Raw genomic sequence first — 72,089 nt, 5'->3', positions numbered from 1 at the left:
AGCGCATCGCGGTGGCTTATTCATTAAGGATCTAGGATACTGCGCTGGGATACCCTAGTTTGATCCTAATTGGGAGGCAGTATTTCGGTCCATGCGGAAAGTATGACAGGCTTTTGCTTGTGTAATTGCTCGTGGAAGAACCCAAAGGGCCGAAGTGATCTGGCGGCCTCTGCTACGGCGTCCTCACATCTTGAGCCGATTTTAGACCTAAAGCCCCAGAAACATAGCCATTTTGTTTTTTTCATGTCTGGTACAGCTATGTTTCCTCAGGCGAGAAAATTAAAAGGAAAAGTTCGTATGGTTTTCTTTTTGATCTGTTGATTGGAACTTATCGTAACTGAAATAGCTGCAAAAGATCGATATACTTCAGAAATCTCCATGACGATCAAAGGAGATAAATTTTGAATGAGTAGTTCTTAGATCATGTCGATCAGCATTGTAAAGGTTAGATGCGCGCTGACCAAGTTGAACTATAGAAACGAATATGTTAAATCATTCCTCTGCGTGGCCGAAGAGCTGCAGTCAGACACCGCTCTCACGTGTTTTAAAGCGCGAGACGCCATATGTGGGCTGGGCTAGTTTGGTGAAGCGTAGAGTAAAGCCCCACAAGCGACCCCTTTTCCGCACGTGGATTCGCCTATTAAATTACACAGCGGCACCGGATAAAAACAGTCTGGTTTGCGACAAAGCGCTTCCGCATATGGCCAGTTCTGTGTTACTGCTGGAGACAGAGAACTGAAAACCTTAGAAAAAACACTAGGATGGCATCCGCGAGGCGCTGCAGAGGAAGGTATGTGATGTTAGGAAGAGAGACCGGAAAGCGAGGCGTGATATGGTCCATAGGGTCACGAAGAGTCGGACATGACTGAACTGGAGTGAATAAGGTAATAAAGGAAGCAACCGCAAAAGTCACAAGACGGTGACAGATGACCGAGCAGGTGTGTATGCCAGCTTAAAAAGACAAACTAATGCATTTAGCGCAGGCAATACGCAGCACCTTGTTATGACTCTTCAATGAAAGAGCTTATTTACATGCCATAAAAGGTATGCTTGATACCGTTTTCCTTTTCGAGTTCCCAAAATGAAGGCAGCGCTCTGGTCATGGACAGGATATTTGTAGCTAACAAATGGTCGGCATGACAGGCCAGATAACCACTTTTCCCTAGTCTTGTACAAAAGTTCCAAGAGCCAAAGCACAAAAATTGTTTTCTCTCAATTCATCCAGCCGACTCGTTGAACAAGCAGCAGGTTACACTACTGTTTAAAATCAAACGTAAAGATTTACATTTCGACCACGTTTGTACAACGTACTTCAACTTTTGCCTTTCTCTTTCGCACCTCATATTTCTATAAAGCGCAGAAATATAGAAGTATATTAGGTCGACACAGTAATAACAATAATAATGTTTGGCGGAAGTTCCTGTTTATCTCGGACGAACGTTTAAATCTTCGGGTGAACAGAATCACGAATCCGTCCTCCTAAGCAACCACGTTGTGCGGATGCCTTTTTGTGGTGTTGTGCAGGAATAATGTATGTTTAGTCTTAGTACCACAAGAATAAATGACACCTCTGAATGAGTTCTCCAGGTAAAAATTATTACGGGTTACGCTCTATACAAGACAACTGTTACTATCAATAGATGATTTGGAAAGCAGAAATTCAAACCATGTGCGCTCAATTACTGAACAAATGCACTGCGCTAGCTATAAATGTTGACAGCAACATAACAGCGTGGTCACTTTTCTTCACAACAGGTTTGCACGATACCTCATACCACGTCCTGCGGCCCGGATTGTAGGTGTGTGATCCATCAGGTGTTATTCCCCCCGGTGGGCTTCTGCAAGAGAAAAACGAACTCCCAGATAAAATTCAAACTGTAGGCTTCCGAAAATAACAAGTTTGCCGTTGAAGGAATTTTCATTCTAGTGCTAATAAACACGCCACCTCTGTTTCTGTCAGAGTTCAATGCATCGCTCTATCAAGTGCCGAATAAGCTGCCGAGTGGGTAGGTTTATCTCCACTGTCTGCTTTGGGCCACTTCTGATAAGAGATTATTTGATCTTGGGTACTATATTCATAAGAGCAAGATGTCTTTTTTCTTCAGAGTAGGCCAATACATACACGCGGGAACCTTAGCAGTTAGTTACTGATGGAGATGACTGAAAATCATATCAAAACGCACTAGATTTGATAAGACCGGTATGAAATGTACACATGGAATAGAATAATTTTGTTTCTTACGCTCAAAAGCAGGGTACAGCAGAGAGCAATTTATCAATCAGAATCATCCAGTGTGCTAAAAACACATGCCATGGGTTAAGATTTCATAGCGCTCGAAAAAAATATTCCCGGAAGAGACAGATCTTGAAAACTTGAAATTTCTCCGTAGCCCATCACTACGACTTCACTTCTCTATCCACTTTCACCTAAGCCTTCATCCCTTTCCTTAAGGTGTGGTTCAGGTGTCCACAGAAACAAATGTAACAGATACTGCGCCTTGCCCTTCCTGTGAACCAAATATTATTATTATATTACTTTGGACAAGAATTGTTCTTTTACCATTTATTTTCATATATAATAAAATCTATAACCATACCTAACAATGAAACGTTAGTAATAGTGTGTAAACTCTTCCCGAAACACCAGAATCTTAAGCATTCAAATCAAAAGAATGTTTCGTAACAAAGTTCTTATATCTTAAATACGCACTCATATTTGGTCGAAGTAGTAAAAGGATATATATGACAACCCATTTAACACATGCAGTTTCTGGGATTTAACGCATTCTAAAAAAAACAACAAAAAATTACGCGACGCAAAGCTTCGCATGAAAGACAAGCGGCGGAAGCACTCAAGCCCGCCTTGTTTGGCACGCGTCTGTGTCCCTCGATCGCATTCATGTGTGTTGAAAACCGCTGTAATAATAAATGCAATTCGTTCGCCTATTATCTGCCACATAATGTTTAGCGTTGAATTATAAGTTGCCATATCATAAAAAAACGCGCTTCAAATATATATTGAGCATTGCAACATTATATGCGAACTGTAAAATGCTTTTAGCGATCAAACCACCCACTCACTCCTGCTGACATTTGACAGATATCATGCAACCGTTTTTAGCTTTTAACAACGGTTTGGATGATGTGCTTTTCTAATTCGATCAAATGTAATTCAAAATTCGCGTTGTCTTCAGTATCACACCCACCTTCCAAAAAAGCCGCTTTCGCGAAGGTGACGCTGTCGGCGCCATTAGGTGAATATCCCCGGAACGTGCGAGACAGAGAGCGGGGAGAATGAGTGGCTGATTTCAAGATGCTTTCTGACTACCTTAACCATAAAGAGGGGAGAAAACGTTGTTCGACAATCTCCGGTGCGTTTAGTGCAGTGTTTTCGGCGCTCAAATAAACCACCCACTTTATCCGCCTCTCTCTTCCACGCTCCGCGGATAACTATCATATGGCGCCACAAGTATCGTTATGTGAAAGGGGTTATTGTAGGTCACCGATTCTGCAGCAGGCGCTGATTTAGAATTCTAATCAAATAAGGAGAAGTACAACATTCAAAGAGGGATTAAAAGCGACATAGACGGGTATATACTCTCTGTCTGCCACATTGCAGCGCGAATAAACGAGCAGCTTAATCGATACAAGCATTTCACGGTTCGTCAATTGCATTACAACGCCCATTTTACAAGAACTCGCATTACGGAGGCTTACAAACTAGACAACGCAGCCTACGGGTTGCGTGTCTGACTGCGGAACCATGAGCATCAAAGGTTAAGTTCCTGTTACTGTCCGATCTAAAATCCGAAAGCCGAACGATGCTTCAACTGTTGTGGTAGACTATGATGCTATTGCAACGAGTATATGTAAGGCTGAAGAGACTCAAAGTTATCGTCATTCTAGTGGAAATTAAGAAGAAGAAATGGACATGGGCAGGACATGTAGTGCGAAGAGAGGATAACCGATGGTCGCTTAGGGTAACAATCTGGATTCCAAGGGAAGGAAAGCGTAGCACGGGGCGGCAGAAAGTTAGGTGGGCGGATGAGGTCAAGAAGTTCGCAGGGGTCAAGTGGATGCAGCTAGCACACAACCGGGTTAAGTGGAGAAATATGGGAGAGGCCTTAGCCCTGCAGTGGGTATAGTTAGGCTGCTGCTGATGATGATCATTGTGTAGCAAAGTACAAACTATATAAGCCGCCGGAACAGTGGCCTTCTCATGTGGACTCGTAACGTCACACAACCGCGCTACCAATCAGCGGCCGTCATGTTAGCTGCTAATAGAAGAGACATCTGGGCGAGTTGGTACGATGACATGAATAAACAGCGCTACAAACTAAGGACGAATATCAAGGAGCAAGCAGAACGGGCGCTGACTTGCAACTGAAGTTTATTTCGTCCTTGGTCTGTAGCGCTGTTTATTCATCATGTTAGCTGCCAACTACCACGTGCCATAATCGTGGTCGTAATTTTCAAATAAACGTTTCGAGACCGAGTTGTCTACGGAACAGGACATTTAACGTTATCGCATTTCCATTCTTAACAATACTCTGCATAACAAGCAATATATTAGAGCTACGGCCATTTGTTTCCTTAAAGCAAATTCATCACTATCATTATTACCAGCTTGATTACACTCACTGCAGGGTGACACCTCTTCCTTAGCCCACCCATTAAATATTTACACTTCCTGTTGCATCCGTGAGGTCGTGAAAAATTTCTTATCTCCTCACCTAACTTTCTTCCACCGCTGCTAGCTTTCCTACCCTTAGAATCAAATCTGCCCCACTTAGGGATCCAGTTACCTTGTCTTGAATGGCATGAACAGCCCATATCCATTTTTTTCTGATTTCTATTAGAATGTAATTGCTCCTCCTTTTTTTCCGGACACAATTCGGCCCGCTTCCTGCCTCTAAACGTTAGACCGTACATTTTCACTCTATAGCCCTATACGTTGTCCTCAATTTAGGTTGAACTCTATTCGCCAGCCTCCACCTTTCTGGCAGATAGGTGATTACCAGAAAGATAGTTGGTATATAGTTTCTTTTTGACGTGTTTCGGTCCGCTGAAATTCATAATCTGATGTATATTTTAAACAAATATGCTGACTGAAGCGGTTTCCACAGAGTCTCTGCCTTTAAGATTATTAGGGAGCAACAGTACAATGACTCTGTCAGCGCCTCCACCTGTGCTCGCTACTTCGCGCACACTTATTCTGACACGTGTACGTTTTTATATTCACTGCATCCCTACACCCGCATTTTCAACCTCTTTAGTCTCACAAGTATTCTTTTTAATACAGTAGCAATTATGCTATCCCAATATTTTTTAAACACTACTTGACAGCCATACATGGTATCGCTTTACCAAGCCGCCCTAAGCACCTTCGTGGCGAAGCATTATACTTTCCGTATCGTGGTTGACATTTGAAAAAAATATACCTTGGTGACTGAGAGGGGCGGGCGACGTCGCCGTCATGGTCTCAGCTGATCAGCATGCCGCGGTTAAATCTGTTCTTTAGGTACCTTTTGCTGAAGGCTGAATAGAGAGCCATGATTTATCATTGTGCTGTGCAGTTAACATCTGCTTAACGTACCAAACAAGCACACGACTTGGAAGGGGGAATCAAATTGGTGCGATGGGACTTTTCTTTTTTCGCTGCAAATTTCACATCCGCGCGTTCGGTGCTACCACAGTGCAAAGAACCTTAGTGAATGTGACAAAACGTAGTGCGACAAATCAATTTACAGCTAAGTGGTCTTAAATTACTAAACATACAGAATTCGTATCAAAAGGTAAACAATGGCACTCATATTTCGGTAAGCTCAGAACTAGCGCAAATTACAAAGTGTCGGTTATTGATGTCTTGTGCGCATGAAATAGCTTCACTCCTTTTTTTTCTAAAGCTATAGAAGAAATCAGCGGACCCTGAGTGTGCTGCAGAAGCCGAACACAGAGTCGTAAGCAGCCACTATAAAGAGAATACTGCTGTGTGGTTGCTCCTATGCAAATTTATGATACACCTCATCCCCTAAAGGGTCAACGCCTTGCTCTGTAAAACTTCTGCCAACGAAAGTTTTGTGTATTTTTATTCCTCTGTAAAATCTTGAAAACAGCATTATCTGACCAAAAAGTTACCCTTGTTGAGACGTTTTCGCCATTGTAATCTCGATGAGCTGTTTGGGTTTTACCATTTTTTACCTTTTCCGAATAGCTTCAGTTTTCTACTGATATGTGTGATAGGCAAGGTTAGAATGTTCACAACTTTTACGAAGAAATATCCTAAAATCGAAAGGTTTGAGATGATTGAAGTACGCGATAAAATATTTTAAGGACTTGACTCCTTTCAATTCTTTATTTATGTTGTCAGCAGAAACATGCTAGCCTGCGCTATTTTTCACTGCCATCGTAGCCTACTGTTTTGGTTATTGTTAAAGTCGTGAGTGGGTTGAGAGGAATGAGTAGAGCTTAGTGTGTACAAAGGTCGAAACAGCCCATCGGACGTATGCACTTGTTCCTAGCCAGGATGCCTAAAAAGTGTTGGAGCAAAATTATTACCGTGTTTTCCGTAGTTTGGGTGGCTCAAGGAACTTGGAAAAAGGCGGCGTGCGCTGTACATTAATGCCAGTAGGATGCGGTTTTACTCATGTACTCTCGGGAGATCCACGAGAATGGCCACCCCCGCTACCAAATGTGATGAGCGGCTAGTACACATATTGCGCTTATTGTCTTATATTCCTTTAACACTGACTGCTTCATTCTCGAATCAACGAATATAATGAAGCGAACACTTCCGGCCCCGCTTTTCTTATCTTATACACTTTCCATTGTTTTGAAAAGCGCTTCTGGCACACAGTCAGGGTGAAAGAATGCTTCGAATAATGTACTTATCATACTGCCGCGAACCATTGAACTCATTACTTCGTTAGTTTTAAAAGCCGCGGGCATGCAGCCTTTCACTAGATTGGTGTGAGAGCAATATTGTGCGCTTACGTGTGTTCATTATTGGTGTCGCGAAACGCATCTGTATTATTTTCTTTGTAGCATTAGATGCGTCGAGGTCAGCCTCGAAGGACTGCCGGCAAACACAACTGATTCCTTAGTATTCCAGACTTTTGCAGTATCGTTTAGCTGACTAATCTCGACGTTTCTGCGACGACATTATATTGCGCACGCCTGAATGCAACTGATATTCATAATTCGACCAGTGACGACCGCGACTGCTATTTTTGACGCCACCGTGTTGCTTATATCTTTGCGGGCGTAAGCCATTCGAATAAAACATTTCTGCCAGTGTAACTCTGGTCTATTCTCTTTCGCCTATGGTAGTTTCCATCATGTGGCAATTTGCATTTTCGACGGTGCATGAATGCCAACCACCAACGCATATTAGCCGAGAGAAGAGCACCGTTCTTCCCCTTTTGTCCATATTTTTATAGTAGCTTTGGGATCAGCCTGTTTGTCATCTCCCAAAACCGCAAGCGCATTTTCCTTACACGCTGAGCCATCATTCCCCTTTCTATGCCTGGAATGCTTGCATTCTACCGAACGGATTAATGCACACAATGGTAAGACAATATAAAAGGAAATGTGCATATTTCTGAGTTGTTATTTGAGCCGTGACATGCATACGTCTGGTTAAATGGCGATCATCAAAAGGATTTGGCTTCACTGATGATAGTAACCGTTAGATGGGAGGATAACAAATTGCTGTAGCCATAGATTGTACAGAATATCTACCCATTCATGGACCTAGCATTATGTAACACACCTGCCATATTGTGAAGACGTTCCAGTAAACTTTACTTTCTGAAAGGTCGCCTACTATTACTGGTAATTGACATCCGCAACAAGTAACTATCATCGAGAAGCGGAAACCACTAAAGCGAGGCTTCTTCCGCAGACTTAGTTTACCCGGCAGGAAGACGCTAGCCTATACACATAAACAATTATATCAATAGTATAATTATAATGTGTGCACTATCTGGAAAACAATGCACCAAGTTGTGCACAAAAGTGTGTTGCGTGTCTCTAGTTAATATTTCGATGATATACTGAAATCAAATGTTAGTGAAGTTCAGATGGAAATTTGCCTGGCGTGCCCTGTCAATCTTCCAAACCTTACTTCCTAGCCTCCCGTAGACACGGTGAAGGCACTCACCACCACCACTTATTCTCTGCAATCCCCTTCAACTCCTGTCCAATTCAACACAGATGTAAAAGCTGTATATAAACTTTAAACGGTGCTTTCTTTTAAAACTTTATTGCTACCCGAAATGCTGTCGGCAGATTCAAGTTAAATACGCTGAACACGGAAATCGGAGGCCGCTTTTGTAAAAAATATGAATTTAAATAGAATACCTACGTCGCCCTGGATGCACGCAACAGTAGGTACGATTGGGTTGTTTCGAAATCTTAAATAAAAAAAAAAAAACCACAGACAAACGAGAGTTACGGCTTTTTCACTGAGAGAAAGCTTCGGCAAAATTAAAAATGTTCGCTGCATTACCATCTTCTTTTTGTTGCATTCGCTCAATCGCTTGCACGTGAACAAACCTTTATTTTTCCGCTGAACTACAAAAGCAAGCGTATAAGATCTTTGTCTTGCACAAATAAATGACATATATTTCCACGATCGCATAAGATGAGATACCTCATTATACCTGACCCCATTGATTAACAAAGCTGACAGCGTCCTTTGAATGCCTCTTAACAAAAACAAAAAAATAATAATGCTCTTATATTGATGAAACATTACTTACTGCGCTAAATAAGTTAAATATTTCTCAATGACAACTGCCCCAGAAATCGGCATGTGCATCGCTTTTTCGCCATGAAAATATTTGAAATGAAACACCGGATGCCGCAATCAACAAATAAGCCAAGAACATTATTCATATCCGAAATTATCTGAAAGTAAACAGAAGGTGGTACTCACCAATAGGACTTTGTTGACCAGATCTGGCTTGCTTTTCCCTTGCACGCAACCACGGCCAAACGTAACACAGCACTTCAAACACTCACGTGCGCGCCTCCGCAGCCGCCGCCGCCAAAGGGAACAAGAACAGGTCATCTCGAGCAAGCAAGCCTTCTTGTCAGGTAGGTTGACAGGTAAGCTACCAGACCTGACTTATTACCTATCGTAAAGCTTTTCCCTTGCAAGAAAAGGCATGCAGCTGAAAGATATGTAGAAGGACGAGAAGGAAGAGAATAAGCCACGTGCAATACATTCAGGCGGGAGGAAAAACAGATTCGAGCAGGCGAGTGGAAAAATAAAATCACAAAGAATACAAATCCCTTGAGGTGCTCCTATGGGAAAAAAGGGCCAAGCCGGCAGAAGAGATGCGAAGGTAACACACTCGGAGGAGGCGAACCTAGTGAAAGGGGACAAAAGCACGGAAAATGCCTCGTGGGTCATTCACAGCCACACGTAAAGTAGCGAATGGTCCTATGGTGATTTTTGCATCGAAAAGCGCGGCGTTGATATAGTTGTCGCTTAGGCATCTCCAAACACTCCCATAATGTCTGCAACACGATGCTGTGGTCTTTGTTGGTTAAAACTGGGATATAAATGTTGCCATAAATTTAACAAAATATTTTTAAAATATGCAAGTCAGAATTGCGCAATATGCCTGCTATTACATATTGCTTTATTTCGGATACATTTGGTACGCAAGCTAAGATGCTAAAGCTAAAAAACGGCGGGTAATTTGTTATTTTTGTAGTAAAACAATCCAATCCATTCTTTTAGTGTAAAAAAAAAAAAAGCTTTGGGCATCGGCTAGGAAGATAATTGTGTGGGCCGTACGGGCTTGCATAAGCTTGCTTGAGAGGAAGCGAATTCGGGCGTGTTCGCATATCAGCGTTATGCTAAAAAATTGACGAGAACGATTAGATATAGAGTGCGTAACTACTTTAGGATGCATCGTTTCCATAACTAGAAAGCAAAAACACCTGGAAGTAAATATAAACACATGCGCGAAATAGCAATATAAATACCGTAGGAGTGCAAACAAACTCTTACAACAAGAATTTACTACATTCTAAACGAAAAAAAAAGAAATAAGAATCAAGAAATGAAGGAACGCAGGAACATGTGCTATTACAAAAGGCACGACGCAACGGAAGCCTAGAATTCTATCTGCATTCTTGGTGCCTGCCGCTTCTTTAACGCGTGCTCAATTTCTAAATTTAAAACATTAGGTGATCAATTTCATTCTAGTAAATGCTAAAGTTGCGCGCAGAAGCCGCTCAGCCAATACACTTTTAAAAAATGTGGAGCGGCTGTTCTAATACAAGGTCGCTTGTTCTAGACTCTGGAAGTGAATGTTTTATGCTAGACCACTTTCGGGCTGGTTCCCAGGTGCTTGTAGAAGCAAACCACAGAAACCGCCTTAACAAGAGTGCCATACAATCCATACGAAACAAACGTGCTTTATTTCATGAAAATTAGACGAGCGCCATCGCGCAAATGCTGCGCCTAGTCCATCTCAGATAAAGAATAGAATCTTGTCTAAGCCATACTGGATTGGTTTTTTATGAGCCTTTACAGCGTGCATTTGCTAACTACTTGATTTACTAGAGCTTTCCCAGTAAGTATTTTAAAGCTCAGTTATCACTCCAGCTGATTGTTTTCGTTTATGTTATTATACGCCAATTCGAACATTGTGATTGCCAATGTAACTACACATGTAACTACGCAGTGGCAGCGCCATATGGAAGGAACAGAGGACAAATAGGGTCATCATTGGAAGTCTCAAAGAGTGGCCCTGCAAATATAGGTAATACGAAGCTCATGCGGGGCAATCATTGGAAGTGTCACAGTGGCATTGCCTATATTGGGAAGTTAGTGGCAACAATGGTCTATTGTAGGGTCTGATTTGTCAGGACTGACACTCTTTCCCAATATAAAATATGACACGACTTTGTACTGATGCCAACTCTCCCTGGCTGAACATAGAAGGTGCGCCACTTCAAGACGGATAGGAGCAGTGGCTGTTTCTATCCGTCTTGAAGTGGCGCACCTTCGAGGTCCAGCCGCGAAGAGCTGGCTTAACTACAAAGGCGTGTCATGTCGCCTGCAGCTATGCCAAATCAATTACTTACTGCCGAGACTTGGAAAAAAATTGGCTTCAGCTTTTCCCTCACACTCGTCTAACCTGAATGCGAGGAGGAACGCATGGAACAATGCTGCTTACAGCTGGATGTGCCAGGGTACTTGAACAATGCCCATGCCAGGGTTGCAGTGCGAAATACTCATTTCCCACCGTCTGCTCTTCGTGCATTTATTGGGTGTGCAGCGCGATCAAAACAAACCATTCGATTTTCATCACTCCTGAAACTATCTCGATGGATCGCGGTGACCACCGGGCGAGGAAGGCAACCGGCGGGGTAGTGCAGGTTTGCATGCCGGTTTCAGTACCAGTGGCAGACATTGTATTCTGTACCAGCGCTTTCAGTGACTCAAAATGACGCGTAAGTCCGGAATCATAAGCGAGGCTCGTCTTTCCGCTACGCGCCGTGATCAGCGCCAAGAATATTTTCAGGGACAGCACACCCGGGATGTCTCCCTGTGTCACCCGTTAATAATTAGAAGGATTATTAACGATGCGCCCTTAACGGTGCGCACACTCCCAGACACCCTTAGAGTGAGTGAAAATAGTTGTTCCGGTAGCAAAGAAGATGCCCTCGACTTGCGTCGCAAGCTCAGCCGGAATTCAACTACCTTTTAGTGACAGACGGGGAGAGGGGGCGCAGTTTGGTGCCCAGCTTTCACCGGTTCGAGTCAGAGTAAGGTTCGGATTCAGAAGTAACAAACAAAACAAACGAGAAAAATTTTAAGTCCGTTCTTGTCTGTTACACTTTCAGCTTTGAAACGTGAAGAGAAGTAAGCAAAACGTGTATACTGAATCAGTTAATCATGTAAGCTTAGAACCAGTCTTACAACCTGTGGAAACCACAACCTATAAAATATCAATACTATAGCTTCACAAATTAGCGCTACCTATTAGCCCAATTACCACAATATATATTAACTATAGCACAATGCTGTCGGAATAGCTTTTCGAATTCCTTATCAGTTCCCTGTTTTTCATTCGCAGAGCAAGAGGCTCACCGAAAGGTGCAGAAGCCTGTATTGGACAGGTATTGGACTGGGAAGATAAGTATATTTCCAGTCTGTGTTGCAAAGCAGCCAACGGGATTATTTTTCTTGAGCACCTGAGCAATACAGGAAATGTTGGCATGCAGCCTACAGTGAGTCTATGGTATATCGAAAGTTTTAACGAAGCATTATATGTCTGCTACACAGGATCATGTCCGTTTTATACTTCTTCAAACAAATACGGGGTTTCAATCTTACCTGAAAGCTTGAACATATTTCTCGCCAACGAAAGGCAGCCCAGAGATAAACTAATATCTAGTAAGCATCCATATCCAGTCTCCAGCCTGAAGTGATCAGCACTATAGTGGGAGCCTTAAGCAATTTGAGACCCTCCTGGATATTTTGTTTTAGGAGACTGCATGATATCATTGACCGTAACATCACTCAATGTCAGTGTGGAAGTGTTAAGTTACTGGGGTTACTATTTGAACCCATTTATTGTAGAACCTCTTGGTTTTGCACGTGTTTCAATATTTTGTACACCACGCTGTAATATGTACACCATATATTAAGGAGGTAGATTTAAAGGCCCTGTCCACCAGAAAATCAAACGGCCTTTTCAGCGTCCACACTGTGGGCGAAAACTCACGAAAGTTATCTGAAAAGCGGTAGGTGGCAGCTTAAATAGCCACGCACTGGCTGGACGTTTCGCAGCCTGACGTTCCGCTTGGCAGGAGCTGCTAACGCGCTCCTCTCTTTTCACGTGTAAGGGTGATATCATAATCAGCCTGCCAGGGCATTTGAATTCACGTTACCCCTAGGCCACGGAGTTACATTCATACGGTTTAGTTAAAGCGGGTCTATTTTTTGAGTCGAAGCCTGCGCTATCGTGTGGTGCCATCAAAAGTGGAGCTGAGGTGCATCCTATGTTTTTTCACTTTCTAGAGAGTTTCTGAGGGCGTCTAGCACTAGCATAAAAAGGATGAAATTCACTGCTTTTTATCTTATAAACTTCTTGCCCGAACGAAATGTCTTGTAGCCCAATTCCAGAGATACACAGAACACACTGCGCTGATATACTTTCTTAATAAGACGAGGCAGTGAATTGAGCGGTTCGTGTTAGTAAAACATATGCTAGAAAATGCTTACATTACTATATGCGCGAAATAACCAAGCGTTGCAGCTTTTGGCATTCCTTCAAATGAATTGTCAATTACATTTAACATTATCATTTCACACCTAGAGCCTTTCGCCTTATTGGGCTCGCATAATGTAGACCGCATGGAAAATAAAATCACCCCATTTAGTTATGCAATCGCTGATAAACTTACTGCAGTTGATTTCGTTCACAGAAACCAGGGATGAAAATTTTATTTGCCTGCTAACATTGCAGCACTGCTCTGAATATGTCTAAAAAGCGTGGACAGAAAGTTAGTTCTTTTGTCAGGGGTGGTCGATACTGGCTGTCTACAGGAAATGCGGAGATTGCGCAGTACAGAGAATATCGGACACTTTCATAGAACTCACATCATGTTTTGAACAATAGCAACGAGAAGGGCACATCGGGCTTGCTTACGTCATCAGGAGAAGAGTAGCTCTATTTTAGGAGGGTGTCCAGAAAAGAATCAGGTCCACGTCGCCTTACTACACAGAAATTCACCCAAAATCTAGAAGTATGATTGCAAATTTAGTGACCTGCCAAACATCCTAAAACACGTGTTGCGAGGACGCAAGGGACCACATTTTACGATAACCACCCGGGAACATACGGAAGAGCTGTAGGAGCGAGACACAGTTGTCAAGCCACAGCCTGGATGACCAGCATAGTCTCTTCAACCGGACTAGGGATGTGGCTCGGGTGCAGTATTTCTTGATCAGAAGAGGCTGCCCATCTACGGCGAATATCACATCCGGTAGTAGTAAGCGTTTATCTCTCTTTAAAGTAATAGACCCTGAAGGGCTAGTTGGTTCATAATAATTGAACGAGTAAAACAGTGCGAAAAAGCCGGGACGTAAGAAACACACAGGCACAAACAAGGCCGTTGTTGCAGTTTTGAGCTGTCTCACACAGGCTTGTCTTGTCGAGAGGAATCTCTCGCTCTGGAAGTGTTCTGGAGGAGAGTTGAGGACGTTACACTTGTGCTTATTTTTGATACCAAGCTCAGGTTTCTCGTCAGTGTAACCGCTGGTCGATGCTCGCTGCCAATCACGTCGCAATCGCTTTTAACGCATCCGCTCGCAAGACGTATCTTGGGTGCTGACAGTCGATGCGGTGAACGGGGCTCCCACTCCTTTTATAATGAGGCTTAGTCAAGACAAACTATAGCTGTATTTATACGAGGGAAGAACATAACACCAAAAGCAACAAAAGGTTATTTTTTGAAGCCACCGTGACACACTCGGCCCGAAATTCAAGATGAAATATTAGGGTTCAAGGTTACGGGCCCCATGTTCAGAAATGCTCACATTTGTATCCCATGAGTGGACATAGTAGATCGTAATACACTTTGATTTTTCTCTAACACAAATTTTGCTTTTTTGGCAACCGAAGGTTAAATGAAAGTCAACATGAACGCCTCCCTCGGCTTCGGCAGCTTTCGTCGTTATGTACAGGTTTTGCTGTAAAAACATTGATAATACTCCAGTGGAATCAAAACCTCCGCTCTTGTATTAGGTTTAGGATGGCTTGGCAACTATGGCGGAACGATCCTAGCATTAAAATTCAAAGTTGTTTTTCTCGTGTGCCGCAGACCTGATAGTCCTGCCATGGCTTATCCTCGTGCGAAGTGGCCACATGTCATGCCCGCAATACCATAAGACATAAATCGTCATCTGCATTAAAAGAGAACTGAAGGCTTCAAGGGGACCGTCAATCAGAAGACGAGCCAAAGTTTCGACAAGAAGACATCTAGAAATTTTGGCTCAGCTAGTGACCTGAGGAGCCCCCCTCTATCCTTTTTCATTTCTACCTAATAATGTAGAGCCATCTTCCTCCTTTTGTACTACCATAATTTTCTTCTATTACAAGTTTCATGCGTACATGATGAAAATGTTGGTTGGTTGGTATGTGGGGTTTAACGCCCCAAAGCAACTCAGGCTATGAGAGACGCCGTAGTGGAGGACTCCGGAAATTTCGACCACCTGGGGTTCTTTAACGTGCACTGACATGCGTTAGAATCCTGTGACACAAGGTTCGACTGTTAACAGGGTCGCAATAGCAACGAATATATTATCAGTTATTTGAACGGTATTATGGAAATGCACAATAAACCAGATTTACATATTTATAGTACAGTATTTGTGAATAAATAAGTAATTATAGAAATGTATATTGGATAATTAAATCACAATAGAGTAAATTTTGGCTTTCTACGCAAACTATGCCAGTGAAAGGCATTACCAAGGCTAGCGGTTTTTCTGCCCAAATTGTTATTTACAAGAGGCTACGGTGCGCTTGAAAACGAACCTAGCAGTTTGATTTTCAAGAGGGATGAAGATGTGGTACTGAGTTTCATTTCATTTTTATTTCTTTGACCCCTTTTGAAGGGCATTGCATTAGAGGTGAGTACTCTTTTTTGGATGTAAGAGCAAATAGTAGTTTTTCTGAAGACTACATATCTGACACACATATAAATTTGAGCTCTCGCTATTGCCACCTACCGTTTTCTTCTTGAACGAAGTTCCAATATGGCGGTATTCTGTTGATGGCACCTTAGCGCAATGACAGCTGCGGCCGCGCTGATGACATCAGCTTTGGAGCAAACGTCAGCTAATTCGAGTCCTGTGCTAGCAAAAGCAGATGCTTTGCGAAGCTGAATTGCTACACCACGGCTGAATTAAACACGTCAAAGGGGACATCGAGGAAATGTGATGCCTCTTCTTAGTACTACTGTTCATGGTTCTTGAGCTCACCTAAAGCAAAACAAACTATGCCAACTGTAGTAATTTTTCTATTCAATATTCAGTTATTTACATTTCCGGTTTGGCATAAGGTATAAATGAGTAAATTATAATTCATTTCAGCGCAGTTAGCTGTCATTTCGACGAATCTGCAAAATACACTGCGATCATATTGACGACGGCAGCACCTGAAGCCCAAATGCTACCAAAAGTGAGAGAAATGCCCTGCACGCTTCAATGTGCTGTTGTTCTTTAATAAACAGGAAATGATAACATCTTCCGTGCATTTTAATGAACTATATTGCACTCCCCAACATGGCGAGAGCGGATGCCAGTATTAGAATTTTTGATCGCCATATGACGGTTTCTTTTCTATTACCCTTGAGGTTATACGTCAAGCTGCGGAAACACTTGGCTCAATATGATACTGTACTGGCATTGTATTGTTCATAGATGGGGCCGTACAATGCCAACACGGTACCCGGATTGGACTAATAGTTGGCGCAGCTTAGGACGTTTCTGATTCCAGGAAAAAGTATGCAGAGTATGACTACAGGCCCGTTACATGAATATTCTTGAACTGCTGTTTGGTCTTATGAACTGGAAGCAAGTGATGTAAAAGTTAAAATATCTATGCTTTTCGAGTTTCAAAATGACTTGTCTGAAACACATTTCATGACATAACTGGTATCAATGAAAGTTTACATCGTATATCGCGTGTTTTTGTGTTACATCGTACCAGAGCATATTACACGTGCATTTCATTGCAATTGGCCTCCGCCATCAAATACAATAGCACCTCCTTCGCTTTGCTTTAATATTAGTGCGGCAAAGAAAATTATCCTGTTACTCTTTCGCAAGGTATTCATGCCTCATTACAACAAAATCATTCATGACTCCTTCATAGATCTCAATGTACAATAAACCGAGTGTATTATAGCACATGCATGCATATCGAGCTACCTTAAATTCAGAACCATTCCCATTAGGTAACTGGTCCTCTACTATAGTAATGATTCTTCGAAGTTGTGCGCAGCGTTTCCAATTGAAAAAGCTGCTTGTCTGGCGCCAGATATGGGGCTTCAAGATAATAGTAATCGACAAGACAGAGCAAAAACGTGTTTATTAGCGCGCAAGGGAAATTAGTTCAGCCGCCTCGAGCGGGAATTGGCCCAGGTATCGGGGCAGGCAACTTTGGCGGAATGGCAGCCTTATGGGGTAACCTTGGAGCACTTGGTTTTGGTAACTTAGGCAGAGCGCCCTTCGCTTCAGAGCCGAGGTCTTGGATGCTCGTCAGTGCACCCGCGCTGTCAGCGTCGACGTTGGGATCTTGAACCCTGGTGCAGTAGCCCCATAGTGGAAGGGCCAAATCAGGGTAGCAATAACAATTCTCCCCGCACCAGGGATTCTCCGCATAGAAGTCGCACTGTTTTGAGAAAACATTTGGTAGATTCTGAAAGCCTTTATATTCGGCCCTCCAGAATATTTTTGCAACGAGCGCAAAGCGCAACATAAGCAAACTATTTTAAATGACCCATCAACAGAATGGTAACCATGACGACCCTTTCAGACATTAATACTATTATGATGAGCACACTGCGGATGAAAATTTGAAAACTATATTGAAGAAGCTTTTAACGCAATAGAATTAGGGCTCATTGAACATCTAATGATTCTGATATTATTCACCCATTTTTAATCCCACTCAGCATGTAAAACCCGGCATTCTTCACGTTAAAACAGCATTCTTCGCGAGTTCAGAATTGTACCCCCAATATAGTGAGTGCCATGGGTTTACACAAGTTTAATAGCTAAATCCATGTGAAGTTGTGCCAGCTGGTTGTAAAAGGTTAATCTAAAGACCAAATGCCAAAATTGATTTCAATCACGATCGACAGTGTGCATAAGGGAGACCCAGATAGCGCAGAGCATGTAATATGGAATAAATTACAATACATTATAATGCATGCAAAACATTTTAAATGCGTTACTGTGCTAACTTTTCCAAAAAAACACTTTATTGTCGACTGTCACGAAGTATTAATGATCGAGTTTGATCGTTTCAAATAGTCCTGCACTTAAATCGCTGTCAATCTCGTGATTTCAAATGGATGTAAACATCAGAGGAAATAAAGAAAGTGCGTGCCGCACTCAATGGTGTCTTGCGTCTGCTTCACACGTGGCTCCTACTAAGCCTTTCTGGTTCCCATCGAGAAGTGACGTAACTTTGCGTCTGTTCAGTTTGGTGTAAGGTAATGTAGCATCTTTTCAGGTGGACAATGTGTTTGCGTCATCTCCCTACACACTGCGGACAAGGCAACCATGGCTAAGCCACAATGTTCAAGATCTGTGGTTACGTCTGGTGTTTATATAAGTGTTTGCTACTCAATGCCCTCTTAAGAAAAAAATATTACGCTTTTCAGGTACTTGGACCTTTGGGAGGATTTGCAAGCAGGGATATTTGCCGAGGCATGCAAAATAGAACGGTATTCGTAAACGTATTTTCCATGAAATCGAAACGTCATGAAAAAGCCTCTGAATCTAGAAGACGCCAGTTGCAAAAGGTAGGGATACGCTGAAAAAAAAATTAAAATGGCTACTTTGGACAGCTAGCAAGCTGTTCCACCCTACGAGCATTAGTAACAAGAAGATACAGTTGCGGAAGGGGAGGTTTGACGTTAACTTCAAATCTTAAATTGCAGTTTACCGGTATTCATCCAGGAAGCTGTCATAACGGTACTGATTTATGGTGCAGAAACTTGCCGACTGATGAAACGGGTCACACTTGTGTTTAGGACGACGCAGCTATGAAATGGTAAGGTTTTCGTTTACGATATTAGACATCAAATATGTGTAGAGATTCAGTTGAGGCAAATCACTGTTATTCTATCATAAATACTTTTTGGTAAGAAATGTAATTATATGGCAATTTATTAGTTGCTGCTAATGCTAACAGGGTAGACTATAAGAAGTCAAGCGAAGCCCCAGCTGGGCAGAAACTTAGGTGGAGCGATGAGGCCGATAAATTTGCGGTCATTGATTAATGGGTAATTTAACAGGCATAGATACGGCTCTTTTCTCCAGTGAATGGCGAAGCAATTCACCGCTCTAATGATATATATACACAAATATAAGGAACAAGGATTTTTACGCTTAAGTTTACGTCTTGTTAGTGCTGCGACATTTTTAACCTTCGATTGCAACAAACTAGCTGAAATCACACTGTTCTTGCAAAATATTTTCCTGGTGGTCCAATCAGTGAGCGCGCTGATCGCCCGCTTCAAAGCGCAGGTCACTCGCCGTCAGGGGACTGGTGGTGCAGGTGCAGGTCATGTTCTGCTGCTGGGGATGACGTGGGCGCAAAGTTTCTTTGCATATCAAGTGAAGTGTCCTCTGTGACCCATGGTTTGGGTCATAACTTTAAGCTCCAACAGATACAGGACAGGCGTCAACATATCTGCCTACACGACGGCCTGGACGCCTTGGACCCGGGTGGCGTGTTCGACCAGTTGGATTACTCCATGCTTAGTATCGGTGTGAGCTCAAGAGTATAGTTTCCATAAAATTTTCCGTTGTTGTCTGTTGATTTATAGTTTTAATTTCTAGATACGTCCATATCCTATGTACCAGATACACTTTATTCTGAGATAGCTTGCAACTATCTGAGAATTGTTCCGGGTATCACAGGCTTAGGGTAGCTGGATTTGGAAAAATACTTGTTTGTAAGCGCCTCCATATTGTTTCTTAGATCTTATTTATCTACCGGAGGGTGTTCTACTCTATTTAGCCGATAGTGCGTAGTAATCTCTTTATTGCTGATTAGCCTGCCCCTGCCAAGAGTGTCCTGAGGGTTAAAGCGTACCCGGAAGGTGAGACCTAGTGCAAGCTCATGAGGTCCGTCATGGGCTGGTGTCCATATTAGCCGGATTATTCATTCATCCTGATATGTTTTTAGTATTGTATTTGCCTGTGAAGGGACCGTTCAGATGCAAAAATTTACTATTGCTCTTTTCGAATTACTTATAGTTTTATCAGCCATTGTCCCTCCTATCGCTAGCGCAATGGCCACTTCCTCAGCCGTGTAAACTGAAGCTCGTCCGCTTATCTTAGATTTTGTTCGTCATCTGTCACTACCGCAACTATAACATACATTTCCTCATACTCAGTGGCGTCGACACAGACCCCGTTTTGTCTTTGATATATCTGCTGCAGAGTTTCCGCCTTTTTTCTTTATTCTTTCCTGATGATGTTCTTGATGCATGTTTCGTGGCAACGGGAGACTTTCAGTTTCTTCCTGACTTCCATCGGGACATCCGTCCTCTGGTCCCCTTGGCTTTTGTATCGAATTCTTAGTCTTAGCAGTATGCTTCTTCCCGTCAAGGTCTTTGCCAGTGTTTCGTATTAGGAGATTGGGTTGGTCTCTATCACCTCTGCCAGCGTACTTTGCACCCACCGCTTCTATAGCCAGTTCGTAGACGTACTAATTGGGAGACAAAAGGGCTGCTTTTAAGCTCTTTGTATTGATTGCTGCAACCTTAGGCTTCTCGCAGTTGTCAAGGTGTAAGTACGGGACTGCGTAGGCGATATTGCTGATGACAAACAGATGTACAAGTCTTAGGAGGTCTGGTTATCTCATACCAGAATTGCGATTAGCGATGTGTCTAATTATACACATCGTTTGTTGAGCGCCGCCTTCAAGTTTCTTTATAGCTTCTCCGTGACGACCATTACATACATAGCGTCCTCATCTTGCCCACTCTGGCGATGGGTACTTCGTTTTCCTTTAGTTCGATTCTCGGTTCTGCTTTGTTCATTTTGCAGCGCGGGGTTGGTACGTAAACATCGCGGACTTTTCGGGAGCGCATTTCAGGTTTATATGGGTTACATATGTTTCAACAGTTGTCACAGCTGCCTGAATGGTGCTTTCAATTTGTCTATCACTACCTCCCAAGTTAAAGAATATACTGTCTGCGTACAGGCTATCACTTAGCCCCTCAATTTCTTCTAGTTTTGGCCTCGATATTAGCAAGACTTTTGACAGCGTATCACACGCCTCAATTTTTACAAATCTTGCTCAGATGAATGTAGGCACCCGTACCTACAATTACATCGCAAACGTCCTACACAACCGCACCGCAGAACTCCACATTGGCGAACTCATCAGTGACAAGATTACCGTGGGCACCAGAGGAACCCCACAAGGTGCAGTCCTCTCCCCTTTCCTCTTTAATGTCACCATGAGGGTCCTTCCCCCCAATATTAAACGCCATACCTCACATAAAACACTCCCTATACGCCGACGATATCACCCTCTGGACCAACTCTGGTTCAGACGGGGATATCCAGAGTTCCCTCCAGACAGCCATTCACACTGTCCACACCTATGTACAGGCGAACGGCCTCACATGCTCCCCAACAAAATCAGAGCTGCTTGTCATCCGCGACAGGAGAGTGCGCAGACCGGCTCCCGCAGCGCTTGAGCTCATCACGCTCCACATCGACACACACCCTATAACTTCCGTCCAGACCATTCGTGTCCTGGGCATGCTAATACAGAATAATACACACAACTCTGAAGCAATACAACGTCTCCGCACCACAGCTCACCAAATAATCGGCCTTATTCGCCGCATCTCCACACGCCGTAAAGGCATGATGGAGGATGACCTCTGCCGGCTAACACAGTCATTTCTCGTTAGCAGGATAGTATACTCCTATCCCTACTATCACCTTCGCCGAAAAGGTGAGGAGGCAGTTAACAGCATCGTCCGCTCGGTGTACAAGGCTGCCGTAGGGTTGCCATAATACGCTACAAAGCGACGCCTTCTACAAATGGGGATTTACAACACTCTTTCCGAACTTATAGAGGCACACAAGACAGCCCAAATTCATCGCCTCTCCAGGACAAATCACGGCCGTCTCATCCATGACCGGTTAAACGTCAACCCAATAGGCGATCCCCATCCCACAGCCCCCCTCCCGACATGTGTACACAGCCGCCTCGTTGCCAAACCACTACCAAAAAACATACTCCCTGGCCGACACGACGTGCGCCGTCAACACAAAGCCAGGGCACTCGATGAAACCTACCATACCGACGAACACGCAACATGCGTGGACGCGGCAAGGCAATATGCAACAACATATGTGGCCTGTGCTACCACGCCGCAATCTACACTTATCTCCACCGCCACGGTGCGTGCCTCCTCCCCCACCGCAGCGGAAGAAACAGCTATAGCGCTGGCCATCGCTGACCCGCGTACGCGTACAGTCCTTAGTGACTCAAAAAGAGCAATTCTAAATTTCTCGGCAGGCTACATCTGCCTTCCTGCTGCACGCATCCTGCGCGGCTGCACTCCCGACCACACAATTAACATAGTCTGGGTACCCGTCCACGCGGGCAACTCTGGAAACGATGGGGCCGACCAACTTGCCCGAAGATTAACAATCCGGGCATCTCACGCATCTAGACGCACTCGCTGGAGCTCCCCAGACTATCGCCGAAATTACCAATTTACACAAAGAGACGCGACGCCTTTTCTCGCCTCCCAACTCCGACCTCGACCGAGCACAAGCCACCTTGCTGCGCAGATTACAGACACACTCATTTCTTGATCACTCCAGGCTATCACTAATTCCTAACGGGGAATACGACCCCGCACGTCCAAATTGTAACAACGGAGAACCCGCCACTGAGGCGCACATCCTCTGGGGATGCGTAAATAACCCGCCCCTAAGGGCCCTCCTGCGAGCTCCCTCTGCGGAAAGCTGGCACCAACTCCTTACCAAGCCAGACAGGAACACACAACTTTCACTCATTTCTTGGGTCCAGGATGTCGCCTCCATCTGGGGGCCAGACAGGACCCATCTGCCCTAATTCACGACATCTGGGGCAAATAAAGTTGTTTCTCTCTCTCTCTCTCACTCGCTAGTGGCGCCAGCGGCATCAGTCAGTCGCTGCTATATGTTCGTCGTGCAAACTTCCTATGGGTCCACGCGCTGCTTCCCGCAACCTCCCGATAACTCAATTTCTCTCATCATTTCTCTGACCACATAGCTTCTTTCATGACAGCTGTCAGTGGAATGTTTCGTGAAGGAGTGCGTGTGAAAAATTAAAAAAACGTTTTTTGTAATTGTACACATGTGTCTTGCTCGAAATCTTTGCCTCAGTCTATCGAAAAAGTATTGTGACTGGATCTCAAGAGACTTCTGATGCGCGTACAAGAAGAGAGTGAGAAGTTTGGGCTTAAACTGAACATTAAAAAGACGAAGATCATGGCGTCTTGCCCTATCAAGTCCTGGAGCATCAATGGACAAGAAGTGGAAGCTGTGACAGATTTTCTGTTCTTGGGCGCCAAGATTACCTCGGAAGGAGACTGCAGCCATGAAATTAGGAGACGCCTGCTTCTGGGAAAGAGAGCAATGGTTAGCCTTGACCGCCTAGTAAAGAGCAGAGACATTAGTCTGCCAACCAAGATCCGTATAACCCGTGCTATGGTCTTTCCAGTTGTGATGTATGGATGCGAGAGTTGGACTGTGAAAAAGGCTGACCGCCGAAGAATTGACGCGTTTGAATTGTGGTGCTGGCGAAGACTCTTAAGAGTTCCTTGGACTGCCAGGAGATCAAATCAGTCGATATTGTCGACCATAAACCCTGACTGCTCATTGGAGGGTCAAATTCTAAAGTTAAAGCTCAGCTACTTTGGTCATCTGATGAGAAGAGAGGAGTCGCTGGAGAAAGATTTGATGTTGGGAAAGGTTGAGGGTCGCCGGAGAAGGGGTAGGCAGCGAACGCGATGGTTAGATGGCATTCTCGAGGCATTGCAGATGAAGCTATGTGATGTTAAGAAGATAGTGAGAGACCGGAAAGCGTGGCGTGACATGGTCCATAGGGTCACGAAGAGTCGGACACGACTGAACGCCTGAACTGAGAACTGATGGAAAAGGTGATGAGCTGCGCTGAAATTTCGCATAAGGAAGTAACATAATTATGGGTAATTTTTTCTTCTCTATTTTTTTTCTTCTGTCCGCACGAGACAGCAGCCCGTGCATTTTCCTTTCCTTCTTCCTACAGCCACAACAACAACAGCAGCTGTGAACAAAGCGAAGTAACGCTTTCGCGTTAATAATAAATAAAGGTCGGCCCAGCAGAAATTATTTATTGATAAGCTTTATTAGTGTTGTTTTTTTTTATCTACCCTTGCACACTTTACCTAAGGCCAGCAAATACCTTTCAGAACTGTTGTACTTAAGATTGATCATATGTGAAACCATCGGCATATGTGTTGGGTGCTTGTGCTCGAGTTGGATACAAATTAAATTGAGTGTGTCACATGTTCTGCTTCAGCTATATTCGGAATGCATTGTATTAAGCGAAGAATATTTTAACCCAAGGCATTAGGGGTCGACTGGAAGGTACCGGTCTCGAGTTTCGCGCAAGTCATGTGGCGTAGACATGTCATGGATAAATACCTTTGCTCACGTTTATCAAGCTGTATTTAAGCCAGAGTATTCCATAGAAAGATTCCCAAAAAAGGCAAATATTTATGGATGCTGCAGAAGGTTTCAACCACTCAAAGTAGACTTTATGCTAACTTATACCGGTAACCTATGGTGCCAGCCGTTTAACTATAAAAAAGCAAGCACACATGCTCACCGTTCCAGCGCATTGATCTTTTCTTTGCTCACGTGGGCTTGCTCTGAAAGAAAATACAAAACAGAAATAAACATTTTATAGGTATAATACGAATAAAAAGAGGACATAAATGTTTTAAATTTAGGTGGGCGAACATTCTTGGGTACACTCTTTTACATTTCATACCCTTAAACAGCCGACATTTTTCATGGTCTTGTTTGGTAAGGAATGATTGATTCAACTCGTAAATTGATAGCACTAGCCTTGGTTATATTTATTGGAGTTAATTAATTGTCACATTACCCTATTTAGCCACTGTTGTAAACGATTAGCGCTAAATCCAATAAGACATGATGCTGGGCTAGTCGGTTCATGGTTCAGCCCAACATCACGTCTTACTGGATTACATTTCTTCTACTCTGGGCTCTACGACTACCACTCCTCCTATCAACAAGGGCAAACGGCAACCACTTATGTCAACCTCATTGCTCTGTCAACATGCCAGTCGAGTCTGCGCTTTGTGTGTGTGTATTCGTGCCTTCTTGTCCCGTTTCCTTCGCGCAGTTCTGTTTTGTTATAACCATGAACCGACTAGCCCAACATCACGTCTTACTGGATTACATTTCCTCTACTCTGGGCTCTACCACTACCACTGCTCCTATCAACAAGGGACAAACGGTGTGGGAATTCTCCATCCCCTTCCTCCATTATAACGCCCGCGTGTAATTAACAGGCGTGATTACGCGCGCTGTCAGAGAGGTTGGCGGAGGAGAGGGCATGCTGTCTACCCCCCGCCGCCTCCCGGACCTGCGGCGACGCTGCCGCGGGCTTCCCTCTTTCCTGCCGGCGTAACCAGGAGACCTCCTCTCCCGTTCCGTGTCGAGGAGCGCGACTGTAGCAACTCGCTCCGGGTTCTTCGGCGAATGGGCGCGCACGCGCGCGGTTCATGATTTCCGCCGAGGAGACCACCGCCGTCACCGACAACCGCCCACACACCGTAGGCACTTACCGCAACGGGATGTGAGCGTGAAGCCGTGTCAGGTGAGAAGACTCTTCCTCTCACCTCCTTGACGTGCTTCCCTATTAGGTGGGTTTTTAGTTCAACCCCGTACGCGGCGTTCGCTCGCTACACGGCGGTTGTTCTCGACTGCTATTCCTTTGCCGTGTACTCGAGCACAATAAACTATGTTCGAGTACGTAACTCGGTGTTCGTCCACTCTGGCCCGAACCCGCCGCAGTGGCGATTTCTCGCACCGCGGGTTGGGGGTCACAGCTCTGTCTGCTAGGGCTGGCACGTCGGTTCTAGAAGGCGACTGTAGCGTCTAGCTCCCCCCCCCCCCCCCCCCCCCCCGTGGCGCATTCTTACGAGAATGAACCCCCATAACGGCAACCGCCTATGTCAACCTCATCGCTCTGTCAACATGCCAATCAAGAGTGCACTTTGTGTGTGTGTATTCGTGCCTTCTTGTCCCGTTTCCTTCGCGCAGTTCTGTTTTGTTATGACCATGAACTGACTAGCCCAACATCATGTCTCACTGGATTACATTTCCTCTGCTCTGGGCTCTACCACTACCACTCCTCCTATCAACAAGGGACAAATAGCAACTGCCTATGTCAACCTCATTGCTCTGTCAACATGCCAGTCAAGAGTCTGCGCTTTGTATCTGTGTATTCGTGCCTTCTTCTCTCGTTTCCTTCGCGCAGATCTGTTTTGTTATAGCGCTAAATGTTTGTTATGCTAGCCAATGGAAGGATGAACAGGACACTTCCGCTGCAGTTTACGAGCGATCTTGGATGTCATTAATGACTTCCTTCAGCGGTTCTGCTTAGTATACAGTCAGATGTTTTGTTCACATCGCACACACTGCAAAGCATAAATTTGGAAGCTTCAAACCCGTCCCCCTGTTTCTCTTGTGCTTCAGTCACTGGCCGGCGTGGCTATTTGGAAGAGCGCCTTGGTGCCAACGAAGAGGTCGCCGTTTCAAATCTCGAATATAAAATATCAATAAGGTTCAGTCAGTAAAACAATAGGCTGTGTCTAGTAAAGTTTTCACGAAACACCACAGAGCCGATTTCACATTACGAGTGCTGGTGTTGATGTTTTCCGTCCAGGTTTCGTAAAGTAGCGCCTACACAGGGACGACAGCGGGTTTTCGCACGGCAGGAGCTCTAATGAGGTCGCATTTATACCGCAGCTGCTCGTGTACTGAAACAGTACCAACCAAAGGCGACGGAAGGAAAAGGCGGTACAGAGAAGAGCACACGACAGGGGCGTAAAATTCACGTTTTAGTGAGCGTGACATGAGTGTGAAATCACACAGTGGCAAAAAATAGGCAAATATTAGAGATCTGGGTGCCTCAGTAAACTAATAAACATCATCCCAAATTATAAAATAGTGAAGTTAGACGACTCTTTGTTGTACGTGTAGTCAAATGTGAAAAACCGTTTAGGTGTGCAGTGCATCATATGCGTGTGTTCATAGTTAGAAACCATAGTATTCTTAGTAAAGAAGCGCGAAAAGACGAATACGGCCGAAAACACAACACTACACAAGCGCTAACTCGCAACTGAAAGGTTTATTCGAGAAAAACAGCCTAAGAAAAAAAGCGAGGGGGAAAAACAAACAAAAATTGCTGCCGCATTAGGGATCCTAATCAGGGTATGAAAATAAGAGCGTGGTAAAACGATAAGAAAGGCTGAGGATACCGGCACAGAGCACGAACGCGGCCAACTCATTTGTCATCAACAAATGCAATTTCAGAGGTTGATAGGGTGACAGAAGGGGTGCTGACACATGTGTCAATATATTTTGCAATGTAATAGGCTTGCTTATACTCGCATGTGAATTCACTGGGTTGTGTAAAAAACAGTAGGCTTCTCATATTTTAGCACACATCCCGTACGGTTTCGTAATCTATTGTAATCCTAGCAATGGTCACCCAAGTTAGAGGTATTCAGTAAAAACCGGAACTGCCTAACGTTAAAGCAAAATGTGCATGGATACATGCAGAACATAGCCCTCTGCTTTCGCAATAATTAAATGTAGTCATGGTATACGCTTGTTATTAAGCGTAACTGATTGTACGGGTAGGCAAGAGCGGAAAAATGACATTTATTTATTGGTTTTATAGAGCAGATTGGGATAATTGCTACAGCAGTGAAATTAATGAAAATGAAAAAAATGTGGGGGTTTGAACATTGCTTAAATTCTACAATAGGAGCTACCTTGATCGTGAAACGTATATTGCCTGTAATCAAAGAAAACTCGTGTTGGCGGAGATAGTGACATCCCGACGGAATTGGCTCGTAGACCTCTTTCGTACTGCTGCACGTGCAAGCCGCCTCGCTAGCATAGATAATTAGGGCCTCTGAGCTCACGACCGACGGGAAGCCGAGAAGGAAGGCCTCCCAAGACTTCAATGGCGATGTCATGGGGAACAAAGTGGGGACAGGATTGGCATGCCGACACCATGTGGGAGAAAGAGCAACAACTCTCTTCCCAGGGCTTATATTCGGGTTTTACATTTAGCCGTAGCGAGCAGCCTGGGCCGCGGCCAAGATATTGGTCTCAACCTATCGCAGAACGTCGATCTTCGGCAGCCCCTTTGGTGGATGTTGGTACCGCCGCTGGTGCCGAGCTTTGCAGTCGTCAATAATTTCTTTGAACAGTGGGAGCGGTCTGTGCAGCTCGTCATCGGGAGAAAGGAGAGTGGGTGGCACGGAGGATAAGCTCGCGATCAGCGGCATTTGCCTCTTCGCTCCCTGGTAGTGCCTTATGGGCTTGTGCCCATACAATGCCCCTAGGCCGAGGTTCCACTTCAGCGACCACACTGCAAAGCAAGCGGTGAGCCAGTGCGCCCACCTCACCGCACACTATCTTCTCAGGCGAACATCGAGTCGGTGATGACAGTTGGCACTGGAAGTCACAAACCGCATGAGCTATTGCAACTTGCTATCGAGCACTATGGCCTCGCAAAGAGAACCAATTGACCTCTGCGTTAAGTTACACCACCGTCGGTGTGGAGTGTCCGAACGGGTCAGAACAACCACATCGACGTAGTACACCAAAGATGTTTAGAGTGCAAAGCCCACGCTCGAGCTACGCGACGGACTTTCGTGGAAGTACGGATTGATATTGCGTAGAACAAAGTCCACCCGCAGCTTGTGTCGGTCGCCAATCATTGGGGATAAAGAAAGTTTTGTCATCCAGGTTACAAAGTGGTGCGAACTTGAGGCGGTTGAGCAGACGTCAGAGCCTTGGTCCGGGCCTTCCGCAACTCCCGGAAGGCGCGAAGTACCTCTAGAAGAAGAGGTTGGTGCGTGGAAGTTGTGATTGCGAGATCCAGCTACCGCTACATAAGTTACTGAATGATGTCGTCGAGCTGCCGCACATTGCGCCGAAATGTACTTACGGGGTAGAATATGGGATGCGGCTTGTAACGTGGGACTGCACCAAAAGGAACGAGTGCGCACCCGTTGATCCTCGATACTTCTGCAGCATGTGGCCTGTCTTATCCCTGGTGCGCTTGAGTTTGGTGATTCTAGTATCTGGTTTGAGCGAACAGTGAATATGGAGCTTCAAGAGATAGACCTCATCCAGCTCGCGCACATGTCTCTACAGCAGGCAGATGTGGACCGAGGTGGCATAGGTGTTGACGGCGCGAATGTGCAGCAGTTCCAATTTGGCGTGAGGGGAGGTGAGCCCATAGGAGTTAGCGTAAGTGTCGAGTATGGTGACTGCCTCCTGGAAGATTCATTCATGGCACCAATGGATCCTGCGTTAGACCACAGGGTGATTTTATCTGCGGAAAGTTCATAGTGCACCTATTCCACCCACCCACTACTATTTTGAGGGATGTACACCCTGCATAGCTATGTTAAACAACAAGGGCAAGGGAAGGGCACCCTAGGGTGTACCTTTGGTTCTCATGCGGTAAGGAACATACTCCTGATCATCCTTCCGGAGGAGTGTCCGCCGCTGGAAGAAGTCTCTGAAGCAGCCTTACGCCCATGGCCCGTAGTGATACGAGCGAAAGTTGCGAGAGCGGCCGCGTTAATCCTGTACCACCACCTGGTCAATCCGCGTACTTTTTCATCTTTATAATCGCAGTGATGGCGCAGTTAAAGTCACCCGGTTACTGTACGAAGTACAAGAGTATAATCCCAACTCCTGGTGGCTGCGTTTTGATTTTGGCAAACCAAAGAAGCGTCATATGTAAGTGATGTAGAAAAAGTTTGGGCTATGATGGAAATCGAATCCGGGCTCTTAGCCTTTGCAACAATCGCGCCACGACGATTTTTTTTTTACTTTTATTGCCTTTATTTCAGAAAAAGTACAGCCTGGCGAATATTTCAAAGATAATCCGAATTACATGATGTGCATCATAATAAAATAAAATCGAATTGATGTCCTTTTCCAAAACAATGCTATATTCAGTTGCACATTACAGATCTTTGAAGATATCAATTATCCAAAATATGCTCTCGAATAGTTCTGAAATGAGGATCTGCGTGCCGAACAGCCTTTCGGCATTTCTACACGCTGTGCGAACTTAACACCATTGAATGCCATACAAAACCCCGTCATGATTTTGCACTACCAGGAATCTAATTCCAGGGGGCTCAAAGGGAAATATCTGTGCAGAGTTCGCTGCAGGACATCCAAAAAAAAAATCCTATCCCAACGTCCTAAAAACACATGTTCGATCATCTTCAGCTTTCTAAAGAAAATACACGTCAACACAGGCACACAATTCACACAGATTTCTTTTTCCAACGCATACAAATTCGTTTTTCCGATATTCATGTCACCATTAGCAGAATCCATTAAAAAAAAAAGATTTCTTTGCGCTGTAAACAACAAATATGCAAACATGCCGTTGACCAGATTAGATGTTTAATTTGAAAAGGTGGTGTGAGCTGGACCTGCATTGGCCTAGATGTTTCAAATTCTCTGGTGTGTAAAAAAGTATACCGCTCCTTTCTGGCCCTGAAACTAACTTGACAACTAATTTAACGAGGCCACTGTAAAATATGCAGTGGAGAAATGTGAAAAACTTAGCGCCACACATGGCGATGGGGGGGGGGGGGGGAGGGGCTGGTTTACTATGACTGCACGCGAATCATAGGGGATTGCTACTCGCCTAATTTCGACGTGCGCAATTTCATCATCATGAGTCTGACTATACCCACTGCAGGGCGAAGGCCTCTCCCGTATTCTTCCAATTGCCCTGGTTCTGTGCTAGCTGCATCTGTAGCTGTAGCGGTGCTAGGGTGTGTAATTGAATGAATAAACAGCGCTACGGCCAAGGACGAAGATCAAGAAGCAAACAGGATGGGCTCTGACACTCGCAACTGCAGTTTATTGAAAAAACACACAGTATATATAAAAAACACAAAGTTCAGTTGCGAGTCTCAGCGCCCGTCCTGTTTGCTTTTTGAACTTAATCCTAGTCTCTAGCGCTGTTTATTCATTATGTCATCGTACCAACTCGCCCTGATATCTCTTCTATTGCTGTGTAATTTACATGCTCATAATTACTTATGTACGCACCACTAAAGGTCTCAAAGCTGTTTCTATGAACCCGAGTTTTGATTAGAAGTTTTTATTCTTTTTCGAACGTCGATTCGTCGTCGTGGTATCGCTATCGACGTCGGAAGTCGTTCCCGCGCAATAAGACGTGTATGCTTTGTACAGTGCATACACTAGAAAATTCAAGTAGGATGCTAAATAAGGAGTATGGAGTAAGGATCGTCTATGCAAAAATGCTGTTATTACAGGGTTAGAAGTGTTGGTCTCAAAGGGTGGAATTAATAATTTCGCGGCACTTGCAAGAGTATAATGCAGAAAAGCTAAGTTGACATAAAAACTGTACACAACAAAACATGCACATGTTTTGAATCACAGTGGGTGAGGAGGGCTGCAAAAGGCTATAAACATTCTGATACAAGGTTAACCAAAATGCAGTTGAATATTGCACCTGCAAATAATAACAGTTTTCTGTGGCCCTGTATATATTCTTCAGTCGTCGCAACTGTAATTTTAATGTAAGCACTGTCAATAATACAGGTGTGATCATTGCAAGTTTATGGCAAAATTACTCTTTACACTTTAAGTAGGTAGCTCGCAGTTTGTTTTAGGCCACATGGCTCGTCCGACCATTGCTGCCATGTATTCCATACAACAAAACATTATAAAAACCCTGGGGCTGTGAACACCTACAACAATATGGTAGCCCGGGCTTCTGCTTTTGCATGCATGCACCAAGTCTCCCAGAGTTTACCATTGCACTCTGATACCGTGCAAGTGGTCGATAAAATGGCAATGCTTGAGTGTTAGAAAAACAAATTGCATGTTTAACAATTTACTGCACAGACTCTAACAAAATATATGTTGCAGGTAATAAAATAACAAATTCACAGCCTAAAATCATATCTGTAATCTATTAGTAACATACCTTACCACACTGAACACACTCCTGGTGTAAGCGATGTTAAGGTTAGGCTTAGTTTGATTTATTGGGCTTAACATCCTACAGTGATTCAAGCTACGAGAAATGCAGTATTGGGGAGGTAGGAATATCTCGACCACCTCGGATCTTTTAGCATTCACTGACATCACACAGCACACGGGCGTCTATGTTTTTGTCTCCATTGAAGTGTGGCCACCGTGGCTAGGATTCAATGCTGCATCTTCTGGTGCAGTAGTCGAGCACCCTAACCACTGCAACTCCACTAAAAGGTAGACATTAAGCTTAGTGCTCAAATATAATTTCCCATTTATATCTCTATCTCTCGAATCGGATGTTCACAGCCATAATGAAGTAAAAAAGATGTTCATGCTCTATCTGTTATTATGCTCTATGTGTACTGCAACGTTAAACAGCTCGACATAAAATATTTCAATGCACATTCTTGCATAGGCTTCAGGAGGTCAGTACAGCACTGACGTAGCACATAATGAAATAAACACATTTGCATAGTTATCTGGTCATGAGAACATTAAACTCAGTCACTAGTACAGGCATAATTTATTTCACGTAACTGTACTTATAGCATGGGAAATCGTGTTGCACCATGTCTTTGCGCACCATAAATCTATAACCCCGGTGAGGATAAGCATATACAGACATTTCATTTTGCACTTCATTGTGCTTGCCTATGTTGAACGCATAATCCTGGGACACGTTGCGCAGTTAGCAGCTTGTTATGATGCTGGTCCACACATGGTCCAGTGACATGTGCTGTTGATCACGGAGGGAACGAAAGCAGCGTTTCAGCTGCCCTATTGTATTACAAAAAACAAAGCATTGTGAGAGGGCTGTCGACTGCCACTATAGAGTTGGTGACGCGCGTAACGAAAGTTACTGCACTGAAAATTATTGCATATAATGCAGAATAATTAAAATTTCCTCTCTATCATGATGCATTTCAAATAAAGCCACATCTGCTCTGAGTAAGCTGTGGTTTATGGAACGGACAGGTTCGTAATATGCTGTAGATGGAATGTATGCTTTGAGTATTTGTTCTTCCAGGCTATCACACACCTGTAAACGTGTCCGGTGCATTGTACTGCAGTAAATACCCTTGTCTCATTAATGGATGGAAATATTTTGATACCTTCATTTAGGAAAATACATATCATGCTCAAAAGACAAAATAATGCTACGATTTTGGACTAATCTGATTGCTAAATAAATATTGATATGTGTCATTCTATAAATAAAACTTGACTGACACCCAACCATAATTTGTTTGTTTGCTGAAAAGCTCTCCCTCCCCCCCTTCACGCTTGGCCAATATTATTTCTGACATCAAAGTCAATTTCTTTCAGCATACATTGTTCCCTCAACAACGCTCGCAACTGTACCAAGCTGTTCGAACAACACGGACACGCACAACCGGTCAGTGTCCGGGATATTATGCAATCAACTATTCAGAATGAGCTGTGCACCAATCTTTCAATCACTGCTCTGGTGATGCAACGAGCTGCGTTTTATCGCCTTTTGCGGCACATTTCCGCATTCTTGAGCCAAAGTCTGCATGGATAGCCACTGTGGCAGGATGCCGATGTAAGTGCCCAATTTGAAGAGCTGAACGAGGCCGCTATGTGTGAGCATTTACGCGTCGCATGTGCCACTAGGCCACTTTGCTACCACATCGAGGGTGTGGCACTTGCTGTCCACCACAAGCTGCACGAAGATGGAGTGGTAGAAATCGTTATTTATATTGTAAGGTAACGCGAAGGTCGGACATGGGGGATCAGGCTTTATTGCAGAGCTGAAGCCTTGGTCGCACTCTGCATCCAAACACACTCCGCGATGACGATGGGTATCTAGAAGAGGGAGCAGGATGATGAAGCAGCGCGTTTAGTCGTGCGAAAGATGAAGCTCCACACAGTGCTCACACTATTTCGCCCGCGCAGTTGAAGCGGCCAGCCTGGCCGCAATTAGTCCGCAGGATTGAGCCGAATAAAAGGTTTCCTACGTGAAACGTGTTCAACTTCAGTGCCACGGTAACGTATGTGCTGAGGAGGGTAAACAGGGGAGACACGATGGTTCACCGGGGAGGTTTTTGCAAGAACTGTGTAAGGACCAATGTAACGGTGCTGTAACTTGTCACAAAGGCCAGGAGTGCGTAATTGGGTCCAAAGTAACACCTCGTCGCCGGGACGGAACGAAACTTGGCGATTGGTTGCATCACAGCGGCACTTGCGGTCTTCCTGGCTAGCTTCCGTGTTGACGCGAGCAAGCCGGCGAAATTTGGCCGCTCGGGAAAGGAACTGGTCAGGAAGAGAGGATGAGTAACTGGCATGTGTAGAAAGGAAAGAGGCGTCAAGAAAGGTAGCGGGAGAACGGCCGTAAACGAGGAAAAACGCCGTGCAACCTGTGTTCCGCGGTACAGCTGTATTGTAGGCGAACGTAACAAAAGGAAGTATTACGTCCCAGTTTCGGTGGTCCTGATCGACGTACATAGACAACATGTCAAAAGCGTGCGGTGGAACCGCTCAGTCAACACATTGGTCTGAGGGTGATAGCTGGAGGTCAATTTGTGACGTGTGGTTGAGGCCTCGAGAGCTTCGGCTGCAATCGTCGACAGAAATGTCCGGCCACGATCGCTGAGAAGCACTCTAGGGGCCCCATGGCGCAGTACGAGCGATTCCAAAAAGGTCGCGACCTCATGTGCTGAGCCATTAGGCAGGGCAGCAGTCTCAGCGTAGCGTGTTAGGTGGTGAACGGCGGTGACGATCCAGCAGTTATCTCGTGCGGACAATCGAAGTGGCCCGTATAAGTCTATGCCAACAACGGCGAAAGGAGTTGCAGGGCAAGGTAGCGGCTGTAGTAGGCCAGCAGGAGGAGAAGTGGGCCGTTTGCGGCGCTGGCATGGCAGACAAGAATCGACGTATTTTGCCACACTTGAGGCGAGGCCTGGCCAAAAGAAACGTGTTTTTCACGCGGTGGTAAGTTTTATGAAAGCCTAAGTAACCGGCTGTAGCATGATCGTGGAAAGCCGCCAGGATACGGGTGCGAAGCGCTCTCGGAATAACTGGGACCCAACGGGTGCCTTCAGAGAAAATAAATATAACAGGAGAGCACGCCGTTGTCAATTTTGAACTTTTGGAGTTGCCTGCCCATCCTAGCGGTACGAGGGTGAGAAGCACCGGTGAGAAGGTTGATTAGGGAAAGACAGTAGGGATGTGCTCACTGGTGTGAAATAATTGCGTAGCGATCTGGAGCAGCGGCAGGAGTAGCACAGGTGATGTTTGGAGCTCCGGACGACATTGGGACGTCGAGGGTGCACGCAGGAAGGCGCGAAGAAGCACTAGGTGGTGATTCTGGGAGCGGGCAGCGGGAAAGAGCATCGTCATCTCGATGTTTGCGACCCGATTTGAATAGGACATCGAAGTGGTATTCCTGCAAACACAGAATCCAACGGCGCAGGCGTCCAGTCAAATTTTTGAGGGTTGATAACCAGCACAGAGCGTGGTGATCGGTAACGATCGTGAAATGGCGGCCGTAGAGGTAGGGGCGGAATTTCTGAACTGCCCAAACGACGGCGAGGCACTCTTGCTCATTGATGGTGTAGTTGCGTTCCGCTGGTGTTAGAGTTCGACTGGCAAACGCAATTACCTTTTCCCGAGACGCGGTATCACGTTGCAGAAGTACGGCGCCGATACTGAGGCTGCTGGCATCGGTGTGGAAAATGGTGGCAGCAGTGTCGTCGAAGTGAGCGAGAACAGGGTCCGAAGTGAGGGCATTCTTCATTGTCTGAAAAGCTTTTTCGCATTCTTCGGACCAGTTGAAAGTAGTACGGTCGGTAAGGAGGCGGTGGAGCGGTGCAGCAATGGTAGCGAAATTGCGAATGAAACGGCGGAAGTATGAAGACAGGCCAAGGAAACTGCGTAGATTCTTTGTCCGCTGAGGGCGTGCAAAGTTCAAAACTGCAGCAAGCTTGTCAGGGTCGGGTCGAATGCCATCGCGACTGACGAGGTGGCCCAGGATCTTGATTTCTTTCTTGGCGAAATTACACCTTTTTTGTGTTCAGCTGGAGACCGGCTGATGCCAGGCACGTTAATATTTGATCAAGATGGCATAAATGGTCAAAAAACTCGCAGAGCAAATAACTACGTCGTCCAGGTAGCACAAGCATGTTTTCCATTTAAGTCCTCTAAGAACAGTGTCAATCATGTGCTCAAACGTAGCGGGGGCATTACAAAGTCCAAAAGTCATGACATTGAATTCGTAAAGCCCGTCGGGAGTAGCGAATGCGGTTTTTTCTTTGTCGGCTTCGTGCATTGGTATCTGCCAGTAACCGGAACGCAAATCCAAAGTGGAGAAATATTCGGCGTCCATAAGACAGTCGAGGGAGTCGCAAATTCGTGGCATAGGGTATACATCTTTGCGAGTGATTTTGTTTAGTGCGCGGTAATCAACGCAAAAACGCACGGTCCCATCCTTTTTTATGACCAAGACGACCGGAGATGACCAGGGGCTAGCTGAGGGCCGAATAATGTCTCGTCGAAGCATATCATTCACATTATCTTCTATGATTTTACATTCTGATAAGAAAACACGGTAAGGGCGGCGGCTAACAATAGAAGTACCTTCTGTAATAATGCGGTGCTGTGCAGAAGACGTTCGGCCCAAGGTCGGAGAAGTGACATCAAAGGAGGCTTGGTGTTTTCGAGGTAATTCCTGCAAAGCTTGGCGGTGAGTCGCAGGAAGGTCAGGATTGATGGTGCCAAAGACAACACAGAGACAAGCATCGGAAGAAGCTGCTGGTGAGGAAGAGGGGGCGGTAAAGAGACACCGGGTGAATGTCCAGGGCACAAGGAAAACATGTCTCTTTAGATAGCCCAATGGGCTCTCGGGAAGTGTTCGAAGCAGCGACAAGCGCTGTGCCATGCTCAAACCGAATAAGACTTGGTGGTAGCGCGATTCCAAGGGTCAGATGGCGATCAGAGGGCACGATTAGCACATCTCCGTTATCAACGTCAGTAGAAGTAAGCGCGACAAGTTGTTCGCATCCAGGGGGCAACACTGAGTTTGTAGCGGCAAGAAGGCGATGACGGGGCTCGGGAGGTTCAGGAGACGGATCGCTCTCGTTCATGTAAATGACCCTGCCGCGACACGAAATGCTGGCTGATGCGGCAGACAGAAAATCCCAGCCTAAAACAATTGGGTGACCGCACGGTGACAGCACGGCAAATTGTACATGGTGGCGGACACCGCCAACAAAAACTCGCACAGTACACTTAGCAAAAGGCCGAATTATTTCACCATTAGCTCCACGGTGTTCAGGTCCATCGTAAGGCGTTTTCACTTTTCGCAAGCGGGAGCACAAGTCGGTGTGTATCACAGAAACAGCGGCGCCCGTGTCAACCAAAGCCTCAACAGATAAACCTTCAACCGAAACTAAAATAATATTCCAGGGACGTTCCGGAGGATTTTTGGGATGGCCCTCCTAAAACTGCAGTGGTCAGTTTTCCGATAGGCGGGGGGTCGTCAGAGAAGCTTGAAGGAGAGGCGAGGTAGAGCGGCGAAAAGTCGAAAGAGAACGGCGCCTTGAAGGCCTGTTACCAGCAGGCGGAGCGGGGCTTTCTGGCGGGGGTGATGAAGGTCGGGGATAATCAGGGAATGAACGGTGGTTATAGCCGGAAAAGCGAAGAGGGTAGTTCGCTTCAAATGAGTCGTAGCCGCGGCGTTCATTCAGGAGCCTGCGACGACAGAAGCGGGAAATATGGTCTCGGTACCCGCACTAATAACAAACAGAGCGAGCTGGGCGCCAGGTGGGGTAGTATGTCGGCGCCGCGGCAGGTGGTGCCAATGCGGCGACATGAGCAGTGGTAGGCGCCGGTGGCGTAGGCGCTCCAACTGCAGGCGGCAAGGACGTGACCTGGGCGTACGTTGGCACCTGACAGATGGTAGGAGCGACTGATGTTGGGGGACAATAGGTCATTGAGGCCAGCTCTTCTTGACAATGCTACGCAGGCCGGTAGTTGAAGGATGTGGCTCAGATGCAGGGCGGCACAATTAACCTTGAGCCGAGAGCTCTTCACGAAATAATCCGCGAATAAGCGCACGAAGGTCAGCGTCGGCAGTGAAACTAAATGAAGTGGGATCGGGCTGCAGGCGCAGGCGTATTGACTGTAGTTCGCCAAGGCGTTGACAAGTCGATATAATGGCGTCGATCGTATTAGGGTTCTGCACGGCCAGGGCGTTATAGGCGAGTGGCCCAATACCTTTAAGGACGTGCCGAACCCGCTCGGCCTCTGGCATTATGTCATTTATGCACCGAAAAAGTGCAAGAACATCTTCTATACAAGAGATATAGGTCTCATAGGACCGCTGAAGTCGGGCTTCTAGCTTCTTGGCGGACTCCGTGCGAACAGTAGGAGCGCAGAAAATCTGGGGTAACTGTTGTTTAAAGGTAGCCCAGTCCGGAATCGTCGATTCATGATTTAGGAACCACGTTTTGGCCACATCCGTCAAATAAAAGGACACATTAATTAGTTTAAGAGAATCTTCCCACCGGTTGAAAGCACCGACCCGGTCGTAGCTGTCGAGCCAGTCATCAGCGTCGCCGCCGCGGAGACCGGCGAACATCTGCGGGTCGCGCTGACGGCTATCTGACAGTCCAAGTGGCAAGGGGAGCTGGAGTCGAGTTGGTAGAAGCCGGAATAGCGGAGTGGCCCCCTTGAGGCATGGCGATGGTGGTCGAGGTCAAAAGGCGGCCAGAACGGAGCTCCAGGTGGATGCAGGTGACGAAACAGCGGATAAATCAAGGCGCACCTCCACCACGTGTAAGATAACGCGAAGGTCGGACTTGGGGGATCAGGCTTTATTGCAGACCTGAAGCCTTGGTCGCACACTGCAGCCAAACACACTCAGCAATGACGATGGGTACCTACAAGAGGGAGCAGGATGAAGATGAAGCAGGACGTTTAGTCGTGGGAAAGATGAAGCGCCATACAGTGCTCACAGTATGTACGCTTCCTCGTAAAGCTCAGGGGCCTGGATCTTGACATGAGTGGCATCGATGACACCCACGATGCAGGGAAACATCCAGCAGCGCATATGTCGCTCATGCAGCCTGGCACCTCATCCTGTAATGGGCTGCTGTAAAGCAGGAAGCCTATATCACTACTGGTGCGCATATTCATCGCTCACGGTTGCAGGCAATCATGAGGCGGCACAAACTGAGACTAATTTCCACGCTGATGCTATAGCGCAGCAAGACTCGTCGTCCCTTACTCCGTCGGTGACGTGCCGATGGGGCTCTGAAGTGGATGCAGTGCACAGCACATGCCCTAAGTGTCCAAAGCAAGCTGCTGAGGTGGATCTTTGCCACCTTGTATGGACATGCCCAAGAATGCAGCCGTCAAGAATAAGACGACTTCAAGAAGTTGGACTGTCGGCTACAATGAAGGATCATTGACAATTGGGCATAATGGACAATATTAAGAGTCGGAGATTCCTCTGGTTCGTTGAAGAAAAGAGCCTGCATGACGTCCTTAAAAACGTTAACTTCTTTAAGTGAAAAAACAGCCTCATGCTATGCCACATGGCAAGCCTTCCAATAAAAAAAAAAAACTTCGCGTAGACCCTGTGTGATGCAAACCCCGTCTAGGTGCGCAATCGGTACTATAAACCTGACTTAGTAAACCGTTGTACTTGATCAAGGCTATAAAGCCTTATGACCGTAATAAGCGAAAAACAAAAACGTTCCTGAAAACGTTGCTTCGCTTTCACTAGCGTCCGCTATGGGCCCTGTACATCACAATGACCGCTTAATAAAGGTAAACAATTTAAAACACTTTCTTTAATTTCTCCCTGCCTTGACTCTACTCGACAAGAAACATCACAACAGGCAAAATGGGTGAAATGACAGTGGCGGCTCTTAAGAGTGTCCAGGCTGCGACGCTCTGTTTCAGTGCGAGGACGACTCTTCTTACTGCCCGGCTAGGCCGTCGACTCGTCCACGCCGGCCGGTTCACCAGCCTTTATGAGAAAGCCGCCGGTAGCAAACACTTCAACGCCAGAAGCCCCTAGTACTATGAAGTTAACGCATGACTGTGGTGAGTCCGGTGATGCAGCTCGGTTAACGGATGCCGAACCGGTCGAAGCGAAATCGCAGCTGCAGTTTCTACTCGCAGGATATTCACTGTCCCTGAAAGCACGTTCAAGACACAAGTGGAGATTTTCAAGGGGAAGCAGGCGATACTAATGCTCTGCAGGCATTCGACAAAGGAGAAAACGAGAACGAAAGCACAGCACGCCGATCAACAAGCACACACTTATTGACCATCTCTTTAGTTTTACAGCCTCCCAGAACATGGCGATGGGATTTAGTACAGTTTCATTTATTTTTTAAAGTTGCCGAGGAACGGCGCGCACATCTTTATCTGAGAAAATAACAAAAGAAAGGCACGGGGTTGAAAAAAAGAAAAACGCGTCAAGCCAAGCCGCTACTTCTATAGCGTTGCCACCTCGCGGTGAAACATTGCGGCAAAACGTCGTCATTGCCCAGTTCGTTCATAGGCTTTGTGCAGGCATCCAGTCTGTTTCGGTTGGCTCTAGATGTCCCTATGGCCAGCGATCTTAGCTTAGATTTCCCTACGCCTTTAGTCACTTGCACAAAACGATCAGTGCGCGTTAAAAACTGCGGTTAAGACGGAGCTTATAACAGCGTACAGGCAGTCTTAACTGCAAACTTTATTAAGATTCAAAATGGCTGCAGCGCGGCTGCTGCGGCTGGATGGACATGCTAAACCTCTTGGAGCGGGGAAAACGTGCAACCAAGTTTTCCTGTACCCCTTCGTGTTGATGCAGAGGTGAAACGAGTCCTCTTGGAGTTGTTTAGTGTCTGGGAACTTGTGCCGACGCTGTTCCGTTGCTCTATAGACTGCATGCGAGACGCGCTGCCTTTGTCGACTTGAGGTGAGCTTCAACATTGTCGCCATTATTTTGCACGGGTGCTTTGCTATGATACATCTTTCGTGTACTTAATGGTGAATGCAATAAAAAAAAAGAAAATACGCAGACCGTAGTGATGCTCTTCATCACCGTGTTGGTTTTGCTATGATAACGGGTGATGCAGAATAATTGGAGTTTTTCGAAGCCATTGCTTGGTTGTCGAAGTTGTTGTCGTCGAAGCACATATTTTTTCCGTTTTCCCTGTTTTGTGTACTGGCGCCGTAAATCGCACGGGGGCCTTTACTGGTGAGCCTAAGTTTAAACGCGGCACGAGCTGCCGGTTTCAAACCTTGCATGTCCAGTCTCACATGCTAATCGCCTGTTTCTTTCCGCTCAGTGTGTAAAATGGGGCGTGCAGCTGAAACATGTGTTCCTACCACTACATGTATGTTCTAAATCAAGAGCAATCGAAATCTCTCACAAGTGAAACACGTATGTCTTGTTTCCAGCCGCCATTCTACTGCGGATGGGCATGGCGTGAATACATCAAATCTTTGGGAGTCTTCCAACGCGTCCTCCGGCGCCATCCCTTGCACTCTCTTCAAGATCCCAGTGCTGGGCTGCATCTGAGAGAGTGCACAAACCAACTGATCGTCTTCGCATTAGTGCTTCAGTGATTTTGCGCTGTTCAAACAGCGCTCGTTTTGCCATCTCAGGTAGCAGATCACAAGTACCCCGTTGATGATTGGATGTTTATACGTGCCCGCTGCTTTTGGTGTAAACACTGTGTACTCATTGTGCAGAGCCGGGACGTTCCCAGCGTCACCAGAAGTGATGCCCGCTGCAGATTGTTTCGATTGCTCATGTGCGCTTGATGTCAGTACTATGTGTTCAATGTGTGCAATTTGGATGTTCAAGTGCCGCTAGCGAAGTGAGACCCGTTGCACCTGTGCTGTTAGTGTCAGCCTTGTCAGCTTTGTGTGGTGCCGAAATGTTCAGTGTCAACATATGTGAAACTGCAGCTGCCAACATTGGACTTTTATCATATCTAGCAAACCTTAAAGATTGCTGTATCCGGCTCCAGCCTATTTAAGCACTCACGTTCGTGGAGACACAACTGGTGTAGTTTTGACCGGCCTACTTTTAAAGTGTCATTCACAAGAATGGAGATGTTTGCAAAGTGTTTATGGAATTAAAGGGCATATTGCATTCATTTATAGCAAAGTATCTACACACTCTTTAAAATGTATAACTGCTGTTGCAACTTTTCAAACCCGTTTATTACCCCGCTGAGTTCACATACTCATATTCCTGTATCCAGTGTGAGCAATGTGTTTTGAGCACTGATACTACCTGTCGCGGCAAGCAGGCATGTTATGTGTTTTCCAAGAATGTGAGAGATATTACCAACTCCTTTGAGTACTCTGTTCGCTGTCTTGAAGACTTTTTTCTCAGCTTGCATGACCACGATAAACATGCGCTGTAACAAAATTCAGCTCTGAACCATGACTTGTTCTTTATGTAGTATGTATTTGTCTATTATATTGTCTGTGTTGGCCAAGCAAGTGTTGCGAAATGAGGGGCTCGTAATGGCACACACAAGATTGGGTTTCTTCGTGGGGCTTTCTGTCCCAAAGTGAGTCAAGCACATGAGAGACATTGTAGTGAAGGCCTCCAGAAATTTCGACCACCTGGGATTCTTTAGCACGCATTGACGTCGCCCAACACACAGGCGGAAGACAAGAGTCAAATGACGATTCGCCAAAAGCTTTGAGAGTATTCTTACGTTATGAAAGTATATATGCATAACAATTGTATTCATCACTGCCATATGGAGAACGAAATCATGTGATGGCTGAAATGTAAATTATTACAAAGTAAAGCACACTACGTGGGCATCCTCAAGTATGACCTATATATGCAGCATACAGAATAGTACCAGCTGAGCGGCTGTGTAATCTTATACATTCATGGGTACCATTACCGTTGACAGAACATTACAGAAACTAAAAAATATACCTACTTGATCTGAAGTGTAATTGGTTACAGTGGTCATTTCAAAAGAATTCATCTATGAAATAAATAATCTGAAATTGTTTACCAAATTCACCTCCCTTTAATGACTGTTATTTTCAATGCATTTTCAGGTCACATTGTTTGTTGCTAAATTTAATTTACAAACACTGTAATTGATTATAAGTAATGATTTACTTGAAGCTTATGTACAATTGATTTGTTTCAATTTGTGTAAGCACCTTTAATTTGACACTATATCTCTACGCACAGGGACATACACAGGACAATGACTTAATGGAATATGAATGCAGTATGAGAGTGGGAAGTATGCTAGAACACATTTATGCATAAACACAACCAGTATAGCAGGGTAGCAAATCACTCTTACAATTACATAAAAATTAACAATTCATTGCTATACAGGTTGGACATAAATGTAGCCACGTTTCACGCGCGTATTCATTCACGCCAAGTTTCACGCGGGGGATGAAGGAATCGATTATCAAAGACTGACTTTTACTCACAACACCACAGAAGTGAAGAAAAGCCCGTTAGGCGCAATACATAAGGTAACATATTTCATTTCCACTACCATCGCCCACCCAAAATGGTGCTTCATCAGATGCTACCGTACATTCTATCGGAGTGTTGCTTTTCGTTTGCATTTTTGTATATTAAAACAATTGTTTTTAGCAAGATGCTGCTACTACCCATCACTTCATGTACTTCCGCTCGGCCTGGGCCATTACAGAAGTCTGAAAACAGTCTCACCCTAATTTGCTGTTGGCTCAGGCTTCTTCAGATAGTAGCATCACAATATTCGCATGACAAAATACAATCCCTCAACATTCAACCCTTGGAGGCTCATAATCTTTTTGAATTGCTGTAGTTACGCTTTAGGTTATTGAGAAGGCTAAGGGCATGAAAACGGTGTGTACAACAGGCTATTTTGCTACGATTCTGTATCGTGGTATATCAATTGTTTGTACAAAATTTCTTGTGGTTGTGCTATGCCGCACTTCACTTCCAAATGGTCATTATTGAAATATTTGTGTAAATCACAAAGGGCTATTATTGAATTTAATGGTTGCAATATGCCAAGACTGAAAGCATTTTGTTCCAACCCATGTAACTCTTCTGCTTACAAAAATTTAAATATTTCGGCAGAAAAATAACTCGATTGTTGTACAGAAGAACAAAATTGCATACTGTTCCTCAGGTCAGCACTATAAGTGAAATATCGTCATTGGTCTAGAATTTTAATCTTTGCTTTTGCTGTCATGTAAAAGCCTCCAACAAAGCCTCCAGGCATGAGGTTTTCAGTGCTGTCAATACCTTTAATGATTACAGCAGGCAAAGGAGGTAATGATAACAACACCAAGCATCAATAAATGGTTGTTAACGTATTTATGCACCTTCCTTAATACCTGATTTCATTAGGGACGTTAAATATCAGTAATGAAAGTATGTTATTTCTCCTTGTTGATATACGAACACAATGTGCACTAACAACTTCTATTGACAATGGTTAACCTATTACTTGAAAGTAGATGGGATGCTACAATTTCCATTGGTGTTTGGCTGGGTTTAAATGAAATTTCGGAGGAAAAAGGGGAGATGGCACGTACCCACTAATATGGTGTGCAGAGAAATTGCTGTTTTGTATTTCACAATATGATGCATAGTGTACTGAATCTTTCAAGTGGTAACTGTGCAACGTTTAGAGTATTGCAATGCAATTCGTAATAAATATACTGGTACAAAATTATATCAACATGAAACAATCCTATTTAGTAGTCCTAATTTCGAAATGCTGACAGTTATTATTACGACTCTTTGTGTTCACTGATTTCCGTCTACTGCATGTTTCTTTTTCAGCCATTCTAGGAACATATTTGCCTATATCATTGTGCAAGTGCCGGCAAGATGTTTTCATCCAGCAGCAAGAGGCTCAGTGTGGTGGTCGACTGCATTCTGTTTTTATGCTAGTTGGTCACTGTATAATGAGGGCAGTGCCCAGAAAGCCTTTTCATGCCTGTTGTTTATGTAAAGTGTTTGTTTCGAATAAGTTTTCTTCAGTAGTTTCCTCTTGAAAAATAAAGTGTTTCCTTCATTAGTTGCCTTGTTAAACGTCCCCATAATGTCTGATTATAGTCCCCAATTTACATCATTCACAATACAGCATGCAGCCCGGCAGGCTGTGGGTACTCATGTTGTCTGAGCACAACACAGTGGCCAAGTTTGCGGAACTTGGCTGTTATATCCCGAGGGCCGTACTTATATTATGCCCTTGGTGTCTGCGTATAGATGGTGGCTAAACACAAAGCTGGCAGCGCACTGTGCGATAGCAGTGAATGTTAGGAAAAAGCCGCAGTAAGCTTGTGCACATCCAGACTGTGGCATTGCTTAAAGCATGACATGCTAAATCCTGTAAACAAAAACAACCATGTTCTCAAAACGTGTGGGCAAAGGATGTACAAAGAGAACTAAATGGGTGTTTGATTGAGGACATCGTCGGTTTGTTATTTTTCAGTAGGTGACCGGTGGACCCCTCATCGGGAAGTGTCGGCCATATGAAAGAAAAAATGATAGTGATATTGATTAATAGAAGTTCTGACTTGTGATGACCCGTACGTCTACAGACAACCTGTAACTGCAATCGATTAGAAATGACTAAAGTGACTTGTAGTGACGAAATGTCTAACAATGCTTGTTACAACTACAATTTATTCATGAGTGCTTGGTATTCCAGCCAAGGGGCACAAGTCCTGTCATGACACCACTCACTAAGAGTCGCTTAAGAACTTCATGTTTTATGTGTATGCGCTGTTATGTGTGCGCATGTGTATGCCCTGTTCACAAATGTGCAGCATCACCAAATCGCCTTAGCGCTATTCATATTTTTGAGCACATGTGCCACACATAAACTCCTGACCGTCAAGCTTATTATTTTTAATCAACATTAAGCAACACAGGTAATGAATAAACCACTTGCTAGCTATCAAAATAGGTTGTTTTCTGCAGTGCAACACCATACTGCAATCGCTATTATGTCATAAGGTAAAAATACGGCCAGCAAAAACAAAGATAATAGCAAGGCTGCGTTTTTCCCCAATCTTCATACAGAGAACATATCTATACTAAAACGGGGAAAATTTGGTAGCAGATCTGTGGCGCACATAGTAAAAATAAAGGAATAAATTAAAATGCTGCAGCCACAGTGAACACGTGGTCTGTGCGTGTGTCTTCCTGCCTTTTTCTCACATCAACTTCATAAAATCTTTCTTGCCATTTGTGCGTTATTTGCAGCGCAAATGTTACTGCAATTCACGCCAATTGTAGCCCATGTGCTTTGTGAACCCAAACATGATTGAAGGACAAAAGTTTGCGCTGATCACTGGTCGTTTACAGTCCGGAGACAGTAAAATGGAGACATGTACAGCATTGAATTAAAGCCACTGACGACCACAGATGTGAAACACGCGTGATCACACGCACACGTCATCACTTCTTTACAAGACGTATGGACACGGCGCACAAGATGCTAGCGCGCACACATACGCACGCGCGCATGCACGCGCGCGCCCACACACACATACACACACATGTCAAATGAAAGTATACATTACAGCACGCGCGTTTAGACGCGGAAGCTCTTCGGCCATCACCGGAGACGTACTTATCACAAGGACGATTTTATCGCGCGTTATTTTTTTTCACTGAACGCTCACTCATTCACGGTGTGCTTGACTGCCTTACTGCTCCGCGAAAGAGGCCCAAATGCTTCGTAGGCTTTCAGCAGGGATGCCGAAACGCAGAACCAGTGATGCCAACAATTGCAGAGAAACACAGTTCTGGATAATGAATGCTGACAGAGGAAAGAAATAGTGAGCACACAGGCCCAACAGCAGAACATCCGACTGCAATCTTCATTGATCACTTCGGCTCGGCTCGTGCTCACAAAAGTGCCTTCCCTGAACGCCCTCACAACCACTTTGGTCATTTTACCTACACAGTCGTAAGCCGCAAAAAAGCAATAGCACGGATTAAACTCAAGACAATAATGACGGATTGTTTTTTTTTTTTTTAAGTCGATATTTATTGCCTCAGGGCATCAGTAGGTTATGAGATGAAGGATGAATAAATGATTAAATGAATGGAAAAAGGTTGGCTGATTTTATGAAGTCCAGAAGTGAGCGATGATGAGGTCCCTGCGTCCAAGTGACGTATGAGGCAGGATTGGTTGCTGAAAGGCCAGCTATTCTCAGGTGCCGGAATCGTGTTGGCTTGAGTGCTGGGCAGTCCCACAGCAAGTGGTGGATGTCGGCCTCGACATCTTCGTTGTTACAGATCGGGCATCCTGGGCGAGGATATAAGTGTTGGAAGTATGACCACGTCCTAGTTACAGCTGGTGTAAGGGCAACACCGACCCGGATCCTCCTAAGCGCAACCTCCTCTGCACGGGTGAGACCGCGGGGAAGGGATATCGCACACGGAGGGATAAGTGCACGTGTGCGGCGCCGGAGGTGCTCCTTTCTTGACAAAAGGAGGGTAGCGTCGTCGACTTCGAGAAGCTGTGGGATTGATGCGTCTTGGTTCACGAGGCGGGTTGCAAAATCAGCTTGACTTTGGGAAGGCAGCAGATCCCGTGGGACCCACTCAATGCGTATTGACTGTGGGATGCGCGCCGCAAGCTGGTGGATGTCCTGGCAAATTTTAGGGCAGCGGCTGACACGTCGGAGCAGACGTACTGCTTGAAGTGCGTCAGTGCGGATTACAATGTGGGCTGTAGGGAGCATGGTTATAGAAGTCACGGAGCAGAGTGCCTCTTGAACTGCCACAAGCTCAACGCAGAAAGATGTAAGTGGTTCCGAAAGCTGAAACGTAGTTGTCTGATTCAGGCTAGGCCTCCGTGGACAGTGGATTGCCGTTTTGGCTTCACAGCCTTGCAGGCTTCCATCTACGTACACTACTACGGAATCCTGAGGCAGGTTAGCATCTTGCTCTTCAAATCTCTGGCGTAGCAACGATGCAGAGTTGGCAGACGTCGGTCTGCGGATGTCAGTTGGCTTGTTGTCTCCTAACTGTATAAATTTCCAGGGAGGGAGAACTGGCGTAGGTGGCTGAAGAATAATGTGTGACGTTGCATACGCCCTCAGTGCTTGCGTGGAATGTGACAAAGTGGCCTTGAGTCTGCGAGCATCTCGGCGCTGCTGCACCAATTCATCGATGGTGTTGAGCTGCGCATTCTCCTGTAACGCTACGACCGGTGTGATTCGTGGAAGGCATGTTATGGTCCTCATAGCTTCTCGATTTAAGGCTTCAAGGCGATCCCATTGTGCCCTTGTAAGATGCTGGAACTGGGCCTGATAAACAATACGGGGCTGCAGAACCGCCCTCACTAACTGGCGTGCAACAGACGAGCCAGCGCCACCCGTTTTAGGTGCAATTCTTCTTATTAAACTTATAGTTTGAAGTGCTTGCTTTTTTGCCTGAGAGAGCCAAGCAGTCGCTGATCCTGATTGGTGAATTGTTAAGCCCAGAATTTTCAGGCTCGAACTTTCTTGTATTGGGGTGCCTGATAGAGAGAGACGAATTGGATTTGAGGCAAGTTTACGGCGTCCCCAGCGGTTGGCGACTGACGTGTATGACGTTTTACACACAGAAAGTTGAAGGCCAATGGAGGAGGCGTAATCAGAGGTTACGTCTAATGCTGACTGAAGGGCGGCCTCTTGAGTGAGAAGATCATGGTGAGTGCTCCATACCGTGATATCATCTGCGTACTGCAAAAACTTGATTTCAGGGATATCATGTAAGCGCCACGCCAATGGGATGAAAGTAATATTGAATAACGTCGGAGACAATACTGATCCTTGGGGCACGCCACGTAGTGAAACGAATGAACCAACAGTGTCACCGCTGAGACGTATTGCAAATTTTCGTCCATCCAAAAATGATGCGACAAAAGTGCGTACTCTCGGAGGGAGATGGAGCATGTCAATGGCATTCAGGATTGCAGCATGACTGATGTTGTCATATGCCTTTTCAACATCCATTGCTAATATGGTACGTACATCGCGGCTGCGGGTAGATGACAGAACTGCTGAGGCCAAGACAGCCAACCCGTCCTCTGTACCTATGTATGGACGAAATCCAATTTGAGCAGGGTGATAAAAACCGTGCTGTTCAAGCCACCAAGAAAGTCGTGTGGCTAGCATTTTCTCTGCAAGCTTGCAAAGCGTTGATGTTAAGGAGATTGGTCGCAAGTTGGCGAGGTCCGTTGGAGGCTTCCCAGGTTTGGGAATAGGGATCACGACAGCGGTTTTCCAGCTCTCGGGTACGACACCATCAAGCCACACTTTGTTTATGGTGTCTAGTAGTTGAGGAAGTGCAGCAGTACTGAGGTTCTTGTAAACCTCATACTGAATTTTGTCCAGGCCGGGCGCTGTTTTCCGTTTCGCATCGTCAATTGCAGCCAGCAGCTCGCACATCGAAAAGGGGCTCGCAATTCCATCTGCGTCGGCAGCAGATGGTAATTTCCATGCGTCTGCAGGGATACCTGCCAAATTAAGGTTTACAGCTGAAGGAGGCAGTATATCGTATTTTGGGAAAATTTTCGAGCAGCTTCTTTGGCGAAATCACCCGGCGACAGATTAGCCGCAAAGCATGCTGTTGCTGCTGCGTCAGTAGAACGACGACCATGTTCCATTGCACGAAACGTTCGCCATAGTGAGGCATTCGATGATTTATCAGAAAATTGTTCACACCATGCATGCCACTGGCGTCGCGATAGATCGCGTTCATATCTCCGAGCCTTCGCGGTGAGATAATTCAGTCGTGTACGTGCCTGCCCCGAAGTAGGGTCTCGTGTAGCAGCCAGCTCAGCTTGACGGCGGGCTGCCCACAGGTTAAGCAGGCCGAGATCTGGTGCCGGTCGACCTACATCAATCCAGGTAGTAGTCGTAGCGCTGTTTAGTGCTCTTTGTATACGGTCAACAAGGAGTGACGGCGAATCTGAAGACATACTGTCGAGACATGAGCGAAAGCTGTCCCAGTTTATCACAGAACATTTGCGGCGTAAAGGGCGGAGGCGGGAGGGATGGAGACCGATGAGGATAGGGTGGTGATCACTTCCCCAGCAGTCCGGCTCCATGTGCCATGAGGGAGTTCCTGCGCCCAACCACCACGTCAAGTCTGGAGCATAAGCAGCACTATGTATGTGACGCACAGGCCGTGTTGCTGTCCCAGGGTGATTAAGCAGAACAAACAGGGCATCAGTGAAGGCGTCCCGCACACGCCTACCACGAGGGCTTGCAGTCGGATACCCCCAATCTGGGTGAGGGGCGTTAAAGTCGCCTCCGACTAAAATTGGACACCCGGGGTATTGCTGACGAACACTTAATAACCAGCCAAGATTAATACGGGAAGAGGCGCCTCCAGCTGGTCGAACGTAGTAAGAAACAAGAACAACTGTTCCTTTCAGAAATTTCGCAGCAACTGCTACTACCTCTTGGTATGATGTGCACCAGTTTTCGAGAGAAAGGCGTTCATGAGGAATACTCGTTTCGACATATATCGCCGCCTTTCCCGGGGGAGAAGCTGTCTGCACGCGACGGTCGGTCATTGAAGGGGACACGTAGCCGCTGAAGCCAGGAATAGATGGCAAGGCGTTCGTTTCCTGAAGTAACATAGCCCACACCCGAAGCTTGTTAAATCGCAGTCGGGTCCTGAGCTCGGCAACCTTCGTGGAAATGCCTCTACAGTTCCACTGTAGTACACCAGGACGACCGGATTTCGCCATTTTTGTGTGCTAGTCCAAGCGCTGTAGTATCACAGATGTCAGGTTGGATAACTGGTTGACCATATAGCGGAGCAGCGATGTTGCAGAGTTATCATTGGGCGTTGTGCTACACTGGGAAGAGGCAGCAAATGGCCCTGTTGCGCGGAATGAAGGCGGTTGTGTTGGGCAATTACTAGATTTGGCGGTTACTTCTGCAACTCGCCGACGTCGAGCAAGCATTTCGCGGTGTTGTCGGAGCTTAGAGACCTCTGCTAAGAGACGATTGATTTGCTCATCCACTACAGCCATATCGTCGTCTGGTAGATCAGTACACTGCTGTATTGGCTGCTGTCGACGGCGTTTCTTGAGCACCGTATCATTAGACTTTGTCTTAGCTGGAGGTGCATTCGAAGCGGGCTCAGGAAGCTCTGGCCACTCGTCATCATTCCACTGAAGAGCTGCAAAGCGATTGGATGTCTGCACCGGCGTCATGTCCTCTATTGGCCAACGCTTAGTGTTCCGAAGACGAGCCTTCTGCGTTGCCTTTTGCTTTGTCGGACAACTTGGAGATGTTATCTCGTGGTCGTCCGATTTGCAGAGGCCGCATCGGTACGTAACTTTTCCTTCAGACGCACCTTCATCGGCAGTAGCAAAGGGGCAAGATTTGCGCATGTGCCCTGCCCGAAAACAGTTATAACAGTAAACCACACTCGGTTTATACGGCCGTGGCCTTAATATGCAGCCGTAGTAGTACAGACAAGCTGGAAGTGTCGGAGGGCCTTGCAAGGTGATCATGCAGGAACGCCCCTTTCCTATGTGTCGGGCCTGTATGACTCGGTGCGTTGGGCAGTACAGCTCACGTTGAAGGGTGGTTTGATCTTCGTTTATGTCGACGTTGTAAACAACGCAACGCTGCAAGTCGGAGCCTTCAACTAGATACACTTGCACAGGCACTGAGATCTCACTTGTGACTGAAATGTAACTAAGCGTTTGGACACGTTCCACCGCAGTAAGTGTCGGGAGCCACACAGCTATAGTGTTTGACTTCTTCCTTGCCGTGAAGCCCCGAAAACCTCTGGTTCCGAGACACGCGTCCAAGTTGGCCTGGATGATCCTGTTTGGTATATCGGTGAGGCTTTTGTTGGCAAGAGATTTAATCGCCACTTTATAAGATGACGATCCCGGTGTAGGTGCAACCTGGTTTTCGATAGTTAAACAGGAGCGCTTTCCTTGATAGCCACCACTTGCCGAGGACGAATTCGGTTGATTATCTTCCGAAGGACGCTTGTGAGGCGCACGGGTGCTCGTTGATACGGATGGTGGAGCCGATAGGTCCATTGAAGAGCTTGTCTCCTCAGGACGCACTGTTGGATGTGCATCTCGTCGTGTTAGCTGAGTGGCCATAGCCGTGCTCCGCCCAGAGAACAGTTCACTTACGGGCTGTTGTCCATTTTGGGAAGGCTGAATGGACGCTGGTGCTGAAGAACCGGGAGCACCAAGCTGGACCTGAGGCCGATGGTCAGGTTGAGGTGTCGACGGCAGGGCAGGAGTTGCAGCGAGCAACTCCGGCGAAGCTGCCTCTGCCAGCGTGGCAGCGGCAGCACTAGGCCTAGCCTCCGTGCCGACCTGAGCTGCAATCATGCATGAGTAGCATGCGCCGGAGGTCTCGCAACCTGACGCGGAGAGGACGTCTGGAGCTTCCTCGGAAATAGAAGATCTACTTCTTTGGAGACAGGACAGGTGCTTACAGGAACGGCAAGAATGTTCAGAGGAGCGATGAAGCCACCTTAGCAGGAAGATACTTCTTCTTCTTCCCCTTTGTGCTTTTGCTTTAAATCTTTAAATCTTTCTTTAAATCTTTAAATCTCAAAGCGGGGACGGGGCCAGCGCGTACCTGTTTTCCCCTATTTCGCTACTTAGGTACCTGGCACCCTTGTGCCTTTAACTAAGACGGCACAAGAGTCGTAATCTTGCAAGTGACGTATTCAAGTCCGACTGAAGCCCAGTCTTGGCGCCAGTTTTAAGCAGCCACGCTAACAGCCTATCCATTAGACTCAAGTTAAGTCTGGACTTTTAGTAAGACAGTCTTAAGATTGTTTGTGCAAGCGGGCCCTGGTCTCAGCCCCTTCCCATAGCAGCGACGGGTAACCACTGTGACCTTTAGAGCAGCTGCAGATGGGCTCCCAGCTCAAGCCGTCCGGTGGCCGCGGCATGTAGCCATGGTGCGCCTTATATGGAGCGGCGCCGCTGCTGACACCATGGCAACAGGAGGGGCTAACGCTGGGCTTCCAGCTTAAGTCGTCGCATGGGCGCAGCCAGTAGCCACGGTGCGCCGCAGATGGAGCGCTGCCGCTGCCGAGTGGGATCGCTGCCGTCATCATGAGCGGCGCAAGAAGAAGAAAAGAGAAGAAAAAGAAAAGAAGAAGAAGAAGAAAAGAAGAAGTAGGAGAAGAAAAAGAAGCAAAAGAGAAAGAAGAAGATGATGAGAAAAAAGATAGGAAGAAAAAGCGACAGAAGAAGAAAAAGAAGAAGAACGAACAGAAAGAGAAGCTACGTCGGCTTTGCTTACGCAATCTACCGGGTTAACTGAAGCTAAACCCCAGCAATTGTTTTTATACTTCAGCTATTTCATACACGTTGTGGCCTAGCATTCAAAGTAGCAAAGCTATGTCAAAAGTGTACGACCTTCGTTTCAAAAGGAGAGTGCTCACGCTGGAATGACGATTAAGAAGCTGCATTTAAGAAACTACAAAGGCACCATTATGAGCGAGCGAACGCTGGCATATTGAGCACATGGAGCGAAGACGGAAGTGCATACCGATGCGTGCATGGTTGGTATAGGAGGAGCATTGTTGCATCAACAGCCAGATTGTAGGCCCCATCCCGTTATGTGCACTAGTCAAAACACTAGGCGAGAAGAGGAACGGTACTATTCGTACGAACTTGAGGCGTTAGCGGTTTTATGAACTGCTGAGAAGCTTAGACCATACCTCACGGGAAATAAGTTCGTTGTTGCTACAGACTACAACCCTTTGAATACTACCTTGTCAAAGCGAGATTTGGTGCCACGCATAGGCAAGTGGTATCTGATGTAAAAAGAATGCTTGTAATCGCAACTCCACAAAGATTTATCAAAGATTGGGGAAAGGCTTACACCAGCCATCAATGCGAAGAGTTCTGCTAGCTGCGCAGTAAAATTCACTTAAAGAAAGCAGCGTGCGCAACTGGGAGCAACGTACAACTCGATATTCACAAAATAATTATAACGGCCGGCATTAGCAGTCTGTCAGAACGAAGCGACTGATATGACTGCAAAAAGCTATATCGCAGGGGCAATGGGGAATCAACAATGCTGTAAACCTACCTACGAAGACGACACCATTTAGTCTACTTTTCAACTTTCGCCCACGGAATGTGACAGGAGACCCAGTGCTTACCACCACCAACCTGTAGGTTGACGCCAGCCTCCTAAGGCTGCGAATGACGGAAATCGAGAAAGTCCGCATGGGGATTAGTTTCAACAAGCGAGGAAGGTTCCCTATCTCTCTCTCGACAAAACAAGCGTTCTTAGAGAGGACGCCAACAGCATCAGGGGAGTCGCTTAAGTTGAACCCAAAGTATAGGGGACGGAACAGTCACGTGTAAATGCTTTCAATAACAGATACAATGACAAGACTTCTCTAGGATACAAGGGATGCGCGTTTCTACAAAAGCGTAGGGTCGGCGGACCTGATGAGGCATTTCATATTTGCGTGTGTTTGTACTTGATGTGAGAAAAATGTAATGCCACGCAGGAATATATACCTGCTCTCTTGTTCCTAATAAACCACTTTGTCGACTAAATATTGTCCTAAGAGGAATAAATCAGGATCGCGCTGGCGGAAAATAACAGTAATCCTCTCTACCGGCTGTATATTATTCGCCTTTGAAATTTAAGGAAACTCGCAAGATCACTACTGTCAATATGTTTTAACAGCTGCTTTCCAATTTCTAACATTAATTTTGTGCTCCTCAGAATCTACCTTTCTGAGGGGCAGTACCTTTGTCACTTACTTAGGAGTGGCTCGATTAATGCCATCATTTGGGCCAGTCGATGAGGCATCATAGATAGAAGTCGCGTAACAAAACACGGACACAAGAATACACGGAAAAATTGCAAAACAAGAAAACCAAGAATACAGAAAAATCAGAACACAGACGAACACATGGACTGCGCTAGTCCCGTTTTTCGGTGTGTTCCTGTGCCCGTGTTTCCTTGCGCTGTTCCTATTCTGAGAGTGGCATTTTTTGCACGGATTTTCTTGTCAAGCTTGATCCCTGAAGTTTTCAGATCTAACTTTTCATACATCAGAATAATCTGGCGAATAACAAAGGGTGACAAACGAACACATTCAGTCCTTAGGCAGTGCAAATGTTCGCTCTTCAGGTTGGTCTATTGAGTATACCTGAGACGCATGAATAATGAAAATATGCCTCTTAGGAGTGCTACTTATGAACTTCTCGCTACCTGTGAACTAAATGTTGATTACAGGTGGTATACAGAAAGCACTAGAAATACTTCCGATATAGAAAATCATTATTAGGGGCAATTTGCATCTCTATAATTTGCGGTGTTTTCTCACTTTGCGACTAGAAGGATCTCACTTTAAATAATGAAAACAAAGCCTGCAACTCCAGCGTTATACTTACTCTGTTGTGCTGAGAAATAGCAGCAGACAATACAGCAGTGGCAAAGTAGTAGGCTTGGTTGACATTTTAATGGCTATCTCCTCAATGAAAATATACCCGGATACTCCAGAGAGCACAAGACATGATACTGCATAAATACTTACACTGCATCGCAGAAGGCAGGCACAGGGTGATGAAAAACAGAGCACAATCCATCAAGAAATTACAGGTGTGACGGGAACGTTTTTGCGCCTAGTTTCCACCTGCTGAATTTACAAAGGAATGACTGATGTTGGTTTAGGCAGAGTTTTGCCTAAACCCGCATCAGTCATTCCTTTGTAAATCTCGCCTTCTGATTTTTCGGTCGAGACACGTAAAGGCCGAAGGAGACTTTTCCATGATTTTAAAAATAATGCAGTCGTGAAACAATGTGTACAGTAGTCAAAGACCGTGTTGTCGCATGGCTGAAATGAATGAGGAAAAAATCCGTAAACTGCGGTAAAGAACAGCGAGAACTAAAATTGTGACTCGGCCATAATTTGAGCAAGCTTCTGATTTGATTTTCGACACAGCGCAGCAGACATCCGTATAAAGACTCGCATATGTGGCTCTTATTTGTGGGTCTGTCTTTACGTCTGGGACTGTAGCGTTGTAAGGGTGGTCGCCATCGAAGCGTTCACATTGTCATTTTATGTTGGCCGTGAGGCAAAATAATGTGCAGTGCAGTATGCTGTTGTATAGATAAAATATTTGTCAAAAGTTTTGCAGTGACGGTTGTAGACATTTAACCGTGCACATCTCGTATCGCATATTCAGGAGTGCATGTCTTCTAAATGAAAACACAGTGACCTGCATCAGTTGGGATTTTTCGATGCAAAATGAATGTGTTTTAAGTGTACAATGTATTTGTCGATCACCGCTTTTCATCTTACAAGACGGAGATGAGAAGATGCGCAACGTCGGGTCGCTCAATCTGAAGACTCTGTGGTCTGCTGCAGCATTATACGCTCGCACTGATTTCTGCATCGACGGTATTTGCCAAAAGCCTTACACAAATATAATGAAGCCTGTGGAGGCATACTTTGGTGTTCACCGCCATGCTGCTGCAGGGAGTTGTAGAATATTATATTAGCTTCTCTCAGAGCTGTTAACTCAGCAGCCGCAGCTGAAGTGCGGTGACTGGGTGTTTCCGCGATTGTGATGTGCATTGATGGTACTCACACGTCAATGGATGAAGAAGTAGCTGTAACAGAGCGTTCAGTATAGATGTGGCAATGTTAACCGTAGCGTGCACAGATGTGCTCAAGGGTTAAGTATTTAAGTGCGAGTCCTGGGATTTGATATTTTCTTTTGATGCCAGGAATAGTTGTCGAAATTTGATGTAGGAAACCTCCATGGTGGGAAAGATGACGATACTGCGCGTTGATATTGCGCAAACAGTAGATGGGAGAGTGCTGTCATATTTTCCTCTGAAAATGGGTGGGTAGCTTCACGTGCAAAGCGCAGCTGGGCACGAAGCAGCTCCTGCGGTATCAGTACAGTTATAGATAGACGTCTGCTCTCCGCCAGAGTACCCACTGTGGAGGTGTTCTTTGGAAGACCAAGGCACACCCTCAAAGCTTTGGCCTGCATGACTTCAAGTAGTTTTATGCTTGCCTGCGAAGGGCCTTGAAGAACAGGGAGGCTGTAATGCAGAAGGCCTTCACAAAGTGTTCCGTCGTATTAAAGAATCTGTAGAGCAGCCTCTTCTGTTCATTGAGAGCATACGGAATATAGATACGTATAAGGAGAGCTTGATCTTAAGTTTTTGAACATACAAAGAGCAGCGTAGGCAACTAATCGGCCACGTATTGATAAAGATTAGTTTCCACGTAATTGCAAAATAGATCTATATAACACCTGCATAAGCGTACAATGTTATGACGGAGACATGGATAAACGCGTCTGTGACTGAGATTCACACTGAAGCCAGTGGCGTCGGTCTTAGGGGTGCGTGTCCAGCTGCATAGTGGGGCTAAGTACGTTGCTTGCTCGAAAGTCGCATGTCAATAAACGACCAGCCAGTACGTTAAAACATATGAGCAATGCCAACGACTTAAGGAACGCACCCCCACGCCAGCTGTTCATTTGCAGCCCGTCAAGCTACCTACTTCACCGTGTGACTTTAGAGAGCCACTGCTGCGGTATTGTCCACGTATACAATCCACCAGATACGTGGAGACCGCTGCTCTCGTTGCTGCAAAGGCTACTGATGTTTCGTCATTCCTTCTAGACTGTTATTCTTGGTCATGGCGCACCCCATTTTATAAGTGACCGTGGACAGCAATTTACTCCCGTTGTCGTGAAAGAAATGCACTGGCTTTGTGGATCAGTCTACCGACTCTCCACACCATATCACCTGCAGACCAATGGTCTTACCGAGCCCACCAACCGCAGCTGACGACCATGCAGCCCATGTGTGCCTCATCTGACCATCACAACTGGGATGTAGTTCTACCGGATGTGTCGTACGATTATAACACCGCAAATAATGAGGTCACCGGGCATTCCCCCTTGTATTTGCTATATGCCGGAGCATCTGCTTTTCCCTCCATACCAGCTTCCCATTTTCCTCAAATGAGAATGCGTCCCTTGCTGAGATACTATGCCGTGTCTAAGAGGCCCGTCGTACAAGACACTTACGCAGACTCGCCTTTCAAAGCCGCGCGAAAAAGTACTACGACCTGCAGCTTCGTGCAGTGACTTACTCTCCTGGAGTTTTCGTCTGACTTTGGACGCCTATCCGCAAGCAAGGGTCCTGTGCGAAGTTTCTATACAAGTACAATGGCCCCTTCGTTGTGTTGGAACGACTGAATTACGTGAAATACGTCGTCACCAAAGTACCGACAGAAAACGGCTATTCCCGCAAGATCCAAGTCGTTTTTTCAAATTGAAAAATAAAAGGCATTCTTTGAAAGATATGTTATGTACTTGTACTTTTTATTTCCTTGCTCCATTTCCTGGTGCTGGACAGCAAATAGATGTCCTCGTACAGGGTTTCGCAGCTATTGTGTACCAAGGTTTTAAATAAAAAAAAAAGCTTACCCTCTCTTCCAAAGCCGAAGATAGTTGTTTTAGGAGCGATGTATTGCACTTGCTGGTAATTTTTCGTCGCGGCTTTTGAATAAGTAGTCGAAATTTAATCACTATTTAAACATAGCATCAAAAGCTCAGTAGTCAACAGGAACGTTGTAGAGCGGCAGAAGAAACAGGTGCGACCCAGGTGCTTCCGTCGTGATATTATAACGGACCCATTTTTACCTGTAAAGATGAACGCCTGCATTTAGGCAGGTTTTGTATTCCAGTTAGACGTGGACACGAGATTTTGGTGCGTTCATAATTTAATTGGTTTCTTTATTTCATTTAGTACGGTTTATCACTTGTGTAAAGGAAGTTATACGAGCTTTAACATTTTAGTATTAATTTACTGCAGAGTTAGGGAACACACAGTGTCCGATATAAAAAGTGACAGAGACATAATATAGGCGTTAGGCTTTGTAATGTAGAAAGCTCGATCCTGACTACGGAAACGTACATCACGCAAAAAGCATCACTTCCAAAAGTATAAAGAATGAGATAGGACTTGACCTGTAAGGTCGTTTTCTTTGACTGTCGTTTTTGCGCAACATTCCTTCCCATCGGCATGAAACAACTTACCAAGCAACTTATCTTGCTAAACTACCCTAAACGCCTTGCCTTAGTATAAAGCTATATTCCTGTTAGAGGCATTCAGCTGCAAGTTGCCTCTCGGATGCTTAATATCATTGTGTACTCTAACATGTATCAGAATAAATGTTGCATTTATTGTTTTGCCACTTCTGTAATTTAGGAAGCTTTCGCAGTGCTTCTAACATATTATTCTACTAGCCATCAGGCCCTGAAGAGCCTATAAGGCTATGGATAAGCGCGTTATTTAACATAGTAGCTTCTGAATTTCGTTGTCTACAACTACCGTCTTGTATCTTCATAATTACGCTCCTCGTTTCCTCTTCAATATGATTTGTTATTTTGCATTTAACGGCCTTTATTCGCAAGATTTTATTGATCTTTCAATGTGATAATTTTTGGTGTTCTGTACAGAATACTATCAAAAGTGAGAGAGTCCTTAGGCTTTGAAGTCAATCGGTCATTTTCTGACATTGAAAATAAATCATTTCCAGACGTCACTGGGGATATAAAATCACTGTCCGCGTCTCCATTGTACATCGCAAGTGAGTGATTACTACAGTGGTGAGAATAACAGTTAGTACTGCACTACATCGATCATAGCATGTGAAATGGGCAACTGCATACTGGACATCAACGTCAGGTCTTTAAAAATGAACAACACCAATAAGCTACTTCTGTCCGCAATAGGTACTCTAAACTCCTCAAAGCAGTCTTAAGAAATATGAAGAGGTAACTATTTTAAATCCCGCATACTTGCATAAGGTACCTCGAATCGTGGCACAACGACGACAAAGTAGAAAGAGAAAAAGAAACACAGCACAGGCACACATCCAACTGTAGTAGAATCAAAGAAATCTAAACCTCCCCTTTCACTTAAAACTGATTGTTGGGCTAGTTGGTGCATAGTCACATAAAGGAAAGGTTAACAGCGCAAAAATACACTCACAAATAGGCACAAATAGACCCACAGGACCGGCGCTGAATCCAACTTCTTCCTCGGAACATCACATACAAACTTCTTCTTCAACATACAAATGCTCCCACAAAGTCAGCAACAAAGTCGTCATAGCAATTTTGGCCATTAACCAGTCGACCTTCACTATAATTCTGTGAGAGAGATGGTTCACCAATACATTTTGAACTAAGTCTTTTTATAAACGAGGCTTCTAACAGCTCACAGGCAAGATTATCCCTGCTCCTGCCTACAATCTTAATTTCTTTGAACGTCGGTTCACATTTTGTCTTCAAATCGCACGATTTTCAATGAACAGGTATATGTAAATTTTGATTGTTTTTTAGAGAGCGCATATGTTCTGCAGCCCTATGGTTCACACAGCATCCAGTTTGCCCAATGTATACCTTTCCACAGGCTAAGGGTATTTGGTAAATAACCCCTGGGGCGCATTTGACAAAGGGCTTGACATGCTTTTTAGTGCAGCCTTGTCTTCGACCGGCATTGCCCATGACTCGTCCGCACATGCCAGCCAACTTTTTGGGGCCGGAGAAGACCATTCTGACAACGTATTTGCTTGTGAACTTCTTCATATTATGTGCCATCTTATGTATATAAGCGGCAACAATAGGTCTGGATCCATTCTTCGCGTCATAGTGTCTTTTTTTTTAAACGTTTGTGTCCCTTCATATTCTGCAACAGGGACTCCATAACGGCTACCGCTAGGTGTTCAGCATATCCAGCTGACAGAAGCCTTGTAATCTGGTTATCAAAGCTCTGTTTCATCATGTGACAACAAGATCTTCGTAAAGCACACTTTAACGCCTGCATCATAATCGCTCGCCTAATAATCTTGGTGTGCGCAGATTCATAAGGCAATAAATCCTTACAAACTCTTGGCCGGTAGCACCAGCATACACTTTTACGTGTGAACTTAAGATTAAGGTCTAAAACAGCAAACAGTCATGCAAATGTATTTCCGACGTGAACTTTAAGCCCTCGCCGTAATCTTGCAAAATATCTAGTATTTGTGCCACGGTTTCCTTGTAAACCACGTTTTCCTGTCTTCAAAATGACTAAAAAGTCGTCAGCATATCTACAAACCTTCAGAACTATCCCACAATCAGCGCCGCGGTCCTGTATGTCTATTTGTGCCTATTTGTGGGTGTCTTTTTGCGCTATTAACCTTTCCTTTGTGTGAATCCCCTTTAACAAACAAGCATAATTTCCTCCTCTGCACCCAAACACATCCAAGCGGCATTCCGCTTCTATTCCCTGTATATATGTCTGCTCAACAATAAAAGTTTTTCAGAAATAGAAATTAAAATTAAAAATCAAGAACCCTTAAACAAAAGGCGGTACCAGCCAACAAACGTCCGACACCAACGCGCACAGCATCCTAACTAGAAAACCAAGAATATCAAAACTTCAATCATTTAGACACCACCGAAAAGCCATACATCGGTCACAACAAGTCAGAATCCTTATGAAATTTCGTTTCAGCTTAATATGAAATAAAGTTCGGCTTTAGAGGTCTAACGTCCCAAAGCAGCTCAGGCTATTAGAGAAGCCGTAGTGGGGGGCTCCGGATATTTTGATCACTTAGGTTTTTAATAACATGCACTGACATCGCGCAGCACACGGACGCCTTTCTTTTCGTCCCCATTGAAAAGCGGCCGCTGCAGCCGGGATTCGATCCCGCAACCTTGGGCACAGTAGTCATGCGCACTAACCACTGCACCACCACGGCGGGGTGTAAGGTAAAAGAGCCATCACTGGCACATCTGCTGCCTTTCTTTTTTATCCAATGCGGTTCTAAACTATCGCGGGCAACCTGATTCCGTCTCCTGTCGAGGATCTTAAGCGTATGAGCTGTGACGCACTCTTGTTGTTCCGACAATGAGGAGCCAAACTCGACCCTTTTCCATTCCCCAAAAGGCTTCCCTTGTTTCTTTACTATATCAATTATACAATGCCCAGTCTGGTCTATGTATACATTTCCACACGTGAGTGGAATATCAAACAACACCCAAACCTCAGAGGCTACAAAACGCTTCCAATATCTGTTCTCATGATGTACTTTCGTATCACTCCTAATTTTTACATATTTTCTTTGACTGTCTTTAGAACTGGGTCTGGCACACTGTCCAGGTCTGTAGCTCTGGTTCTACAAGATGCTTTGCCATCTCCATTCGGGCTCGTTCTCCCAACGATGAAATACATTTTATGAAGCGTAAGGAAGTCGCAGCTATTTTTATCCCGTGAACATATCGTCTTCTTTTGCAAGATTTGAAATTATCTACGCAAAAAGCGGTCTACTCCTCCACATCTTGTAAAACTGTTTTTTCAATCTTTAGCGTGAACATATTGTTGCCAAATGTTGCCTTACATACCTGTTTGCAAAATGAATATACATGGTTTTTTGGAGTAACATATACGGACATGTTTCATGAAGGTACTGGCCTAGTGTAATTAATCACTCTTCCATATAAAGATCCCATGTCTCAGTGAGTTGATGAGCAGAACAAATGGTGCCATCGTCTGTGTAAATAATTAACTGCTCTGCTGGTATACCAGATAATTTCAAAGCCAATAGGATGACTGCAAAAAAATGGATATTTGTAAGTTAGTTACTGGTAAAACCCAGAAAATAACTGTGAAGTCAGGACTCCAATCCGGTTTGTAATTAAGTTCCAGCGACATCAACATCGACATGGCACAGAGGTTCTTGCTAATATCTACAGAGCAAGCCGGCGCCGAACTCTATGCAGGGTTTAATATGCGGGGTTAACCCCTTAAGCCACCAAGAGCAGTGCAAACATCATAGCTCGGTGCGTTATCGACTGCAAAACGACAACGTTCAGCCAAAACTAAGAAGAATGACCGTTGATTTAAACACCTAAATGTTTGACGCATTCAAAATGCTTGGTACAAATTTTGTCAAGCACAGAAGACACCTAGGTGCTAAACTTGCCCATGAAGCGAAGTGGCCCCCACAGCTATTGCAAAAATATTAATAGCAGTGGAATTTTGTTTCCCTTAACAGGTACACTTAAGAGGATATGCAGTTTCTACAAATATGTTATAGGTCTAAACATTGACAAACATCAATCACATTATAGAAAAGAGAAACATTCTATTGGTGTGATCTGCTTATACAATTTCGCCGCTATAGTTTTTATGCATTAGCGTATAAAGATCGTCGTTCAGCAGGCAAAACGCAGCAACAGCTTGGCTTCAAACTCTATAGGTAACACATCTGTCACTTTACGTGATAGCGAATACAGCTGATTAGGGCGAGAGGACGTCAGAGCCGCCGCAACTTAGAACATGGCTGGCGTCGAGGAGGAGCCCGCGCTCTTTCCTACTGCCTTTTCGATCGCCGCCGAAACCAATGGGAGCTCTTTTCCTTATGTCACGCTTTTCGCCGCCATAAGGAGCGCGAACATCTCATTGTTCGATCCGCGACTGCATCCGCGGTGGAGGGTGGGGCTGCTCAGCACCGAAATGAAAGAAGGCACAACTTTGCTTTATCTGCTTTTCGCTAGCGTATTCCACATAAGAATGAAGCCTTTACCATAAACTGTCCCTCTTAGAACCATCAAAAAGACAAATAATGCTTCGTCAAAAGTATAACGACAGACACAGCTGTCCTGCACGCTTCTGTGAAGGTGGTGTAGTGATCCATTCTTTGCTAACGTCCCTTCGCCCATACAGAAATACCCCGCCGCAGAGGTGATGTGGTTGGGACGCTCGACTATTGGGCGCAAGATGCATGTTTGAATTCCGGTTGCGGCAGCAACTTTTCGAAGGAGTAATTTACACCTTTTATTTCACGTTGCATAACTAACCTAAAAATACCTCTTTAAACAACCTGGCCAAATAGCAGTTCAACGAATAACGTTCTCTGGGATCAGTATTCTCATCATCATCATCATCAGCCTGATTATACCCACCGCAGGGCGAAGGCCTCTCCCATATTTCTCCACTTAACCCGGTTCTGTACTAGCTGCATCCACTTGACCCCTGCGAACTTCTTAATCTCGTCCGCCCACCTAACGTTCTGCCTCCCGCTGCTACGCTTTCCTTCCCTTGGAACCCAGTTTGTTACCCTCAGCGACCATCGGTTATCCTCTCTTCGCACTACATGTCCTGCCCATGTCCATTTCTTCTTCTTAATTTCCACTAGAATGTCGGTAACTTGAGTTATTTCTCTGACCCACTCTGCACGCTTTCTATCTCTTAATGTTACCCCTACCATTTTTCGTTCCATAGCCCTCTGGGTTGTCCTCAACTTAAGTAGAACTCTCTTGGTTAGCCTCCACGTTTCAGCCCCATAGGTGAGTACAGGCAAGATGCAACTGTTGTATACTTCCCTCTTGAGCGATACCGGTAAGCTGCTAGTCATAATCTGCGAGTGCTTGCCAAATGCGCTCCATCCCAATCTTATTCTTCTTGTTATTTCCTTTTCATGGTCCGGATCTGCGGTTACAATCTCTCCTAAGTAGACATATTCGCCTACTACTTCCAGTATTTCGCTACCTAATGTAAACTGCTGTTCCTTTCCGTGGATGTTGAACATTACCTTAGTCTTCTGCATATTGATTTTCAAGCCTACCTTTCTACTTTTCCTGTCTAGGTCATCAATCATTATTTGCAGTTCATCCCCCGAGTTGCTTAGCAAGGCAATGTCATCAGCAAATCGCAGATTACTGAGGTATTCTCCATCTACCCTTATCCCTAACTGCTCCCATTCCAAGTCTCTGAATACTTCTTCTAAACAAGCTGTGAATAGTACTGGGGAGATTGTGTCTCCTTGCCTAACACCTTTCTTTATGGGAATTTTGTTACTTTCTTTATGGTGAACTATGGTTGCTGTGCAGCCACTGTATATATCTTCCAGCACTTTCACGTACGGCTCGTCTACCCCCTGATTTCGCAATGCCTGCATCACCGCCGAGGTTTCAACTGAGTCAAATGCTTTTTCGTAATCAATGATTGCTATGTATAAGGGCTGGTTATATTTCGAGCATTTTTCTATCACCTGATTGATGGTATGGATATGACCGATAGTAGAGTACCGTTTCCGAAACCCTGCTTGATCCTTTGCTTGATTGCAGTCTAAGGTTGTCCTGATTCCATTAGCGATTACCTTAGTAAATACCTTATACGTAACAGACAGTAAGATGATTGGTCTGTAATTTTTAAGGTCCTTAGAGTCCCCTTTCTTGTGAATGAGGATAATATTTGCATTCTTCCATGGTTCCGGTACCGTCGATGACACCAGGCACTGCGTATACAGGGTGGCCAGTTTTTCTAGCACGATATCCCCCCCCCCCCGTCCTTCAGCAAATCTGTAGTTATCTGATCCTCTCCAGCTGATTTCCCCCTTTTCATATTTTCTAGTGCTTTCTTGACCTCGTCCTTCGTCACTGGCGTCTGGCTGTTTTTCTCTACCGCTAATCTCATTACGGTCCTGACTACTTTGGCTACTGTAGAGATCTGTATAGAACTCCTCGGCTACTTTGACTATCTTGTCCATATTCGTGATGAGGTTGCCCGCCTTGTCCCTTATCGCATACATGTGGTTTTTGCCTATGCCCAATTTCTTCTTTACCGCTTTAAGTCTTCCCCCGTTCTTTACAGCATGCTCAATTTTCTCCATGTTATACTTCCTTATATCGGCCACCTTGCGCTTATTGATTAGCTTTGATATCTCGGCCAATTCGATCTGGTCTGTTGGATTGGAAGCTTTCATACTCTGGCGTTTCTTAATCAAATCTTTCGTCTCCTTAGACAACTTGCTGGTATCCTCTCTAACTATCCTACCGCCTACGTCAACCGCGCACTCAGTAATGATATCTCTGAAATTATTGTTCCTTGCCTCTAGGGTAATTTCGCCATCCTCAGTTAGAGCTGAAAACCTATTCTGTAGCGAGATCCTGAACTCTTCTGCCCTCCCCCTCACCGCTAATTCGTTGATGGGTTTCTTTCTTACTAATCTGTCGCGTTCCTTCTTCAGATTTAGGCTAATTCAGGACCTCACCATCCTGCGGTCACTGCATCGCGCTTTCCAGATTACCTCTACATCTTGCATAATGGTGGGGGTTGAACACATTATGAAGTCGATTTCATTTTTAGTCTCTCCATTAGGACTTTTCCATGTCCATTTCCGGTTCTTCCGTTTGCTGAAGAAGGTATTCATGATTCGTAAGTTATTGCGCTCTGAAAACTCAACTAGTAACTCCCCCCTGCTATTCCTAGAACGAATGCCATAGTCACCTACTGCCTTGTCTCCTGCCTGTTTTTTCCCTACCTTGGCATTGAAATCGCCCATTAGTACAGCATACTGCGTCTTTACTTTTTGCATTGCGATTCTATATCTTCATAGAAGCTTTCAACTGCCTGGTCATCATAACTACATGTAGGTGCATAGGCCTGTACAACCTTCAGTTTATACCGCTTATTAAGCCTAATTACGATGCCTGCAACCCTCTCATTAATACTATAGCATTCATCTACATTACCCGCTATATACTTATTGACAAGGAAACCTACTCATAGTAGTCGCCTCCCTGGTAAGCCTCGATAACACAGTACATGCAAATCCTTCAGTACAGTATATGCCTCATTCGGCCTCCTAGCCTCACTAAGCCCTATGACATCCCAGTTCCTCTAACAGCACTGCTAATCTAGCTTCACTAGCTAGGGTTCTAGCGTTAAACGTAGCCAGGGTCAGTTTCCAATGGCGGCCTGTCCAGCGGAGCCAGGCTTTCTTAGCACCCCCTGCTGCGTCACAGGTCTGACCGCCGCCGTGGTCAGTTGTTCCGCGGCCGCTGGTGACTGAGGGCCGGGGTTTTATGGAGCTTATCATAGGAGGTTGCGGCCAATTACTGCACCAGGGTGGCCAACTCCTGTTCTGGTGAGGGAGTGCGTTGCCGGAGGTGTTCACCGGCATCAGGTCGCACCCCAAACCTGTTTATGCAATTCCATCGACACGCGGATTTTTTTTTTTATCCGATGGAGCATTACGCGGCACCGGGATTTGAACCCCGGTCTTCTTGCATGCGAGGCGGATGTTCTACCGCTACGCCACCGCTGCACCACTAGACCAACAGCAGGGCAAAGGCCTCTCACATATCCCTCCAATTGCCCGGTCCTGTTCGAGCTCTATCCATCTGATCCCTACAGGTCTCCTGATCTCATTCGCCCACCCAACTTTCTGCCGTCACTACGTTCGCCTTCCCTTGGAATCAATCAGGCCTGTGACGGCTAACTGCGGATAATGGTCGCCGTACGACGGGCTGGAATGAAGGATTACGTGCTGAGGTCGGCTGCACCGATTCGACAGTGGTGACGGTTTTGAGAACGGGAAGAAAGATTCAGAAATGACGCGGAAAGCAGCAAAAGACGGCGAGCCAGTGAGACGAGCGAGGAACGCGCTAGAAGAGGTGCGTCGACCCAGTCTCGCCTCCCAAGAGATGACTGCCCGCAAACCTGAAGACGGCTCCTTAGTCCTTCCCGCGACAGTATTCAGTTCACCGTGTAAGCCGCCATTCCATGCGCGTCCAGCAGCTATGCTGATCTCCAACTTCAAGCACCGACCCACCACCGCGACGTCCAGACGTCGCCTCCAGACCGTCGGGTGAACAGGGACATCTATATCACGATTAAATCTCTTACTGGCACTATTTCGTGCGAGAGTCCTGCTCTCCGTCCCGAAAAGAGCCCTAACCGGGGACATCACAAGCCTTCGTAGTACGTGACCTCCCCATGCGCATTTCTTCTTATTTAAACTACAACGACACTAATTCGCGTTTGTTCACTTACCTATTTGGCACGCTTCCCGTCTCGTAACGTTACGCCAGCCATGCTTCGTAGATTCGGTTGCGTTCAACACTTAAAGCGACTCAGACTACGAGAGACGCCGTAGTTGAGGTCTCCGGAAATTTAGACCGCCTGGGGTCCTTTGACGTGCACTGGCATCGCTCCTTGCTTCTCGCCTCCATCGAAAGGCGGCTGCCGAGGCAGGGATTCGATCCCGCATCCCCGGGCACAGCAGTCGAGCGCCCTAACCACTGCACCACCGCGGCGGGTCTTTTCGTAAGTTTCGTCTTCAGTTGAAGTTGAACACTTTTTGTCAACTTAAACGTTTCCCTCCTATAGGAGAGCAGTTATTTCACGTTTGTGACCCTGATCACCCGCCAAGGACAGTAGATGTATTCCCTTACTACTTTCAGCGCCTCGCTGCCTATCTCAAACTGCTGCTTCTATGCAGGGCTTTTGAGCATTACTTTAGCTTTCCGAATATTATTTTTAAGTTTATCGTTTTGGTTTACCTCTATACGCCATTAGACACCTTTTGCAACTCGTCACCTCAGTTGCTCAGCTACGAAAGCAATCACAGAGATCTGTAATTCTGTAATTCCTGGACGCCTCCTTTCTAACGAATTAACGTTCTAACGGCTCACACACCTGATTTTGGCATATCCTCAGTTTGCTCCTGACCACTTTTAGGCTGCCGCAATTATTATTATTATTATTATTATTATTATTATTATTATTATTATTATTATTATTATTATTATTATTATTATTATTATTATTATTATTATTATTATTATTATTATTATTATTATTATTATTATTATTATTTTATTTCAGACTTCTTAAGCTTGTTGGTTAGCTTTGATAGCTCTACCAGTTCTATTGTCTGTTGGATTCGAGGTGTTAATACTATGCCGTATCTCAATTAGATACTTTATCTGCTTAGAAGCTTAGATAGTTTACCAGTATTCTAACTATCCTACAGCCTACTCAAACTGCGCACACAGAAATCATATATCTAAAGTCATCCTCCTTTCTATCGAGGGTGCGAAAAGCCTTCTAAGACATTTACAATATCTATGGCGTCCGGTAAGCTGCCCCTACAAATGAAGCTATTATGGCAACATTACGTTCAAAAAACAATAAAAAACAATCTGAGCATATTTGACAGAACGCAAAGGCTATAAATTATTGTGGAAGCCTACATGTCCATACAAGGAGACTTCTTTCCGTTGTCTTCTTCTAGGTAGAGCGATGCAACACCGCATTCTAACCACGCGATACACAACTAAACTGCATAGGCTGGCCATATATAAACTCATCACACAGGTAACAAGAGAGGGGAATGCATTCTAAACAAATCCTTTTAAAGAATAGTTGCAATCGAACGTGATCGGTTTTACGCCAGGTAGCTTTTACAGACGATATGCACAAAAATTCCGCCAAAGTAATTAACCAGCAGTATTTCTAAAGAAAAAAGTTCAATCCAGCCGCGTGTACGGCTACAATTTGTTTCCCTGCTAAACACGAGCCAACAGAAGCAAGCGGGGCTTCTTGGACTAAAGACTCCGGCTGTTTCTCTAACTACCCACTCTATCCCCCAACAAATGCTTGTTCCTCCTCCTGCGCCTTCAAACGAAAGATAGCCAACACACAGCAGCATCCCGGCTTGCATCTCGTGATGGCCCGATAGCGGCCATCAAAAGAGCCACAAAAAGCGCACTTCCAGCTATTAGGCCGGCTTCCCGGAATAAGACTCAACAAGGGCTTAAGGTGAGACAGGGAGGATGCTCCGCGCTCTTCTCGGCCATCCGGGAAACACGAGAATCGCATAGCAAGGGGGAAGAGGGAGGGTCATCGGTTTAAAACTATAAATCGAAAACAAGCGGTCTCTACCATAGCGGGTGTGTTATGTTAATGGTTTTAGGTTCAGTAAAATCCTTTCTACCAATATAGAGATGTTATCGGCACGTTCAAAGCAATGCATCGCGTTCACTTGCCCTGCGCCGACTATCGCCAAAGGCGATGTGCATTGAAAAAGATATTTATATTTAATAAATATTGCGTCGACGGTACACCACGTCCTCCCACCGCAGATCGTACCTACGAAAAATATCGAGCATAAGTATTGCATAATCTTTTAGAATGCTTTCCTTCATTACATTTTCTTTTGAGAAGGATAAGCTTTGAAGAAAAATATTTCTATCTTGTTTCTCGCTCTTTGCATGTGAGTTTGCAGTTTAAGTGCCCGAATTCTCAATTGAAAGTTGTTGCCAATAGAGTTATTGAACCGACTACATCGGTCATTGACGTACATTACTTGCCACACTTCATACTCTTTCAGCCGGCTGATATGTTCACACTTAAATGACCATCCAACATAACGAGAAAACTTTACGGCATTTGACAGCCAGAATCTTAACTGTGCGTAAATATTTGCTCACTACTTTGAGTCTGCGAGTGCCATGAAGTATTGTTAGCTTGATCTAGGCGAAAACTTCAGCGGTGTAAATTTCAGGATCCTATTTAAAAATAAAATCCCCGCTCGTGATTCCTGCCATGCTGCAGGTCGAGTATTATGCTATACACCAGGGAATACGTTTCAAAATGCCCGCTGCATGAATTATGAATTTCTAATTGCGCAAAATGTAAGGGTAGAAAGCTTTGAAGCGATGTATTCGGTAATTTATTAAGCTTGCAGTCACGCCCCGAAGAGAGAGGGTACTGAACATTCCCTGCCTTCATACAGGATATGTGGCAGATCTCAGATGCCTAATACGCGGCTTTTTTATAAACCATAAGGCGTGAAATATTGAGATGCGTCGGGTGAAAATTATGTACGTGAAACAGCACGAGCGCGGGTTCTAATTACACGTAAACGAATCGGAGTGGCGAAGTGATGGCGACCCCAACGAGGTGCTTTGGTGTCGAAACAGAATCCATTTGGAAAACCGTAAGAGGAAGCGCATTCTGCTCTCGTGCCTGATAGTGCGCGCAGAATTGACAAACATGATGTATTAAATATGCGCACGTCTTTTAGTGTTCCTATACGACGAACTGCTCTCTCAGCAGAATTCTGGATAGTGTCATAGCAGTTCGTTTACAGTTTAGCTTCCAGGTGCGAGTTCAGTTTAAAACTTTTTTTTAGGCATTCACATCGGCGATGTACATACGTAACTTTATTTTTGTGCCAGTAAATGTACATATAGGTATCCACCGAAATTAGAGACGGACACTACGGCTTTCCTTTCCTCAGAATCAAAGCCATTAAAAGATGTTTGACAATTTGCTAAGCTCTCTTCCAGTTTCTGAATGACAAATCGGCTATATACATTCCAAACCAAAATAAACCGTCCCTCCTCACGTTTTCATCTTTCCACCGGGATGAAACGTACGCTCAATAGTTGCAATAGCGTATATCGATTGTCACACGGAATGGTCGCCGCTGCGATGACGTGGCAATGCGGTCAATAGTCGCCAAACGTGTCGTGAAGAACTCGACTGTTATGGCGTTCGCTCTTAGTAGGTACCTAAGCATTTCTCATGATTTTTTCTTCTTGCATTAATAATGATCGTGACAGCCACTAACGCATAATTTCCTGACAGATTTAAATAAGCCAATGACCATTCAGAATAGAATCATGGGCATTCGTGCTCACCCTCCATCTTTCCAACCTAACCAAAAGTAAACAACTTCTTTAAAAGGTCACCAGGAGCCGCACCTACTGCCACTTTTTAGTGAAACGTTTGTTGGTGCGAAATGCGCGAGCCAAAAGGGTGTGTTCAGAATTAGGCATGTAGAAAATACCAAAACTGACTGACGCGCGCCAAGCAGGCCATGGTGCTTAGGGTGTGAATGGCGGATGAACTCCATTGCCATTACCGCCAACTTTCCTTCCATGTTACAGTAAAAAGCTCTGTGAGAAGTGGAAGTGAAGCGTGATATTTGCCGGTCTTCTTTTTTTATGCCTTCACGACGTTTTGTAAGATTTAAGACACTTCTATTGTCAAAGGCCTTATAGACGTTTTCGTTCAGGAAGTTTTGCTTAAAGCCACATTGCATTTATTTTTTGAGTTTTATCTT

General features: G+C 45.2%; 1 protein-coding gene across 1 annotated transcript; it reads right to left on the bottom strand.

Annotated features, from left to right (window-relative positions):
• Positions 1–17,112: 17,112 nt before the first annotated feature.
• On the bottom strand, positions 17,113–55,655 carry LOC146208691 (uncharacterized). The gene is made up of 3 exons (XM_084587309.1): positions 55,540–55,655; positions 24,660–24,702; positions 17,113–17,429 (listed from the first exon to the last, which is right to left on the bottom strand). Exons 1-3 carry the CDS (start codon positions 55,602–55,604, stop codon positions 17,151–17,153), a joined length of 387 nt encoding a protein of 128 aa, XP_084443435.1. The 5' UTR covers positions 55,605–55,655; the 3' UTR covers positions 17,113–17,150.
• Between the last annotated feature and the right edge of the window lie 16,434 nt (positions 55,656–72,089).

The sequence above is a fragment of the Amblyomma maculatum genome, chromosome 1, assembly GCF_055883805.1.
Source record: "Amblyomma maculatum isolate TAMU_Amacu chromosome 1, ASM5588380v1, whole genome shotgun sequence".
In the NCBI taxonomy this organism is placed as follows: domain Eukaryota; kingdom Metazoa; phylum Arthropoda; class Arachnida; order Ixodida; family Ixodidae; genus Amblyomma; species Amblyomma maculatum.
Note: the sequence above shows the minus strand (reverse complement) of the source record. Positions and strands in the feature narration are given on the sequence as shown.

Bases quoted from the DNA above. Each gene is read 5' to 3' on its own strand.
- LOC146208691 (XM_084587309.1), bottom strand. From the start codon at position 55,604: ATGTCAACCAAGCCTACTACTTTGCCACTGCTGTATTGTCTGCTGCTA. The intron at 24,703-55,539 runs GTAAGTATAACG...ATTTTCTTTCAG, and splicing joins CTATTTCTCAGCACAACAGA to AGCAAGCCCACGTGAGCAAA. The intron at 17,430-24,659 runs GTGAGCATGTGT...TTCTCAAAACAG, and splicing joins AAGATCAATGCGCTGGAACG to TGCGACTTCTATGCGGAGAA.